This window comes from Mchenga conophoros, linkage group LG3, assembly GCF_057382185.1.
Source record: "Mchenga conophoros isolate Kocher_MC1m ecotype Shallow Benthic linkage group LG3, M_conophoros_male_GT1.1, whole genome shotgun sequence".
Lineage (NCBI taxonomy): Eukaryota > Metazoa > Chordata > Actinopteri > Cichliformes > Cichlidae > Mchenga > Mchenga conophoros.
This window is the reverse complement of record NC_140528.1, coordinates 3,162,909-3,234,997: the sequence shown is the minus strand read 5'-3', so window position 1 is coordinate 3,234,997 and position 72,089 is coordinate 3,162,909. Positions and strand designations below refer to the sequence as shown.

At 42.4% G+C, this 72,089-nt stretch overlaps 2 protein-coding genes across 4 annotated transcripts; both read right to left on the bottom strand.

The window, feature by feature from the left end:
• Nucleotides 1–15,395: 15,395 nt before the first annotated feature.
• Nucleotides 15,396–20,382, bottom strand: LOC146576999 (phospholipase D1-like). Its single transcript, XM_085251753.1, has 4 exons — nucleotides 19,712–20,382; nucleotides 19,173–19,421; nucleotides 18,656–18,749; nucleotides 15,396–18,313 (listed from the first exon to the last, which is right to left on the bottom strand). Exons 1-3 carry the CDS (start codon nucleotides 19,931–19,933, stop codon nucleotides 18,696–18,698), a joined length of 525 nt encoding a protein of 174 aa, XP_085107879.1. The 5' UTR covers nucleotides 19,934–20,382; the 3' UTR covers nucleotides 15,396–18,313; nucleotides 18,656–18,695.
• A 664-nt stretch (nucleotides 20,383–21,046) lies between these two features.
• Nucleotides 21,047–42,165, bottom strand: LOC146576998 (uncharacterized). Of its 3 annotated transcripts, none has more exons than XM_085251741.1 (3): nucleotides 41,771–42,165; nucleotides 31,634–31,739; nucleotides 21,047–23,558 (listed from the first exon to the last, which is right to left on the bottom strand). In XM_085251741.1, exons 2-3 carry the CDS (start codon nucleotides 31,649–31,651, stop codon nucleotides 22,269–22,271), a joined length of 1,308 nt encoding a protein of 435 aa, XP_085107867.1. In that variant the 5' UTR covers nucleotides 31,652–31,739; nucleotides 41,771–42,165; the 3' UTR covers nucleotides 21,047–22,268. The 3 variants fall into 3 exon arrangements, with proteins under 3 accessions (XP_085107867.1, XP_085107850.1, XP_085107857.1); XM_085251724.1 differs by lacking the exon at nucleotides 41,771–42,165 and adding an exon at nucleotides 33,846–34,313; XM_085251731.1 differs by lacking the exon at nucleotides 41,771–42,165 and having other exon boundaries at nucleotides 31,634–32,780.
• Nucleotides 42,166–72,089: the final 29,924 nt, after the last annotated feature.

Below are 72,089 nucleotides of genomic sequence, written 5' to 3'. Positions count from 1 at the left end.
GCCTCTGTTCAAAGATGGTCGCTCACAGTGGACATAGATGCTTCTTTCACTCCTCTTTCAAACCATCTGTCCTCTCTGCCCAAAATGTGAACATTGGCATCCTCGAAAGAGTGTCCTTTATCCTTAAGATGCAGATGGACTGCTGAGTCTTGTCATGTGGAGGTGGCTCTTCTATGTTGTGCCATGCGCTTGTGAAGTGGCTGTTTGGTCTCTCCAATGTAGAGGTCTGGGCATTCTTCGCTGCACTGTACAGCATACACCACGTTGTTAAGTCTGTGTTTTGGCGTTTTATCTTTCGGGTGAACCAGTTTCTGTCTGAGCGTGTTGCTGGGTCTGAAATGCACCAGGATGTCATGCTTGGAGAAAACTCTCCTGAGTTTTTCTGATACTCCGGCTACATAGGGGATGGCAATGTTGTTGCGTCTGTCCTTCTTATCCTCCCTCGCTGGTGTCTGATCTTCTTTTCTGTGCCTCTTTGCTGACTTTAAAGTCAGCAAAGAGGCTCCTTTGACTACGATGACCTGGATGACTGAGAACCTTCACAGACACTTGTGGTCAAATAATGTGTCAATCACCTGTGAATCAAACTGTGTGTGGCTCAGTTCATGTCACAGTGTTGTTTAGTATATCTTCACTTGTCTCACTCTCCTTCTGTTCTGTCCATCAGGACGATCCTCAGTGCTTACACAGATCCTCCATCGATGTTGTAACTGTTGGCATGATGACATTGTATATAATTTGGATTATTTCTTTATCTTGTCAAGATCTATGTCATGATTGTAAATTGTTTAAGCTGTACATTACTGTTTGTTTTTTGTAGTCAACGTTTTGGTGCTTTGTGCTTTTATTTTGAAAGTCAAGTTGGCTTACAAGTTGCGCTAGAATAAAGGTTTTTAGTGGTTTTATTATAAAGTTTTTGTTATTATATAATAATGATAAAAATAATATCAATAACAGTGAGGCACATTGTGTGGAGGAGGTTCAGTCATATCCTGATCATCCAGACAGATTTGATGGTTTTTATCCTCACCTGCTGTGTAGAAATGGTCTGACTGGTCGCTGTTACTGGGAGGTCGAGTGGAGAGGAGACGTTTATATATCAGTGAGTTACAGAAGCATCAGAAGGAAAGGAGGCAGTGATGACTGTGTGTTTGGAAACAATGATCAGTCCTGGAGTCTGAGCTGCTCTGATGATGGTCCTCGTTATAAGAGATAAGATAAGATAAGATAGAACTTTATTAATCCCTCGGGTGGGTTCCTCTGGGAAATTCGATTTCCAAAAAAGCACAGCACCGACAGAAGTTACAGAGTTATACACATACACATATATATAAATACAGAGACCATATAAATAAAATATACGAAGGGGATAAATAGAATAAATAGGAATAAAAATAAAAATACAAGTGAATTGCACATTTCAAGTATTGAGTCTATTGCACCGTTGACTATTTACAAAAGTATTGCACAAGGTATTGTACAGTGAGGTGAAGAGGCACTACAGCTTAGTTGTTCCCCCCTCCTTTGTCCTCCTGTTTCCCCTCCCTCTCCCCTCCAGAGAGGAGTTAAACAGTCTGATGGCGTGTGGGACAAAGGAGTTTTTAAGTCTGTTAGTTCTTGTCTTTGGGAGAAGCAACCTGTCACTGAACAGACTCTTCTGGTTGTTAATGGCCGTGTGCAGAGGATGCCTGGCATTGTCCATAATGTCCATCAGTTTCTTTAATGTCCTTTTCTCTGCCACTGTCACCAGAGTGTCCAGCTTCATGCCGACCACAGAGCTAGCCCTCCTGATCAGTTTCTCCTGCCTGGATGAGTCCTCCTTTGCTGTGCTGCTCCCCCAGCACACCACAGCATAGAAAAGTACTCCAGCAACCACCGACTGGTAAAACATCCTCAGGAGCTTCCTGCAGATGTTAAAAGACCTCAGCCTCCTGAGGAAGTACAGTCGGCTTTGGGCTTTTTTATACAGGTGCTCTGTGTTGCATGACCAGTCCAGTTTATTGTCCACCCACAGCCCGAGGTACTTGTACTTGTTGACCACCTCCACCTCCTCCCCCTCTATCTGAACCGGCAGTGGACCTGCTCTAGACCTCCCGAAGTCCACAACCAGTTCCTTAGTCTTTGAGGTGTTGAGTTGCAGGTGGTTTGTGTGACTCCATGCGACAAAGTTCCTCACCAGACTTCTGTACTCCTCTTCCTGATCATCCCAGATACACCCCATGATGGCTGTGTCGTCTGCAAACTTCTGAATGTGGCATAATTCAGAGTTGTAGCAGAAGTCAGAGGTGTACAGGGTGAAGAGAAGAGGGGACAGCACAGTTCCCTGTGGTGCTCCTGTGCTGCTGACCACTGTGTCAGACGTGATGTCCTTCAGCCTGACGTACTGTGGTCTGTCGGTGAGGTAGTCGGAGATCCAAGCCACCAGGCAGGGGTCCACCTCCATCCTGTTCAGTTTTTCTTGAAGCATACAGGGCCGGATGGTATTAAAGGCACTGGAAAAGTCAAGAAACAGGATCCTGACCGTGCCTTTTCCCCCATCCAGGTGTGAGTGGGCTCTGTGTAGGAGTTACAGGATGGCATCCTCCACTCCGACACCCGCCTTGTATGCAAACTGTAGTGGGTCCTGGGCATGTTGTACCTGTGGTCGGAGGAGGTTGAGGAAGAGCCGCTCTAGAGTCTTCATAAGATGTGACGTCAGTGCCACCGGTCGGAAGTCATTCAGCTCATTGGGCCGGTTCTTTTTGGGGACCGGGACGATGCAGGATGTCTTCCATAGGGCGGGCACTCTCCCCAGTCGCAGACTGAGGTTGAAGACTCGTTGTAGCGGCTCCCCAAGTTCAGCAGCACACGCCTTAAGCATCCTAGGACACACCTTGTCTGGGCCTGCTGCCTTTCTGGGGCGAAGCTTCCTCAGTTGTCTCCTGACCTGATCCACTGTGACACTGGGAGATGTTTGGGAAGAGGGGAGGGGGGGAGATGTCTTGCTGCTGAGAGAGGGATTGGAGGAGGGGGGTGTCATGGTGTCAGGAAGGGGGGGAAGCGAGGGAGGTAGGAGAGTGGGGATTGGACTCTGTAGTGAAGGTGAGGGTGGGGGGGTTGTGGGCTGGTCAAACCTGTTGAAGAAGTTGTTGAGTTCGTTTGCCTTCTCCACAGTCCCCCCCACTGTGCTTTTCTTGGTGTTGTGGCCTGTGATGGTTTTCACACCATTCCAGACCTCCCTCATATTGTTCCTCTCCAACTTCTGCTCCACCTTCCTCCTGTAGGTGTCCTTTGCTTCCCTCAGGCAGCGTTTCACCTCCCGCTGTGCTGCTTTCATCTCCTCCTTCACTTTGCTCCTGAAAGCCTTCTTCTTCATGTTGAGGACAGCTTTGACTTCCTGTGTTACCCACGGTTTGTTATTAGGATAACACCGTACCGTCTTAGCAGGGGCGACCGTGTCCACACAAAAGTTGAGGTAGTCTGTAAGACAGTGTGTCGCCCCCTCTATGTCCTCACCATGTGGGCTCAGGAGCACATCCCAGTCTGTGGTGTCATAACAGTCCCTCAGAGCATCCTCCTTTTCTGGGGTCCATCTCCGGATGGAGCGTGTTGTGACAGGCTGCCTTTGGACGAGGGGTGTGTATTGTGGCTGTAGGTAAACCAGGTTGTGGTCTGACTTCCCTAGTGGGGGGAGGGGGGTGGCTCTGTATGCATCTCTCACATTAGCATACAGTAGGTCAATTGTCCTGTTGCTCCTTGTGGGACAATTCACAAACTGGTGAAAAGCAGCCAGAGTAGAGTCCAGTGTGGCATGGTTAAAGTCTCCAGATATAATAATGAAAGCCTCGGGGTTTTGTGTCTGAAGTCTTGCTGTGACTGTGTGTATTTTCTCACAGGCAGCTGTTGCGTCGGCCCTCGGAGGGATGTAAACACACACACAGATCACATGACTGAACTCCCGAGGTAGATAATATGGCCGCAAGCTAACAGCTAGCAGCTCCAGGTCCGGACGGCATACCGAAACTTTAACGGAGACGTGTCCAGGGTTACAGTATCTGTTGTTAACGTAGACAATGAGTCCCCCACCTCTGCTTTTTCCGCTGGCCTGCGTGTCCCTATCGGCTCTCACGGGTGTGAAACCGCATAGGTCTATGTTAGCCTGTGGCGTTAGTTCGGTTAGCCACGTCTCCGTGAAGATAAACAAGCTGCACTCACGGTATAGTCTGTGGTTGTTCAGAGCGCACAGTTCGTCAATCTTATTCTGTAACGAGTTCACGTTGCCCATGATCACTGTCGGGATTGATGGTTTGAATCGCCTCCGGTGATCCGCTCTCCTCGCTCCAGCTTTGCAGCCTCTGTAGCTCCTCTTTAGCTCGGCCGGGATGTTGTGTCGCATGTGTCCCTTTGTTTTTAGTGCCAGCAGCTCCGCTCTCGAATAGATGAAGGAACTGGTTCCAGAAGTTTTAAAAAGTGCATTATCCATCTTGTATCGCTATATCTAAGAGGTATAAGTAGAGGAAGGTGAAAAAAAAAGTTTGAAAAGCCTAGTCTAAAAAGTTAAAGTTAACAAAACGGTGCGGTGTTGCAGAGCTACTTGGAAAGGCTGCCGTCACTCCAGCGCCATCTTGTCTGTCACAATAACAGACAAACATCCATCTCCTCCTCCTCCTCTGTCTCTAACAGAGCAGCAGTGTATGTGGACTGTCCTGCTGGCACTCTGTCCTTCTACAGAGTCTCCTCTGACACTCTGATCCACCTCCACACCTTCAACACCACATTCACTCAAACTCTTTATCCTGGGTTTAGACTCTGGTCTCCTGGTTCCTCAGTGTCCCTGTGCTGAGTGGAGTGTAAAGAGTGTCTCCTGTTACAGAAACACTCTGACTGTTGAACAGATAGTTCAGTCTGTACATGTCTGTCTCTTTCACTCACAAACACGTTTTCAGATTCATGGATTCAATCAGTTGATGTTTGAAACTCTTCTAAATGATTCCTTGTAAACTTCTTCAGTCACAAACAAACAGGAAGTGATGTCACATGTGTTCCTGTCCACACAGCAGAATGAGTCTATTGCTGACAGTGATGTACAAACAGAGTGAGCATTTCTGAGGCCCAAAATAAACTGAGTAGTTCACTGAATGAACAATGGACTGTGAGCTCAGTTCCTTCATCATTAGTATGGATTATATATGTATATGTATTATATTAGTATCATATATATCAGGTGCTGCTGCTTTCAGTCATTGTGCAAATGTGCTGTTTGTAAGCTTGTAAAGCTGCAGTCAGCTGAGACTGAAGAAGTCACCTGATCAGTGAGCAAACGTTTCTGAAAACGTCCAGATGAACAGAATCAACCTTTTGGGATCAGCCAGCAATGCAGCATCATTGTTGTTCAGCTTCAGAGGTTTGCAGGAATGAACTGATGACCAGAAACAGCTGCAAAGTCCAAGAAAATACCAGCTGGAGTTCAGCTGCATTTGAAGAAGTCAAAGAAAAGTAAGGATGGCAAAGGGCGACGTTTTCTTCCAAAGAGCTGCAAACATGGTCGACGCCTCATTAGAAGAATCATCTGGACATTTGTGAGGAACTCTAACCAAGAAAGCAACGTCACACAGATCCAACAGACAGTTTCCATGACTGCAAGTGTTGAGTGGAAAAATGCTACATTGCATTATTGCATCCTCTCACCACAGGAGGCGCTGTTGGCACCACTGATTGCTGATCAGCTGTTCTCTGATGATCTGATTGATACTGTGAATAACGGGACTCACTGAACTCTGTGACACAGTGAAGATTACAGAGTTTAATTTCAACATCTGACTGACGTCACACAGACAGAAGGATGAACCAGTGAGGCACAGAACACAGTTACTGGAGATACTGGATCAGCTCCATGTGAACCTCTGATGGAGAAGCTGCTGAGCCAGAGAAACATCAGGACATGACAGCAGCTGCACTTATCTAACAACATGTAGCAGAGCTGATCTATGTTAGAGGATCTATCACAGCAGCTGAAGCCAAAGTCCAACACTGGATACCAGCTGAGCCTGTGCTGAGTGTAGTGTTACAGGAAAAGGGCAGAAACACTGGTAGCTCCCAGTGATGCTGACTGGGGCACAGAGCTGAATGATGCAGCATCAGGACACTGTTTCAGTCTGACTGACAGAGAAACCTGTAGCTGTATCTACATGTGAGGCAGAGGCCACACAAGCAGCTTTCTATGTTTCACAGTGACTGAGATCTTCAGTGGGGGTGGACATGCTCCTGTACAGACCTCTGAGGAGAACCAAGGTGCAGTCAAAGAGTCCAGTCTGTCCTCACAGATGTGAACATGTGCTTTCATCAGGTCTGCTGTCAGCTAGCAGGCTCACATCAGAATCACTGTTCCTGAAAAACACAGTCTGTGTGACATCATCAGTCAGCTGATGGTCCCAGATCTGAATGGTTTCTGTCTCTACTGAGGAAGTCAGAGAATATCACTGAGGTGTGGATCAGGTCTGAGTGAGCTGTGGAGGGACAGCTTTAAACAGTCCACAGGTCTCACGTCCTGCTCAGTCTGCTAGCAGATACCTCGTATTGTTCCAGATGTGCTGACATCAGCAGCAGCACAGCTGTGTGATACCATGAATCTCAGTTATTGATCCAACACACAGTAAATACAAAGATCAGGATTTCTGGGAGTAATCATTATGAGTCTGAACACATGATCACTGAATGTTAGTCTCCACAATAATAAGCTAACACAAGCAAACACAGCTTTCAGCTCTTATTTTGAAACTGGCTTATTTAGAGAGCTGTGATGTGAGCGTGCCTGGCTCTGAGGCACTTGGGTCAGCCTCTGTTGTTTAGAAGTGTTACAGACTGTGAATGACACAGACCTGTCAGTTTCCATGTTTGTCTGTAACACAGCTCAGGGCTCCATGCTGAACGCATCCATCCAGTGTTATTGATCCAGGACTGATACCAGCATTGGGATCAATACTACAACACACAATCACATGTGTCCACGTGATGCAGTTTGAAGAGCAATCAGATGTCTCTGTATGAGGAGGCGGGGTCACAGGAGGTTCACAGAAACTCTGCAGCAGCATCATCAGCTCACATGGAAACTTTGATGATTCACTTCTGTGGTGTTTTTACAGAAACACGTCACAAAATTAGCTCCACCTGTTTTGTGAGCTTTGAGTTTCTTGTCTTCATCCTGGATTCTTGTGTTGCTGTTTTTACACACAGCAGATATTTCCTGGTTGCTTCCTTGATGACCACATGAAGCTTTCTGAAGCTTGGATTGAAAACGCTTCATTACTCAAAGCTTTCCAACACAGGCCTCTGTGCTGCCATCTGGTGGACAAACATGTGAAGTGCAGCGTGAAGCTACAAATGAAACTGCTTCAGCTACGTTTATATATAACATACTATAACCTGTATAATGTGGAGATCAGGGAAATTATTTTGTTGCTACTGTTAATAATCATCATCATTACCATTGCATTAATAATATAATCTACAGCATTGATATTGCATTCAGATGTTTAAACATTTTGGTACCCAATTAGCCTTTACTACAGGTGCAGTTATAACCACTTTAAACTGTTGAGTTGAATCTATGATCTTAAATGCTTTTGAATGCTTGTTATAATCTTAAGTGTGTATGGGCTGATTCTGTTGATTCTGAGTCCACTCTGTGCAAAGTCTTGACAGGAAACTGCAGGTTTGCAGAGCGTGCTTTTGCAAAAGTGAAACTAAAAGCAGAGTGTAAGTGCAGCTTATTCTGAGGAGCTGTTTGGATGATGCTATTTGAATAACCAGGTTGTTCATTATTATCTTTTATACTTTTATATTCTTTTATTAAGCTTCTAGTAGAGGTTCTTGATTAAAACATTTATTCAATATACTACATATATAGTTTTAGTAAACTGCTGACACATTTGAGAGTGGCCTCTGTTTGACTGCGAGCGTTAGTAGGTGAGAGGTGACACAGAGTGCCAAGTGAGGTCGTGACACACACACACACACATAGTAGATACATTCAGTTATAGGTGAGAGGTTAATCATGTTTGCTTGCAACTGCGGGCGTGCAGAAGTGGTATCTTACTGCAGAGCATGGTCTGTGGTTTTGGAGAAGCGGCAGTCAAAAGGTTGACAGGAAACATCTGCCATGAAGATAGAGATAATGTTCTTTTCAAACTGTGTTAAAAGTCATTGTGGTTTTGATTTGACGTATGTATGTATGTATCTGTGTGACGTTGAAGGGGCGTCATTAAATTCAAACCCCGATGGTATAAAATATCTGTTTATGCTTTGATTAGTTGGAGATCAGCGCTGTCTGCGTACGGCGCTGGTCCCCCCACGCCTGTGTTCATTAAAATCAATTGTTTGACCAAGCTCTTCTGGACCTGGTTGTTTGTACTCTCCTTCCTCAATATTTGAACCTTAACAATAACTATATGTATAGTGTATTATGTAGGTTTTAGAGCTGGGGGTAGAACTGCTGATGGCCTGGTTGTTATTTATGTTCCCCATGGTTCACCAGCTCTCACACAACATCAGCACCAATGATCCACGTCCTCATAAACCTCTGAATCAGGTCCTGAAGCAGTGACGTCCTGAGTGAAGACCTCACTGATCACATGACTCTGGTCACCTGACTCAGTGTTTCTGAAGCAGTGTGCTGGGTTTTTAAAAATACATGGCTGCTGCCTGATGTTGGGCCCACAGAGGAAGACGACTCACTCGCTCTTCTTCACTTCCTCCTTAAACATGTGGAAGGAGAGCAAAGTGCTGCCAGACTCTTATTTCTGACAGGAACAGAAGAAACCACAGCAAACTGGTCCAGTTCTTCATCTTCATCACAATCTGTTTATTTCTGATGGTGTCTTCAGTCTGAGGTTTGAAGTTTCCATGTCTGTGTGATGTGTGGTGTGAAGGCTGCTGGTTAAACTGGGACGCACTGAGTGCTCATAGAGAGATGCTCCATGAGTCCCAGTACAGACTACAAACATGGTGGAAACTTAGCTTTGATATCCACACACTCTGCACGTCTGTGAGTAACTGTGATGAAGATGTGCAGAGATCTGTGTCCAAACAGGAGAAAGACAGTAAAGACTGTAAAGACTCTGTGCTTCTAACAGCCTCTGTTAACATATGTGAGGCTGTTTGTTGTTGTTGCCATGGAGCTTTTCACTGTTTGGGTCAGCAGGTCATGTGATCAGGTTTGTTCTGCTGGACGATGGTTCAGTGTCAGGTTTGTTTGCATTCATCAATAAATATCTAAATAAATCAAAGACTCCATGTTTGTTCTTTCATCATGTGACCTCTGCTCATCCATCTCTGTGAGTATCAGGATACATTTGGTTCATAATACACAGAAAAATCAGAGTTATTACCTGTAATAAATGTGAAAGATTCCTGCAGTGATAACCAGGCAGGACTGAAACACATCCAAGCTGTCACCACGGTAACAGCACCGCCCATCCACAGGTGAGGGGAGGAGCAAAAAGAGGGACTTTGACCATTTTATACTAAAAACACTCAACTAATGTTTCTAACATGAAACAAATAAGCCCACATTAATGTGAGCGTTTATTAAATAATAATAATGATGATTTCCTCCTGATCTCATTTCCACAGCAGAGAAAACTGTGGTGTATATTGAGGTGGAGGGTGTGGTCTGTGGCTCAGGTGTAGAGTGAGGGTGGGGTGCACCACAGCAGCATGCTGGGACTGCTGAGGGTGGAGGAGGGAGTGATGATGACATCAGAGCTGCAGCACAGAGACCAGTGAACACACAGTCTGTTCATCTTTGCATAGATACAATATACAGCACAATATTGAATGACAGACACGCTGTGGGAGCTTCCACAGATACACTGACGTCAGCATCCAGAGTCCTCCTGCTGCTCCCCCCTCAGAGCCCCGTGATCAGCACCAACACATTCAGTTAGATGACAGAGTCCAGCTGCAGCTAGAATCAGCTCCCCTCTGTGAACAACAGCACAGCGTCAGTGTTTCACACTCAGTGAAAGGAGGAAACAGCAGAAGAACACCATGTGTGCTACGTTTCCCAGGACACACTACAAACTGCACAAATACAGAGCAGCACGTGGAAGGACCTGGAGCTGCATTTACAGAGCTGCAGACAGCGTGATGTCCTGTATGGACAGGTGGAAGGAACCAAGTCCTCAGCTGGAACACTCGTGTTTGTCCACAGACAGGAAACACAGCAGGAAACTTCCTCACAGAAGTGCAGCTCATGGATAACACACTTCCTGTCAGTCAGAATGAGGCTGCAGCCAAACACAGAAAGGTGTTTTTGTCCAGATGAGCCCAGAGAAGAAACACGAGTGTTCACAGACATCAGAAGCTCAGAGAGGTGAAACATGAGGTTGGAGTCCTCGTCAGCATCCAGAAGAGCTGCTGTGAAACCCTGAGTACTCATGACAGACTCTGATGGCACAAACACATCATGATTCAAACAGAAAGACAAACATGGAGCTCCTGATCCTCCTGCATGAGAACAAGCTGACATGAGCGCTGTGTCTGAGAGTGTCTCCCTGTCACAGTGACAATAACACAGCTGCTGCTCACAGTCATTAAACTGACCTGAGGTCAGCTGTGCTCCTTACATATGAACCATGTGACCTCACATCAGTGCTGTGGATGACTGTAGTCATAGAAGAGTAGAGCTGTAGCAGGTGGTGTGAGGAGGAGGTGGTGTATTCTAGTTAACGCAGTACTGAAACACTCCAGCAGAGGGCGCTGTTAAGTCCTTATTGTAACACAGTTACTGTGTGCAGTTAGACTTCATACATAATCTGCACTTATTTCCATCAGACATGCTGTCAGTAAATGATTGGTTTCTATACATTTCTGTTGGATTATGTGTCCACAGGTGTTTGTACTTTGTGCCTTAATAAAATGACGGTAAAAGGCCCCGCCCATATCCTATCCATGTCTTATCATGCAATGACTCTGTGAATGGACTGGAGAGGGGTTGTGGTAGAGTCCTCCGTCAGGAATGAGATGTATGTGTCGACTTTTTATTCTCCCTTAAAAGTATTATGCCATAAATGCTGCACAGGGCAGCTCTGCTAACAGGTTATGGGCCCAGACAGCAGTAAAGAGGAGGTCCTGTAACTGCCAAAGGAAGGGCAGCGTTTCCTGAAACCGCAAGATACCGGCAGGTGTTAAAAGTTTGGCACGATTGAGTGAGTAAGCGATTTTGAGCATCATGAGCAGACGCACGGCAGAGTCGGGTAGTCGATATTCCTGTTTGCAGTTTGATGGAGATGAAAGGAAATATGAGATATGGGAAACAAAGTTCCTTGGTCATCTCAGACTACAAGGTTTGAAAGATGTCATCTTGAAGGCTGAGGGTGATGGAGAAGCCGAAGGTGAAGATGATGACAAAAATGCAGAAGCATATGCAGAGTTGATACACTTTCTAGATGACAAAAGTTTATCGTTAGTTATGAGAGATGCAGTTGATGACGGACGGAAAGCTCTAAGAATTTTGAGAGGTCATTATGCAGGAGTGGGCAAGCCACGGATTATAAGTCTGTACACCGAACTTACTTCTCTCACAAATGAAAGGAATGAAAGTGTGACGGACTATATTATCCGAGCAGAAGCAATTATCACAGCGTTAAAAAATGCGGGTGAGCAATTAACTGATGGACTTCTGATCGCAATGATAATGAAAGGACTACCAGAGACATTTAAACCCCTGATTGTGCACGTTACACAGAGCGAAGCAAAAATCACATTTTCAGAGTTTAAAGTAAAACTCAGAAGTTATGAAGAAACCGAGAGAATGCGTGCGGCTGTAACTGATGACAACGTAATGAGGACAAAAGTGCAATTAGACCAGGATTCTACTTCATGGCGAGCAGACGACCGAAGATCAAAGAATAATGAGATTGTGTGTTTTAAATATGGACTAAAGGGACACACTGCAAGAACGTGCCGATCCAGAGTATGGTGCAGTTTTTGCCGGAGTAGTACACACAAAGATGCGACCTGTAGAAGGAAGCTGAGACGGGATGAAGCGAGAGGGGTTATGGAGAAGGACTACGCGTTCAAGACGGGCTCCGAACCCCAGAGGGTCCCGGACGGCGGCCGGGAGATGCTGAACAATCAGCTACTGGTGGATACGGGAGCGACGTCACATATCTTTACGAAGCTCGAGAGTTTTAAGACGTTTGATGACACATTTCGACCCGAGGCTCATTGTGTAGAGTTGGCTGACGGAAGGCGGAGCAGAGGAGCTGCAAAGCGGCGAGGAGATGCTGAGATAAGTATGATTGACAGTAAAGGACGCAGTCACAAGGTAACATTGAAACAAGCACTCTACATTCCATCGTTTCCACAGGACATTTTGTCAGTAAAAGCAGCTACTAGTAACGGAGCCACTGTGGTTTTCAAACACGGGGACAGTTTTCTTAAACATGTTGATGGAACAAAATTCCCTATATGTGAACATGGGAGACTGTTCTTTATAAATACTGTGCAAGAGTTTGAGGAGAAATGTAATGGATGTTTTGATATGCAACGTGGCATGAAATCCTAGGACACTGTAATTATGAGGATGTTCAAAATTTGCAAAATGTCGTCGATGGAATGGAAATTAAGGGTAAAATCAACAAAAATATGCAATGTGAAGCCTGTATACAAGGGAAGTTTATCCAAACTAGGAACCGAGAACCCGATGAAAAGGCCAGGACAGCATTAGAGTTGGTACATACGGATTTAGCTGGTCCGATTACGCCAAACTCTAAAGAAGGGTTTAAGTATGTTTTGTCGTTTGTTGATGATTATTCAGGTGCAACATTTGTATATAATCTGAAACACAAAAGTGATACAACTCAGGCAACTGAAAGATTTATTGCAGAGGTGGCGTCATATGGGAAAATCAAGTGCATTCGTTCTGATAATGGAACTGAATTTACAAGTAGACAGTTCAGAGATTTGTTAAGTAGACACGGCATTAGGCAGGAAACTTCGGCGCCATATTCGCCTCATCAAAATGGAACAGCAGAGAGGAACTGGCGTACACTTTTTGACATGGCGAGATGCATGTTAGTTGAGAGCGAATTGCCAAAGTCTTTATGGCCATATGCAGTACAAACCGCGGGAGTGATTCGGAACCGGTGTTTTAATAAACGCACAGGTCAGACAGCGTATAAGATGTTAACTGGAAAAAGACCTGATCTTTCTAGAATGAAGAAATTCGGATCATTGTGCTATGCTTATAAACAAAATAGGGGAAAACTGGATCCAAGATGCGACAAAGGTGTTTTCTTGGGATATGACAAAAACAGTCCAGCATATTTGATCTATTTCCCAAAAACCGGGAAAGTTGAAAAGCACAGATTGATAAAAATACTAAATCCCGTGACAATGGATCAACAAACACAGAGTGATCAGATGTGTGAAGATGAGGTTTATGAATCCAGAAAAGATGGTGGGTCCAAACAGACGAAGGATGAGGATGTTCAGGATGGTAGTGAAAGCAGTCAAACTGAGTCTGAGGTTAAAACTGATGATAAAGTAGATGCTGGAGCTACACGTTATCCATCCAGAATCAGAAAGAGACCTGATTATTTGAGTGATTATATCACGGATGTGAAAGAGTGTGAAAATGAACAGATGCAAACCAGTGTTGATTATTGCTACAGATTGTTGTGTGAAATACCCACATCATTTAGCGAAGCTATTGTGTCAAGCAAGTCAAAAGAATGGGAAAGAGCGATGAATGAAGAAATTCAATCCCTTAAGGAGAATGACACATTTACTTTAACCACCTTACCAGAGGGAAAGAAAGCAGTGGGGGGTAAATGGGTTTATGCCGTTAAAAAGAACTCAGACGGATCAGACAGATATAAAGCTCGATTTGTGGCTAAAGGTTTTAGTCAAACGAAAGGAGTTGATTATGAGGAGACTTTTTCACCGACTGCTAATTTATCGAGTGTGAGAGTTTTGATGCAGAAAGTGGTTCAGGATGATATGTTGGTTCACCAGATGGATGTAAAAACCGCCTATTTACATGCACCAATAAATGAAGAAATATATATACAACAACCAGAAGGTTTTGAGATAGAATCAAGTGAGACTAATAAACTGGTGTACAGACTAAAGAAATCACTTTATGGGCTGAAGCAATCGGGTCGTAACTGGAATCAAACCTTACATGACTATTTAAGCAATTGTGGATTTAGACAAAATATTGCTGATCATTGTGTGTATTCAAAAGAGACTGAAAGTGAAAAGGTAATCATCATAGTGTGGGTGGATGATTTACTCATTGCAGCTAACAATGAAAATGTGCTTTCAGGCGTGAAAGAAATGCTCTCTTCTAAATTCCAAATGAAAGATCTGGGGAAACGTAACCATTTTCTAGGAATAGATTTTATTCAAGAAAAAGAATGTGTCACAATGTCACAGAAAATATATATTGAGAACATTTTAAAGAGATTTAACATGCAAAACTGTAAGCCACGGTTAACACCCTGTGAACAGAAATGGACTCATTCTGATAAATTCGAGACATTACCAGATGTGAGGAGATATCGTGAAGCGGTAGGATGTCTTATCTATCTGAGCCATTGTACGCGACCTGATTTAAGCTATGTTGTCAGCAAACTGTCACAACATTTCAATGCGCCAACTGTTGATGATTGGACAGCAGTGAAACATGTTTTGAGGTATTTAAAAGGTAGTCGAGGGAGAGAACTGTGTTTTAGGAAATGTTCAAGTGGAAAACTGGGTCTACAAGCATACAGTGATGCAGATTGGGCATCCGATGTTTCTGATAGACGCAGTATGACAGGTTATTGTGTAAGCCTAAATGAAAATGGTCCTTTGATATCAGGGGTGGCTGTAGCTCAGGTGGCAGAGCAGGTCAGCCACTAATCAGAAGGTCGGTGGTTCGATCCCAGGCTGCCTCCTGGCTGCATGCCAAATATCCTTGGGCAAGATACTAACCCCGTGTTTGCCTACTGGTGGTGGTCAGAGGGCCCGGTGGCGCCTGTGTCCGGCAGCCTCGCCTCTGTCAGTGCGCCCCAGGGCAGCTGTGGCTACAATGTAGCTTGCTATCGCCAGTGTGTGAATGTGTGTGTGAATGGGTGAATGACTGAATGTAGTGTAAAGCGCTTTGGGGTCCTATGGACTAGAAAAGCGCTATACAAATGCAGGCCATTTACCATCATGGAAAACCAAAAAGCAGACAACTACAGCATTATCAACTTGTGAAGCCGAATACATGGCATTAGCAGCAACAATTCAGGAATGTATGTATTTGACTTATTTGATTCAAGATCTTGATGAGTTTGAGTATGAAATACCTATGATTTTGGAGGACAATCAGGGAACAATCGCTTTGTCAAAGAATCCAGTGAACAGACAAAGACGTAAACACATTGATGTGAAATATCATTTTATAAGGTCAGCTGTACATGAAAGAAAAGTGCTCATTGATTACTGTCCAACTGAGTCAATGGTAGCAGATATGATGACGAAACCAGTCTCAAAGTCTAAGTTAGACAAATTCTCTGGATTCGTGTTTGGAATATAAGATGTTTTTTTTGGAGGATTGTTTTTCCCCCCAACCTGTGTACAAGTGGGGGTGTTGGATTATGTGTCCACAGGTGTTTGTACTTTGTGCCTTAATAAAATGACGGTAAAAGGCCCCGCCCATATCCTATCCATGTCTTATCATGCAATGACTCTGTGAATGGACTGGAGAGGGGTTGTGGTAGAGTCCTCCGTCAGGAATGAGATGTATGTGTCGACCTTTTATTCTCCCTTAAAAGTATTATGCCATAAATGCTGCACAGGGCAGCTCTGCTAACAATTTCTAAACACAAAACCTCTTCACACTTCTAACATGCACATTTACACAACTAAATGGCAGTATTGATGAAAAGAAACACATTCAACAAATCCATTTAAACCTTAAAACAAACAAAAGGAAGCATCTCTATGGACAAACAAACCCCTCCACTTGGTTTGACCTGCTGATGTCATGTGTGACATCAGCAGGACTTTAAAATGAGGAAATGCCGGGCGGGCGTTTCCCCACACCTGACCCTCATGAAGACTGAAAAGACAAACAAAGTAAGAACAAATGACTTAATCTGTAACATAATAAAATGTAAAGAAACATGTAACTGAGTATTCAGCTTCATTTGCAGAATGTTTGATTTGCCAGCAACTGAATGCTTCCACACACAAACCCGGCATAGTGAGTGAAGCAATGTTACTTAACAAATAGCAAATCATAGCAAATACATAGAAACAGAATAATGTGTTTAATATGCAAAAGAAGAAGAAGAAGTAAAGACATATGGGACAAATGGAGACCATTGCAGCTCATCCACCAGTGGGGTAAAAAGAGCAACCAAGAAAGTGGCAGCCTGCACGGCCACAGATGTGCTGGAGGAGCTAGAAGCTCTACCCATGGAGAAACTCCTGGAGAACCTTGCTAAGCCTAACAGGGGACAGGTACTTCTGCCCAACCTGGCAGCCACAAAGTGAACTCATTTAGGTAAAGATAACCACATGCACCTAACCAGCCTGCACCAGCCTGACATTTCTTCCTCCTAAGTAAAAACCAATGGATGGATTGAACTTAGAGTCTCAGCTCAGTTTTCTATTTTGACCACCTACACCCCAAGATACTCTTTTAAAAAGTGTTGTTTTCAGATCCCTTTGAAGTTCATAAAGGGCCTGTTCATTTTCATTCAGATGTTTTATTACATAAATGTTACTGTTTTCTTTTGATTTATGCTCCCACTACACTGCACCTCTACAAACAACAATGCCACGGACTGTCAGCTGCTTTTACATGCTGTGAACATGAGTAGGTTTGATCAGAGTTTCAATTATCAAAGAAAAGACAAACTGAGCAAAAAGAAGGAAAAAAAGACCAACTTCTTCCCAACTGACAAGAAAAATACTCGTCATGTTTTCATAATAAAGGATCAGGCTCCCCATTTATGACAGCTTGGACCAATAATGTCTGTTACACTGATGCTACTGTAGAGACAGGGTCAACATCTCTATTTAAATATAATTAATATACAAAACACAATAAAAGTTATACATGAATTATTCATTATTTTGACTATTGATAAAATTCATGTATACTAATCAAAGTTATACATGAGTAACGACATTATTAATAATGATTAATAATAATAATTCTAATGCCAACATGATGACTGTTCATAGCTCCTGCTTTGAAATACTGAACTTAAACATTGACCTGATGAAAGATCACAATTCACAGTGGCCCACTGTCAGAATCATTCTGAATATAAACTCATCGAGTTAATCTGAACCTTTCTCAAATGTGCTGTGAATAAATGCTGCTGCAAGCCACTGTGGGAAAGCTGTGTTATTATCATGGAAACATCTGTGACACATTCACAGAGGACGAGGACACAAAGGGACGACACGCAGAGGCTGTGTTAAAGTCAAAAATCCAAATCTTTAGTCCTAAACAGGCAGTGGTTACAAACAGGAAGACGAGCAGTCCATTAAACAGTCTACAGGGTCAAACATACAGAGAATTCAAACAGCTATTAAAAACAAATAACTGGACACTGAAAAACTTCAGTGATGTGTGAGGCACCAAAGGGAAGCAGCTGAGTATATTCAATGAATTCTCTTCAAATACAAAGACAGAAACTCCTACAGGCAGCATGCAAACTGAGCAGGATACACAAAGATCAGAGATTACAAAAGAAATCAGAAAAGGATTTCAAACTTACTGAGAGCAAGGCCTCTGTTACAAATCTGTCTAATAGAAAAACATGCTGTACAGATACAATACGCTCAGTGTTCATGGTCATTTAAAAACTGGCTCTACCTGAACCACTTCAATATTTTATGAAGTCACTGAGTCGACCATTTCTACAGTTTGTTTCCTTCATTGCAGTTAGAGTGCGGCTGGTAAGGATGAAAACACACACAGAGCGTAAATTGTCTTTGTTAGTAACAAACGTCAGCAAAGAAAAGACAAAACACACAAACACTCTCATGATATTCATGAATCATTAGAAAGCATCCAAACATTCTGCTCGTGGACTTTTACAGTCTTATTTGCACTCGCTCATCTTCATAATCATCCTGATCAATACATGACAGGGGAGGCTTTGAGGTAGGCGGGGCTCTCTGCTGATGTCAGCATGAAAGGCAGGACCAGCGTCTGCCACATGTTGGTGAAACATCACAGTACACTGGCGTGGTTTCCTTTCCAGATGTTGGACGTTTGACACTTCAACGTTGAGGCCAACAAGAAGACACAGTTTTGGGTCGGGTTGCTGCAGGGTTTCTAACTGAGCAAAAGCAGAAGCACACAGACCAACAGGGATCAGATGCTGAGTGTTAGAGGAACATCTGTGCTGATCACTGAATGCTGCTGTGGTCTCTTGTTGAAGTTGGCTGGTGGGACAGTCTAATAGTGATATCCTGCCCATCGGAGGAACACTTTTAAAAACACATGCAATACTTTGTTTGTATTACAGTCACAGTTTATCTTATTTTTGTCCTTTAAAAGTGTTGCTGTACTATAAAGTCCTATAATTTGAGGCTAAAATGGCTCAGAGAGTCTCTCTCTCAGAGGATCTCCTTTGAAAGTGGAGACGGCTTTATCCGCTGATCCACGTCACTTTACCTGGATGTTTTCTTTGAAGCTGGATGAAGACTCCTCTCCCTCACTCCTGCTGCAGCTGTGTGGTCCAGTTGGCCTCTGAGGTCACAGTCAACATCTGTAGCAGAAGAGGGGAAATAAAAGTCCAGGTTACCAAAACTGGGAGCTTTTCCAAAATAGAGCATAACTGGACTTTTTCAGCCTTACAGGCAGATAGTCGTCTGAAGCTGCAGCTTTTTCTTTTTAGCTTTTTCCAATCTCTGCTCTCGGCTTTCTTTGAGAACATGTCTGCTTTCTTGGCATGGGTCTGTCTGCTGTTGGTGAAGAGACTAAATCCACATACTCGCTACTAAGATCTCCTCAAGTAGTCTCAACCAGATTACAGTTTAAGAGTATATGTCTCCTGAGAGTTTCACCTTGGGGAGATGCTGTCTTGCTAACATGCAATCATGAGCATTAATCTATGAGGTGAAAAAGTCATTTTAAAAGCTCCAGCCACAAGTTTTATTTCATCTGTGTTTTGGTCAGAGTCCCATCAGACCTCCAGAATGGTGTCAGAGTGTTTTCTATCCACGTGATGAGCACAGGCCTCAGGTCCAGACCTCCACGGGCACCATAGCCTCTTTGGAGCTAATAGGTGCAAGAAGGTTTTGTTGGGATAGGAACTGAAGAGGAAACTGACGAGGAAGGCAAGGATCTTCTTCAGCTCCTCTGAGCCGGGACCTCTTTGTGTAGGCCAGCATTGGCCAGGTAGCCCTCCAGCATCGCTGGATGGCCGACAGTGGAAAACCTAGAGGAGTAGGAGAGAAACAGCAGCTTGGAGCATGTCTTTATACTGTTTAGTTTTTAGAGCCACAGACTTTCTTTTAATGTCATTGTTCAGGATCTATGACTGATTATGTATTTATTGTATTCCTCCATGACTGTGTGACAGCAAGTGGAAAAAACCAGCTTCACCTTTGTTGATATGCTTGTAATTGTAATATTGATTAAATGGCCCATGAAATAATAGAAAGCTCATATATGAAAATGTATTTTAAGAAATAAAATGTTAATCTGAGTACAAAGGAGTACACTCACCTTCTGGTAGATGGAGGTGTAGCGAGCGCTGGTGAACATCCAGGCCTCCTCGTAGAACTGATCACTGATTGGATCCAAAACATCGATGGAGGATCTGTGTAAGGGCTGAGGATCGTCCTGATGGACAGAACAGAAGGAGAGTGAGACAAGTGAAGATATACTAAACAACACTGTGACATGAACTGAGCCACACACAGTTTGATTCACAGGTGATTGACACATTATTTGACCACGAGCAATCTTTTCTGGTTTGACGCCGTCTTTGTAGCCAGAAACCAGCTCTCTCCTCGGCTTCCTCCACTACACGCTTCCCCCACGCCAGTCTCCTCCGTCACTATAAAGGGGAGAGTCATGAGCTCCATCACCCTCACCTGTGCCGTCCAACGTCCCGCCACCAGCCTCCACTGCAGCGGGCCAGAGACCACACCCCTGCCACAATAAGTAAAAGTATATCCTTGCTGTACCCTTAATGAAAATTGTGCTAAATTAACCGCTGCCTTTGCCCCTTTGGGATTATTCTTATGTCACTGGGATGTTGGATGAAACGTGGGACACGGGAACAGAAACTAAACACAGGCTGAAATGAACACTGAGGGAGGGAGAACTAAGATTACTGAGAGCCTGATAAATAAGAAGAACAAAAACCAAGAAAAACAAGAGTCAAAGAAAACCAAAAACACAAAGCATTGGGCCAGGACCCACTGCTGTGACATTTATATGTGATAAAAACATTAAAAACTGCTCAGATGTTGAAATCTTTCTACGTATACTTTAGGTTCAGCTCTCCAGCCTGGCATTTGGTTAAGCATGATTCAAACATTTGATTTTGTTTAACTGGTTTTAATTATAGTTACTTTTTGTGAACATTTGTTGCAGCATTTAAAAATACATCATTTATTTTCAAACTTTTATTTGATTTAGAGCATCATATTTGACCAGCGTAAATGTTTTAATTTCATATAAAATAACTGAAGCAGTGAACTAAATATCTGAAATCTTTCTTTCCTTAAAAGTTATAATCCTACTTAAGTTATAGTGCAAACGCTTAAGCAACAAATATACTTGATGCTAATTAATTAATATTTCCCTTTGATGTTGCAACTATGCGGTCACTTCTGTCTTTAAACAAAATAATATTTTCCAGTTACAGAAATCATAAAGTCCAAACTAAAGTGCTACTGTTGCTATATGCATTTTATATAAATCATGGATGATGGTCCTGACATGAAGGAAGAGAAAGTTACAGGTTGCATCCTTTGACTTTGTCTCCGTGCCTTTGGGCGATTTTCAGAAGGACAGATGTTTCTGTTCAATTCTTAAATCAATTTTTTCAAACACAAACACTATTTTAAAGCTTCTAGAGAGTAAAATATTAATGATAATTATAATAACAATAATAACAACAAAAGCTCTCAGATCCATCAAACCAAGCAGCAGAAAGAACAATAACTGAAGAGAAAACTTTAACCTTGTAGACTTCATTATGTTCCAGCTGCTCTACAGACGCTGTGACCTCGAACTTAAGCAGGTCGTAAAGTATGTGCAGCTCAATAACTTCATAATAAGACCCTGTGGTATTTAGTCACTTCAGTCTTTACTCTGAAATACAGGAAGAGAAATCATGGCTGAAACAATTTCTCATGAAACCAGGGGTGTGGTCCAACAGTCAGTTTGGTGAGGAAGGTTCCTAACTGAGAGAAGTGACCCAGAAGTATCTGTGTAGCAGCCACAATGAATCCAGATCATGAGCTTTATTAACTGATCAAAGTCTCTTCTTTCATCTTCTGTATCATTCAGTTTGCATTGGTAATGCCCATTATTGTAATGCTTTTTTAAGACGAGCAAAACTTTATTTCACTTTGGGTTAGCTGGGATAAGTGATGGATGGAGGGAATTTTACTTCAGCCACAGAAATCCTAAACAGGAAGGAGGAGCAGAGTTACAGTGGATCACTATCCAGCAGGGAAACAAGGTTTATTTCAATTTCTTGGCCATGAGTGAGATTTACTGAGTGGGCAAATTAGGGAGACGACACCATCAGATCCCGAGCCCTCCATGTGTTAATCAAGAGCCGGCTGCTGTGCTACATCCATAAATAATGAATAAATTAGGAGCTAAAGCTGAAAGGACAGTTTATTTGTACCATCTTCACGTGAACACATTCAAGAACATCACAGATGAAGAAACATTAAAAACTTCCACACTACATAAAGCAAGAAAAATAGTTTTTCTTTCAGGTGGTTTCAGAAAAACAGAAACATCAAACATCTCCAAGACTCTCTTTGAAAGAACTAAAAACCTTTGTTCTCATGGTCCAATCATGAGTGAACTCCCCGATGAAGCCTTGTGTGCTAAAACATGTCAGAGTTTTAAAGGTTAAACATGAGTTTCCAAAACGTTTTGCTGGAGAACAATGAACTATTTGACTGAGTTTCAATCATTTACAGACGAGCAAAACCAGGACAGAGAAAAAAGGACAAAACTGACTCAGTAAAACAACAGAAAAGAAGATCCCATGTAGATCTGTATTATGTAGAAGTTCAGCCCAGCAACCAGTTCAGTTCAACACAAGTTTAAATGATTCTATCTGAACTCTGTGGAGCCTGATCTCAAGCTTTTTGAGTCTGACACAGAAACCAGAGGATCTTTCTGTGTCTTCAGATTCACTGTGATCCAGTGATGGGAGTGATTTCAGCCCTGAGTGATCGCGCTGATGTTTGCACAGAGCAGACAATGAGGTGAATGTTTGGGCACATTGGTAACAGTGAAACAGTTTATTAGTAACGTGGGATCGTTTGTGTGCAGAGTATGAACTGAGATTCCTGAAGCTCTTGTCACACTGGTCACAGCTGTAGTTTCCTTCCATGTGTGCACGTTCATGAATGTTACGATGACCTGAATGTGAGAAGCTTCTCTCACAGTATCTGCACTTGTAGAGTCTCTTTCTGGTGTGGATCTGTTGGTGTCGTCTCAGGTGATGTGGAGATTTAAAAGTCTTCTCACACAGGTCACATCGATAAGGTCTCTCCTCAGTGTGGGTAAATATGTGTTGTTGTAACTGTGCGTCTGTTGTAAAGTATTTGTCACACTGTTCACAGCAGTACACATCATGTCTGGTGTGAATGCGTAGGTGTGTATTTCGGCTCTCTCTCTGGCTGAAAGTTTTTCCACAGATGTCACAGCTGTATGCCTTAATTCCAGAGTGGGTAACTAGATGCCTCTCTAAGTGGCTACTGTGAGTAAAAGCTCTGCCACACTGATCACAGCTGTACGCTTTAACTCCACTGTGGATGAGTTGGTGTTTTTTTAGGGAAACCTTCCAGGAAAAAGACTTTCCACACAAGTCACAGCTGAACGGTCTCTCTCCAGTGTGGATGACCTGATGCCGTTTTAGTGAAGCCTTCAGAGTAAACTCCATCCCACACTGATCACAGCTGTATGGCTTAATTCCAGAGTGGGTAACTAGATGCCTCTGTAAGTGGCTACTGTGAGTAAAAGCTCTGCCACACTGATCACAGCAGTATGGCTTAATTCCAGAGTGGGTAACTAGATGCCTCTGTAAGTGGCTACTGTGAGTAAAAGCTCTGCCACACTGATCACAGCTGTACGCTTTAACTCCACTGTGGATGAGTTGGTGTTTTTTTAGGGAACCCTTCAAGGAAAAAGACTTTCCACACAAGTCACAGCTGAACGGTCTCTCTCCAGTGTGGATGACCTGATGCTGTTTTAGTGAAGTCTTCCCAGTAAAACCCTTCCCACACTCGTCACAGGTGTGTTTTTTCTCTCCCTTTCTTCTGTGAGGTTTGTCGGCCTCCTGAGAGCGCTGACTTCTGGCTCCATGTTGGTCCTGCAGTGACAGAGATACAAACAGAGGCAGTGAGTGAAATGCAGTCGTGGAACAAACTCAACCTTCAAACTCCATTAACACTAGTTTTAAACCTGAAGGTGGAGCGTGGCACCAAACACCTTAAAGGTCTCTTATCCCCACCTGCTGGTAGTTCTAACACATTACATCCAACCTGCTGTTAAAGATAATTCATGACTGTTCAAACACTAAAATCATGCACACACACACACACACACACACACACACACACACACACACATTATTTTATAATTTAGATTATTTTGTTGTTTCCTATTACATATTTCTATAATTTGTATTGTGACGGCCAGTGGGCTGGCCTTGTGTTTTTCTTTTTCTTTTACCTGTTTCTTGCAGGTAGGTGGAGCTGACCCAATTATTGATGCAGCACACCTGAGAGGCCAGTCCCAGTGTATATAAAGACACCTTGACTGAACCAGGGTGGCTGGCTTTTGGCTCCCTCTGGCACGTGTTATGTTTATTTGGAAGTTTCAGTTATGGCTGTTATGTCCTTTAACTTGTGTTTAAGTTGCTCTACCTTATTTTCATTAAATATGTCTTACAGTCTTTAAAAGCCTGTGTGTGGTCTCCCATTTGTTTGTCACTTCCTATGAGCCGGGTTGTGACAAATGGGGGCTCGTCCGGGATATTTGGACATCTTAGTGGAGATTGAATATCAGTTTTTTGTTTTGCTTTTAAGTGGGTCAGTGATGGTGTTCACTGTAATTGAGCAAACTCCCTTTAGTAAGTGTGTTTCAGCTGGGTGGCTGTGCTGCCCTTCCATCGAAGCACTTGTTTGTTGTTTTGCTTTATTGTTTTAGTTTATTGTGTTTGGTGGCTATCCTGGGTGGGGGTACGCTTCAGAGTTTGGTAGGAGACTATATCTCTGGTCTGCTGCCTGCTCTCGAGTTCGCGTTTAAAGTTGCCTCGAGCCTGGTACACCACTGAAGACTAGGGTAGGAAAAGTAAGGGTTTTGTTGTTTTTAGTGTTTTAGGCTGGGAGTTGCACATAGTAAATCAGTGGCACCAAACTTGGTAGGAGGTTTGAGACCATTCATGATTATGGTCTGTAGTTGAGGCAGGTAGGCTGTTTTTAAGTTGGCATTGTGTGTACACCATGTGTGTGCATATGTCAGTGTTGATGGATGCTAATGAGATCCTTGTGAGGTGAGTGTTTTGTGATGAGACCTTTTAGTGCTGTGGGGAATATGGCTATTTTGTTGGATCACTTGTGAGTGTTGTTGGCCAGGTGATGGCAATAACACTGTGGGGTGCTGAGCCACCCGTGATGTGATCATTGTGTGGCCATAGCTCTCCAGTTTTGTGGTTGGTCACTAGTGTGCTTGATTTACTGAACTTTTTGGATTAAAGTAACTTGTTGTGGTATAGGGCCACTTGAATGTGACTGTTTGTGTGGTGGAGACAACAGATCACTTGTGATCATTTGTTGCTACTTTTGGTTTTGTGTTGTAGCAGATCAGGTAATCATTTTGGGTTTGACTGTTGTGCTCCTTTGTGTTGGTCACATGTTACTTTTTGTCTGTTCAGTGTGGCAACTTCAAATCCTCATGCCCATCCATGCTTAGAGATGCCAACTATAATGTGAACACTGTGCTTCTGTTAGCTTTAACTTTTATTCCAGGTTTGTGGGTCAAGGAACTGAAGGCTTCAGAGGGGCTTTTAATAAATTTAAGGGTCCTAGAGGAACCCTTTTAAGGGAGGTGGTGTTACGTCCCTCTGCAGCTTCTAATCGTCTCAGTGTTTTCAGCTGGTGCTAATTGGCCACACCTAGTCAGGTGTGGATAAAAGCATACCTGAGGCAAGCTATTAAGACCTGCCATACTTGCCAAATTGTAGGTAAGCCAAATCAGTCTATTAAACCTGTTCCACTTTGTCCCATCCCTGCTGTGAGTAACCCATTTGAACATTTGATCATTGACTGTGTGGGCCCTCTTCCTCGATCAAAATCTGGTTCGGAGTATCTGTTAACTGTAATGTGCCAGGTTACGCGTTATCCTGCGGCATATCCGTTGCGTACCATCACAGCTAAGTCTGTGGTGAAGGCTTTGACACAGTTTATTTCTGTATTTGGCATACCGAGGATTATTCAGAGTGGCCAGGGATCAAACTTTTCGTCACATCTATTTGCACAAGTTCTTAAGCTGTTGAATATTGTGCATAATAAAGCCTCTCCTTATCATCCACAGAGCCAAGGTGCTTTAGAGCGCTTCCCCCAAACACTGAAGTCCTTGTTACGTGCCTATTGCACCGAAATGAGGAGTGACTGGGAGGAAGGTTTACCGTGGCTTCTGTTGGCAGCGCGTGAAGTGTGCCAGGAGAGTACTGGGTTTAGCCCAAATGTCTCGGTCTTTGGCCACAAAGTTCGGGGACCGTTGACAGTGCTGTGCGATAAGTGGTTGTCAGGTGAACCACCAGTGAACTTGATAGATTATGTTAATGGTTTTCGGCACAGACTGTATGTGGCAGGTCAGTTGGCCAAACAGAACCTTGAAAAGGCTCAGGTCAAGATGAAGTATTTTTATGACCGGCATTCTGAAGAGCAGCAGTTTAGTACAGGTGACCAGGTTTTGGCTTTACTGCCGATTGCAGGGTCACCGTTCCAGGCACGGTTTCCTGGGCCTTACACCGTGGTACAAAAACTGTCTGAACAGAATTATCTGATTGCTACCCCGGATCGCCGGAAAAGAAATCAACTTTGCCATATTAATTTGTTGAAACCCTATCATGTTCGTCCCTTATCCGTCAGTCTGTCGGGCTCTTTCGTTTCTCCTTCCACATCGAGTCCAGGGTTGTCGGCTTGTACAGTGGCGAAGTCAGTTTGTGGGGGGGAGGATGTGGCAGCACCTGATGATCCTTTATTGCTTGGCCGTCTGAAGAATTCAGAAACTCTTCAGAACTTGGATGTGCTCTTGGGCCATTTGCCTGCTGACAAATGTGCAGAACTGTCTGCATTAATTAAAAGGTATCCAACCTTGTTTGGAGACACACCTTCTAAAACAACTTTGATAGAGCATGATATTTATGTGGGTGATACAAAACCAATTCGGCAGAGGTTCTACAGGGTCTCTGAGGAAAAGAGGAAAATAATCGATAAGGAAGTTCATTACATGTTGGAAAACAACATTGCAGTGCCGTCGTCATCAAGCTGGGCTTCCCCATGCTTGTTGGTTGAAAAAGCTGATAAATCACCACGTTGTTGCACAGACTTTCGTAAGGTAAATGCAGTGACCAAACCCGATTTCTACCCCTTGCCTCATATTGACGACTGTATTGACCAAGTTGGTGCAGCAGAATATGTGAGCAAGTTTGATCTGTTGAAGGGATATTGGCAGGTGGCGCTGACTCCCAGAGCTCAGGAAATATCTGCTTTCATCACGCCATCTGGTCTTTATTCATATACAGTCATGGGTTTTGGTTTACGCAATGCTCCAGCTACATTTCAGCGACTCATGAATATGGTTGTTAATGGGCTGGAAGGCTGTGCTGTTTACCTAGATGACGTGGTGGTATATAGTAACACCTGATAGGATCATCTGGATCGCATTCGCACTCTGTTTGAACGATTAGTTCTGGGAAATCTGACTATCAACCTGGCAAAATGTGAATTTGCAAAAGCAACTGTGACCTATCTTGGTAAGGTTGTGGGCCAAGGTTATGTGAGGCCAGTTGATGCAAAGGTGTTGGCCATCAAAGAGTTCCCTGTTCCGGTAACAAAAAAAGAACTCATGAGATTTTTGGGTCGGGTCGGTTATTATCGCTGTTTTTGTCGAAACTTCTCAACAGTGGTTGCTCCTCTGATTTGTTGAGGGCCAAGCCCCTCGTCTGGATCAGCCCTTCAAGCTGTATGTGGATGCAAGCCACATTGGTGCAGGTGTTGTTCTAGTCCAAGCTGACAAGCAAGGTACGGAACATCCAGTTAGTTTCTATTCCAAGAAGTTCAACTCCCATCAGCTGAATTATTCGGTCATTGAGAAGGAAGCTTTGGCATTAGTCTTGGCCTTGCAGCATTTTAGGGTATATTTAGATTCTGCTCGGCCAATTGAGGTATTTTCTGACCATAACCCTCTCACTTTCTTGAACACCTTGCAGAACCCAAATCAAAGGCTCATGCGGTGGGCTCTCTTTCTGCAGCCTTACAATTTGGATATCCAGCACATTAAGGGCAAAGATAATGTCTTGGCAGATGCTTTGTCCCGTGCCCCTTTGTAACCAGCAGCTTCACTCCTCATATGCTTGAAGTATGTCCTCTCCAGTATCGTTTTCCTTCCTCTTAAATTGCTCCTAGGTACCAAGGTTGCTGAGGTTGGAGTTGAGCTGAAGATGATTTTTGAGCATACAAAAGGTGTTGAAAGTGAGGGTGCATGTGTGTGTGTATATGTTATGAATTTAAAATATGTTAGTTCTTCTAGTTGCAAATTCATAATGTAAATGTGTTTGCCAATTCAGGGTGAGACCCTGTTCTTTGGGGGGAAGTGTGACGGCCAGTGGGCTGGCCTTGTGTTTTTCTTTTTCTTTTACCTGTTTCTTGCAGGTAGGTGGAGCTGACCCAATTATTGATGCAGCACACCTGAGAGGCCAGTCCCAGTGTATATAAAGACACCTTGACTGAACCAGGGTGGCTGGCTTTTGGCTCCCTCTGGCACGTGTTATGTTTATTTGGAAGTTTCAGTTATGGCTGTTATGTCCTTTAACTTGTGTTTAAGTTGCTCTACCTTATTTTCATTAAATATGTCTTACAGTCTTTAAAAGCCTGTGTGTGGTCTCCCATTTGTTTGTCACTTCCTATGAGCCAGGTTGTGACAGTATAGATTTATACAGAATTATTCAGTGATAATAAATCCTATGTTTGTTTATTCTAAAGGAACCCCGTTAGATTCAAGATATCCACATAATTTCACTCTTACATCCACAGTGAGGTTTCACAATTGTTCAAACATAAGCAATCAATAATAATAATAATAATATCAATAACATTGAGGCACATTACACAAATTTCAAAAACAAATCATGTCTTACAATATTTACAACAACTAAAAGCTCTGTAAATCGGCTTTTAAGTGTTCATTGAAGTTTTGAATAATTCTCTAATTTTTTAAGGCAACTTATTCCACTTAAAAGTTGCTCTAAATGTAACAGTTTTACAAAACGTTACTTTTAACTCGAGCATTTACTAAATTGCAGTTTGTTGAAAACTGTGTAATATGATGATGTATTTCATCTGGATACTGCAGCTGAGCAGAATAAATGTGGTGTGTTTAACAGAATTGCTTTCTTTAGAACTACAAGTAAGCCATAGAATATTTTAGCCTGTACAGGAAGCCAAGAAAGGTTATTATGCATTTTATCAATATTAGTATAGTATGAACATCTTCACACTAATCTGGATGCCTTATTCTGGACTAACTGAAGTCTGTTAAGATCTGTCTTATTAGCTGCTGACCAAATGATTGAACAATACTCCAGATGAGACATTACTAGTGCATTAATGACATCTTTCATAATGAAGAAGTGATATACAAAGAGCATTTCATAGCCATAGCTATGCCTTGTCGGCAGAGTTATGTGACATTAGTGATGTTTGTACTTTCAGCGTTAACTTGGTTTTAAAGCCTTTAAAATATACGCCGTTCAATAGTCGACCTTCATCTGACAGAGAATGTGATGATTTTGTGGATAATTAAAGTCAGTCATATATCCACAAACACAACAAGCTGAAAGTCAGTGATGCTGCTCGGTTTGCAGTCCTGAACATCACGGCACAAGCAGGATCCACTGCACTGTTAATGTTAGCTGTGTTATATTGCTGCCTCTGTTCGGTGGTGTCGAGCCAAACGCACTTTAACGTGTGTTTGAACGAGCTGACGGTTCACTCGTTAAGCTGAAAGAAAGATGCTTTAATCACAGCAGTCACACATGTGTCCACTGCACCATCTGGAACTCTTCTTGTTTACACTCGTAATAACACAAACACTAAATCCTGCTTCTCTGGTGCTGTTGTGTAGCAGTGTGTACACCTGAGACTGTCACCTGTCTGTCTGTCCTGCACTCTCTCTCTGTTTCTTTCTCTCTGATTGTGGAATAAAAGTATGAACATGTGTTTATAAGTTACACTTGTGTCTGAATCCTACAGCTTATCACACATTTGATTTCCATGTGTGACGACTGCAAGTGTCCAGAGTGAGGACAGACTGAGGGACCCACTGCTGCACATCATCTGTGAGGCTTTGCACCCCTGATGATCCACCAGGACAAACTCAGCAGTGTGTGAGGAAGAGGAGGAGGAAGAGCCAGCAGCAGCTGACAGATGGAGAGAATAGACAGACTGTTCCCTGTTTGTGAAGGACTGCTAGGAAAGTTTAACATAACTGTCTGTCCTGAATCAGTCTTATTAGGTAATGTTCAAATAATGTGATCATCCCAGTGTTTTCAGTGTGGAGAAAGTACTCAGGGCCTTCAAGTTACACACTATGAAAGGCAGCAACAAGTTTAATGTTCAGAAACCTAAAGTCTGTATCAGCAGCAGAATGGAGCTAAAAATAAATGTTGGTTTCAGTTCTATGAAGCTTTGAGTATTTTGGACCAGCAGCTGCTGTGTTTGTCGCATCATATTGCTGTAACTGTTTATATGCTTTATATATTCTGAGCTAAGTTGATCTATAGTGTTACATCATATTCTATAAGGATGTTATGTGTTTTTAGACTTTCTGCCCAGTTTGACCCATTTAGCAGAAGTCAGCCTGTTTAAGGCTCTGATATCTATTCTGTGTGACTTAAAGCAGTTATGACATGGTCTGATTTTCTCACCCAATAAAGGAATATTTCATATATCAGTCTACTCTTCATTCTATCAGACACAGTTATCACAGCTCCTACATTTGCTTTTTACACATATATGTAAGCACTGAGCCAAATTTAGTACCAACATATTAAATGAACAATATTTGTCTCTTATATATGATACATCTGTATACACACTGTCACAGATACTTGTCTGTGAGTGAAGTGATTAATATAATAACTATAATATTGGCCATATTATATTTACATTACCACAGTGAGATGACTTTAGTCTCATGAACAACATCAGCTAATTGTTATTTACAGCTAATCTTAAACGACTGTTCAGCACAGAAATGAAGCCCAACAATCATGTTTCACAGTCCTGTGGTCTCAGCCTCAGATACTCATCAAATCACACAGAGCTCATGTAGAAACAAATGAACTAAATATGTTCTCCTTCATTTCTGTCAAACAAAGCTGTATGAAACGTTTCCAGCTGTTAGTATCATGGTTGCTAGGCAACCTGGGCAGCGCGACGGAGGCTAGACGTCCCATTTCACGAGCCTACGAGCCTCGCACTTCGGCCTTAGCGGTCTTTGAGTACGCGGCCCTTGAGGACTTTAAAGCTGCAGAACCTGAATCGGGATACAGCCATGATGATCTCCAGCCTCGTGCTCGCCAACATTCTCACCTGAGTTAAGAAGACGATCACTGAAATGGTCTCAGCAGGTCCTTTGATGACAGCAATGAAATGCAGTGGTAAGGCTTTTTGGGGATTAAGTTCGTTTTCATGGCAAAGAAGGACGATGCAGTTCATCTGATCACTCCTCATAACATTCTGGAGTGCAGGCAAAATGCTATTATAAAAACTTAAGCAGCAACTTCTCCAGGTTCCAATATTTATGCAATTCTCAAACCTTTTGGCCACGACTGTATAACCTCTTCTGAAGTTTAGTGGATATTATACATGGTTATGCTCAGGATGTGTCGGCCAGTTTCCACTGGAAACGCCTTTTGGTTAAACTGTCAGCGAGGAATTTGCATTTGCACTGTTACATTTTTATATAACTTTAATGCACATAAACAACAGCTGCTTGTTTCAGTGAAAATACATTGATGGGTTTTTAATAAAGTTGTGCAGCTGTAAAGTATTTTGTCTGGTGTCAATTCTATCGTCAGCTACATCGTTATGGCAAATGTTCAAATGTATATGGTGATAAATATCTTTGGTCATATGGTCCTGCTCTGTCTGTCACCTTCTGTGTTGAGCTCATTGTTTCCTCTGTAGTGGCTGAGCTGAGTCCAAGTAGCTGAAAATGTTCCTCTGCTGCTCCGTCAGACTCTCCTCCTCCTGCTGATCAGCTGGGACACAAAACAGATCTTTGTTAGGCTCCACACTGCACTGAAGAGTCAAAGTGTCTCATATGTTCATCTGACAAGTAAAAGAACACATTTTTGTTTCCCGAGGTGGGCAACTTGTTGGAAACAAACACAAAAGGTTTGAGCACTGATACCTGCCATTGCTGGCATTGAAAGATGCAACGCCAGCAATGTGGATTGTCAAGACTCAAACCAATCATCAAGCAAAGACAACAGGGATCAAATTTACCGCATTTTGATCCGGGACGTAATCTGCATGAAAACAAGCGCTCACTCTTCCTGCTCAACAAATGACAAGGGCGGAGCCTTATACCACGTGATACAGAAGCTGTGCCGTGTGATGCTAAAATTAGCAGGGAAAAAACAATGGAGAGCACGTCAGGGATGACGAGAAAGTGACAGGAGAAAATCCGTCCCGGTCAACCACCCAAACATCAATAACGGGAACCTTATACAGCGCTTCCCTATACACGTCGAACTCCCGCAGGCACAAAGACATTACGGAGGCTATCACTTATCACCTGACCAAAGATATGGCTCCATCAACACTGTGCAAAACGAGGGATTTAGGAAAACGATCAACACCCTAGACAAACGCTACACAGTGCCGTCCCGCAACTATTTTTCTATTGTTGCACTACCTGCTCTATACACGCAGTGTCGAGCAACGGTGGAGACGGAATTTCAAGCAGGACAACATTTTGCTGCAACAACAAAACGTGAGACATTTGTTGTTTTATGTTTATTTATTGTTATGAGAGAATCATGATCTCAATTCTAAGCAAAAAATCGTGATTCTCATTTTATGCAAAATCGTGCAGCCCTAACATTAACACAAAACTATTGTTTCACCAGAGAAACACACATGAAGAGAGAGAGAGAGACAATAACAGCTACCAAACAGTCGTCATAATTCATCACACAATGAGAAAAGGACAAATCAACAAGTAACAATGACTAATTAATATTAAAATCTGTAACATAATGTATTGTTTGGAGTTTAGTCTGATGGGTTCAGGATGACCTGCCATTATCCAATCACACGTCTGCTTACCTGCATCTTTTCTCTTTTTTCTAACCTGAGCACCTGATGGCTTTGAACTTTTGTTGTCCATCTTCCATTGGTTTGAATTTTGCGCTCCAGTACAAACACAAATCCCCCAACCCGAGGATCAGCACAATTAACCTAACAGACCTACACCTTAGTTCACAGATTCACTTTGTCTAAGGTTGATTTCTGGGATTTCACACAACCCAGGATTCAGATCGTGAATCCATGATGGGCTTGGATTTACATCATTATAAATGAAATGTGCTCTACTTGGAAGCAGCCGGCCCCGCCCCTTTTGACGGGTTGTGTGAGACTTTAAATCATCAAACTGTAAATTATAAATTTAAATTGTTATTGATCCTTTACCCCGAGTCCTAAAGTGTAGATTTATTTTCTTACTCTTCTTATATTTATTGTTTGTTTACTTGCACCGCTGTAACTGCAGCCTCGTCGTCTCGTCTCTCTATATGCTGGACTGTCTGTAGCGGAGATGACAATAAAGTTTACTTTGACTTCAGCAGCGCGCAGGCGCACCGAGGGCTCTCGCGCTCACTTTATAGAATTTAGAAAAAACATCGGTGCAGATTATAAGTCTGTATCATAATATCTGTTTCTTGTGTTGTTTTTATTTTGTTTTGCGAGTTGGTTATTAGATGCCGCTCCAGCCAGCCAGAGACTCCCCGCCGCCCCGCCCTCTCCTCCCTGTGCCGCCAGCAGCAGGCGCACCTCGCAAACGGAGGGCGCCCTTACTCCCAGCAAATGGCTGATAGAAAACCGATCGGTGCCTACGAATTTCCCAATATGCGCTGGCATGACGTCGGGGAAGCATGGGTACGACCGATTATTTTATTTTTTTCTTGCCCGTGATGCCCCCCCCACCACGATGCATTCTATTGGTTTGCACACTTACACACACCCAGCTGTGGTTTCCTGTTTTGCTGGACTCTGGAGAGCCCCGCCTTTAACGCTCTTCTCTCACAGAGAGCAACAGAAAACTTGGAAAAACTCCAGATTGACTGAACTCAGTTCAAAGTTACCTTGACACCTTTAGATGTGAGACGTAGTGATGGTCCGCTTGAAGCTGACGCTCCGGTGCGTGTGTCAGAAAGATCAACGCGCTGCTTCAGAAGCACCGTGTGGAGGCTTGATTCGTTTGGCCAGAGTCACGTGATCAGTGACGTCTGAAGCTTCGTTTAGAACGTACCTTTTTTTAAATCGAACTTTATTGAAACACAATGAGTATACAACATACAAACAGATGAAGTTTACAAAAGAACAGAACATGAACATACAGAACCAGGAGTAAAAAAATTATGATATGAGTAAGCGAAAAAAAATCAACATATTGTAACGTGCAGTGGAGATGAAGCCAGCCGCGGAGGTGTGCAGGTGGATAGCGAATGAGCAACAGCTTCTGACTTTCCAAAAAGTACTCATTTATTTACAATATCAAAAATAAAAGTGCTACCTCTACCACACATTACTAAAGAGCACACTAGTCCGCGTACACACGGGAGCATCCATTACAGGAGGAGTGCGAAGAAGAACAAAAAGGGGGTGACACCAGTCGTGAGACAGGAGGCGCCGCCATGTGGTGATACACTGCATTACAATAGCAACTGTTACAATATAAATATTGTTCTGAGAGGCTTTTTGTTGGTTGAGTCTGAAATTGATTGTATGTACAATTCATATTCTTATAAAAAGGCAGAAATATGGTGTTTTATTAATAAACTTACATTTATGGATATAAAATAGCTAAAAGTATTAACAAATTTTTTATAAAAAAAACATTTATCATTCTTCCTGGGGAACTTAAAGAAAAAGAATAAAACATTTTCCCATCGTAAAGAAAACTCCCTTAAACTATAGACAATAACAAAACTGCTAAATTCTTCCAGAATCTCTGTGTAGAGGAACCAAAAGAGATGTGCCACAGTTTCTGGATGATCCCCACAGAAAGTTCAATTAGTATTTATGTCTCTTTTAAATGTTACCATGTAGTGACTGGCTGGGTAACATTTATGAAGAATTTTATATGAGATTTCCTTCACCTTGTTCACAATTAGATATTTATGGGATCATCCAGACTGTCTTCCAGGTGATATCTGGAACATGTCGGTTCCAGTAAGATATTCTATATATGGGAGAGACATGATATCTTCTTGGAATAAACTACGTATTCTCTTATTGCTGTTACAAAGTTCCTGTGAAAAGCAGATTTTTCCCACTGCTGACTCAGCTGGATCAGGGAGAATGACTGAGGCAGATATTGAGCTGTCAGTGTTTTTATATAACATTAAAGTCCCTGAGGGTATGGCACCAAGCACCATTGAGAATTCCCCAACACTGTTTGACAAGTTTGACGAGCATCTTGACTTTTGGTCTTTGGATATTAACAGTCCTGGGTATGTGACTTCTTGTTTAACAGAAATGTTACAGAGAGCATTTGCAGTGCAGCCTTTAATTGCTAGTAATTCACATTTTTTTAGATTTCGACATAAAGCAGATGCCTCAGAGAAATCACTAATAACACTAAGGGCTGGACGGATTTGATTTGCATTCTTCAAGAAGAGTTTGGTGTCATCAGCTAGCTGGCTGATGATGAGCTCCTTATCAGCTGTGCTGATTCCTTGTATAACAGGTCAAATCTCGGGGTGGAGTCTTAATCATTTTAATTGAGCTATTGCCATTCGTGTACAAGGTTTTGATAGCTTTACAGAAAAATGCCAAATTTTTCCAAAGAGTGAAAATAAATTGATGTTCAATTGTATCAAAAGCCTTTTAAAAATCCAGGAAGAGAATGAAGCTATAGTCAGATACCAAATCAGAGTAATCAAGTAGATCTAAAACCAGTATCATTTTCTTAGAAAGGTGTCTGTTTCTCATAAAGCCTGATTGTGTCTCATCCATAATTGTGTCCAAGAACTCTTTCATTCTGTTAGCAAGTACTAAAGCCATAATCTCATAGTCATCATTGAGCAGACAGATGGGTCTCCAATTATCAATAAGAAGTAAGTCTTTGTTTGGCTTTGGAATAAGTGTTATGAGACCCTGAGTAAGAGTAGGAGGGAGGATGTTATTCTCTACACTTCCTATGAAAAGCTGCAGTAAGAACGGAGCCAGGAGATTAGAAAATGATTCATAAAACTCTGCAGTTAAACCATCTGTGCCGGGAGATTTGTTGGCCTTAAGTGCAGAAATAGGATTACAAACGTCCTCCACAGTCAGAGGGCTGTCACAGTGACTTCTATCTTCCACAACAATAGTTTTTAGGTTTTTAATATTATTGAGAAACAGCGTTGAGACATATATATATATATATATATATATATATATACATATACATATATATATATATATATATATACATATACATATACATATATATATATATATACATATACATATACATATATATATATACATATACATATACATATATATATATACATATACATATACATATATATATATACATATACATATACATATATATATATACATATATATATATATATATATATATATATATATATATATATATATATATATATATATATATATATATACACACATATACATATATATATATATATATATATATATATATATATATATATATATATATATGTGTGTGTGTGTGTCTCAACGCTGTGAGTGAGAAAGGGGGGGAGAAAAAAAATAAAAATCTCCTGGATCACCTGTTGAGAGAAGAATAGAAGACAAAAAAAACCAAAAAAAACAAAGCAACATACTAAACACAACACCATCGCATTAATCTAGCTAAGTGTAAACAGCAGTAAATACTAAATATTCAATGTTGTTGTGCAGCACGCAGGACAGATGTGCTTCGAAGTAGTAGCCAAGAAGGGTGTAATTTAAGTCTACGAGCAGTGAACACCCGTGTGCATACCTGTGTGGATCAGCGTGCTTGTATTCCAAAGGTTTCTCCATGTAACGATCTGCTAGGGAGTGTGGGGGGGGCCACAGCCCCGTCCTCCAGGGTATGAAGCAGGTATGGAGGAGATCAAAACTCCAGACATCCAGAGGCCCCCAGAACACAAGAGACCATGGAAAACAGAGGGGCAGTCGCGCCACTGTCCCAGCAAGAGCTGAGGAGAGTCCCAGATGAGGGTTCACTCAGCAGCCACGGAGCAGAAGCCAGGGGGAGTTGCAGTGACGCGCCCGTGAGCTCCGCCGGCAGCCAGCTGTGCCTGAGTGACCGAGTCCCAGGCCGAGAGGCCGGGGGCACCCCACCTCCGAAGTGGCCCGAGCGAGCCCCAGGCTCCAGGCCCCGATAAGCGGCCGCCAAGGAGTGAGCCGGTGTGTACCTGGACGCCCACCCCCAGACACAAAGAACCACCAACGCACCGACACCTGAGGGAGTCCGCCACCGGCAGGGGAAGTGGTGGTGGGTGGAGATAGGCCTCCAAACCTTGGAGGGCCTGAGGTGTCCCCAGAGAGGTGGTGTCTGATACCCAACCTGACATATAGACACAGACATACAGGCACACACAGACACAAACATCCATTCCCCCCCTCATGCTCTCATTTGCACTCACTCCACACTCAACCAACGTGGAGACAGACATAAAGAGACGCTGTACACACGATCACACTCCCCAAGCGTACTCTACAAACCGGGTCTAGGTACCCTTGCCCCTGGAGGGGGGAACTGCACCCAGACCCAGGTGGTGTTACCCTTTTCCCTGCGGTGGGGAGAGGCAGACCACCCCGACTCCGTAGCAGCAGGGAGGCCCCACACTCCAGACCGCAGTCGGACGGCCAACTCCTCCTAGCCCTCCCGCTCCAGCAGGCCGCAGAGAATGGGGGTGGGAGAAGACTCCAAACCTCCCTCCACCCGCTCATTGTAGTGTTGATGCATGTGTGTTCTAAGGTGCAATTAAAACCCAGGAGGGCATGGAGCTACCTGCCAGAGAGCAGCAGGTAAGCGCATAGTCCCTCCTGATAGCCCTCAATGTCTAAGTGTATTTAAAATTGAGAGGTGGGCAACGACGCCAGGGGTGAGGTGTACACCCTGATGGTAATATGGACTCCGTGATTGTGCCCACCCCTAAGATCCTATATGTATGTGTAATGAGAGTGTGAATAATGTGAATGTCTAAGTTGTGGGATAAAATTGAGGCAGAGGCAGCCGGAAGGGGACAGAGGGGGGGGTAGCCTCCTCTGCACCCTGGTGACATACCCCTACTCCAAGGCCCTGCATGTGTAGGTGGTTGTGGTGGAGCGGGAAGAGGGAGGCAGCTGGAGATGGGGAGGGAAGGAAGGGAGGGGCAGGTAACCCCTCCCTGGGGCCAGCTCCCCCGCTGACCCCAGTAGGCACTCCCACACTCCGCGACCCGCCAGGGAAAGAGGGCCCAGGCCCATCCAGACCGGGGCCCAGTGCAGCAGCGCCTCCCGGCCCCACAGAGCCCGGGACAGTTCACCCAACCCCACCACAGAGAAAACTGCACCCACCCCACCATCCACTCATCTTCCAGACTACATAAGACAGTAAACGCCCAGGCTGAGATCTTCCTCCACCTCTCCTGTATCTCCCCCTCCTGCAGAGAGAGTCCCTGAAGAGAGGAAAGCTCCTGCAGATGTGACCATCTCCCCTACCAGTTGAAGAGCCCCCCAGGTGGCTCGACGCACCGGCAGCACCCTGCTCCAGGGCTGGGCCCCCATGCACCCACCCGCCCACAACCCCGGCAACACACCAACCAGGACCCAAGCCCCCGAGGCCCGGCCCGGGCCCCAGCCCGGAGACGGAGCGCCCCCAGAACCTCACGCCCATCCCGGACCCACCCAGGGGCAGCCAGGCTACCAGGTCAGTAATCCACGTCCGTCAGCACAGACCCTCCCCTAGCCCCGCTGCACGCAGCCGCGAGGAAACAGTCACCTGAGAGCCAACAGAGCCCCCAACCGGACATGACCGCTACCCCGGGTTGAGCCCCCCAAGGAAGATGCCTCCGGGGAACCCCCCGACGCCCTAAGCCTGTCCCTACCCCCACACCAATCACAACAGTGAAGGCGGGACCAAACTATGACCCCCCACCCCCACTAGGTGATGGAGCTGATCAAAGGAGCCCAGAGCAATTGATCTGATGTGGTTGCAGAGGCTGTATCAAGACTAATGTAATCTAATGGATAATTTCTATATTGGTTAGAATTAAGATTATTTTTATTTTTCCAGTTCATGAGGACTGTTTTCTTGGCTATGCATAGGGCAGTGAAAACCATATGGGCTATATTCTTTTCTGAAGTGACATTATCTAAGCTGCCCAACAAACACACTAAGGGGGAAGTTGGAATGTTACATTTCAGACACTTTGATAAGTCTTCACATATCTCGCGCCAAAACTTTTGCACTGGTGGACAGAACCAAAGAGCGTGAATGTAATTGTCTGGTGTATTGCCTTGACAGTGTGAGCAAGTACTAAAGCCATAATCTCATAGTCATCATTGAGCAGACAGATGGGTCTCCAATTATCAATAAGAAGTAAGTCTTTGTTTGGCTTTGGAATAAGTGTTATGAGACCCTGAGTAAGAGTAGGAGGGAGGATGTTATTCTCTACACTTCCTATGAAAGGCTGCAGTAAGAACTGAGCCAGGAGATTAGAAAATGATTCTTAAAACTCTGCAGTTAAACCATCTGTGCCGGGAGATTTGTTGGCCTTAAGTGCAGAAATAGGATTACAAACGTCCTCCACAGTCAGAGGGCTGTCACAGTGACTTCTATCTTCCACAACAATAGTTTTTAGGTTTTTAATATTATTGAAAAACAGCGTTGAGACATATATATATATATATATTCTACTTTTCTAAATGATTGACTATTTCAATGGAGAACCTAAATGACACGGACCCGTGTTTGTTATTACATATCTCTATTTTGAATGTGACAAGTCTATCATTGCCTGTTATTCATAGGTATTAACAGAGTTTTTGGCCTTTTTTTCCTCTATAAAAGTTAATTGACTCTTTACAGTGGCCTGCTATGGTTCATAATAACATGTTCAGTCATGAGTGAAATCAAAGCTTTTCTTCACTTTAGCATTTAACATTCCCAACAATATAATGTGATACCTTAATTAAAACACAGCTAATAAAACACAATTTTCTTAATGCAAACATCAGTGACTCAACATTAGCAACCAAAGGGTTCAGTCTGCAGCTCACACTCATGTGAAGCTACAGCCTCCCCCTTTAGTCTCTGTCATCCTTCTGCTCCTGCACAAACAAAGCAAGACAAAACCTCCACCCTTCTTCTACAGGCTGGGTGAATTGTTGTGGACATTCACTAATCCTAAAGTCGGCACCGTTTTTCTCTCAGTATCAAGTCAGTTAAACTTTTAGTCGTCAGTCCATCACAGTCCAGTCACATGCATACATCCACACACATTCATACCAGATATTGCTGATAATGGAGTCTCACGCGCAGCCTATTCGAGCCTCCATCACCAGAATCGATAAGAGAATCGATAAAGAATCGAATCGTTAAACAGAATCGAAAATGGAATCGGAATCGTTAAAATCTTATCAATACCCATCCCTACTCCTGGAACATTTTAATCCTTCAATTGAAATTGAATGGGTCTACAACAACTACCATCCTCCTATCTCTATCCTGGTTGCAGCAGGGCTGGGAAATAACCCTGAAGTGATAGGTTACCAGGCAGGGTACACCCTGGACAGCTCACCAGTCTATCAGATAGAAACACACAGCCGTTTACATTCATGGATAATTTAGCCCAGGACCTTCTTACTGTGGAGCAACAGCACTAACCAGCATGCCAACAATGGAGGAAATACAGGAAAGCTATGATTTCCTGTATTTGAGGCAGAATTATTTTGTTCTTGCCCTTGACAGGTTAATCCACAATAAATAGCAACAGCATGCATGTGGTGTGTGTGTCGTTGTCTGCCTCTTATAACTCCAGTGATTTTCCTGTAGTTTGAAATCTTATGCGGTGTTGACACAATAATTTGTTGTAAACCAGGAAATTCCCAACTGTGGTAGAAAGCACAGCTTAGCCTTAGCAAATGTTCAAAGAAAAGTCGTCACTTCCTGATTTCTGCTTCACTGATAAATATTGTCACACTGGGGTTTTTGCAAATGATATCAGTGAGCACTGTGTGGCAGCTGGAGTCAGACAACTGAAGCTCCCACAATCAAGACCACAAACAGCTTTCAAAGGAGATTTGAAGCTTTTCTGGCAGCAAGCTTCATGATTTATGGGACTGGAACTGGAACAGAAACTACCTGATCACCAATGGTGAGCTGGCATGGAATTATTTTTATGACATTTTATCAAAGTTATAAATAAGCATGCCCATTAACACATAGTGAGTGAGCATGTTGTCTTCCCACGCAGTGAACAGCGGATGCTAATGTTTTTGTCACTTTTTACAGAGTCAAACTCAAAGTAAGGTCAGTGCTTCCACGCTTTAAACGCTGCACGCTCACACTCTCTCCACACTCGATAGATTATCCATTGTTCATCTGCACACAGCTGCGGTTTTAGTAACGCAGTAACGCAGCGTGCTTACGGGAAAGTAACAGTAATCTAATTACCTTTTTTGCAATAGTAATCCCTCACTTTACTCGTTTCTTGAAAAAAGTAATCGGATTACTGCCCATCTCTGGTTGGAGCTGTGCACTTGTGGGTTCAACCTTGTGTACACGTTTATCTTTGCTGTGTGTACTTGTACCTCTGAGTGGAAGCTGAACTCTTGAGTTCGAGTATCGAAGCATCAGCTGTGACGTTAAAGTCCAAACAGCTCGTTCATTTGACGTGCAAATGAACGAAGGTAACGCCGTTTTCATGTGGATGTGTCACTGAGACACTTTCCACATCCACAGCTCACAAAATGGGAAAACTATAGAAGTATAACAATGAAGAAGTTACTATGTTACGGGTCCCAAGGATGAAGACCTCGATGACAAATATGTTACCTGTAAAAGCAGGTGAAGAGCAGAGTAAGGAAGACACGATGCGTCTCTGCTTTCCTCCAGAACGTGTCTGAGTCTGATTTATTTCACACAAATAAATGCTATAAAACACTAAACATGAGCTTTCAATATACTGTTCAGCTGGTTCCTCATTCACATCAATGACATTTACTTATTTCACAACATCAGTGAAATATACTCTTTTTAACTGGTTCAGTTTCTCAAGTTCACACTTCTTTCCATAACAGCTACATCCTTTTATCATATCAATAAACACATCACATTGTCTTCTGCAGTGTCTTACTGGCTAAACAGTTCTATTCAATAACAGCATTGGTAAATACATTACATTTGTTCCCTCCAGTAATTTACTGGCAAAATCACTATTTAGTGCATCATGAAACACAGCTTGTTGAATCAACCCATGAATGCCTCTGTTAGCTACACAGAGTTGCTCAGAGTGCTTGTGTTACACTAGCTAATCTACTCAGTCACTTTAACAGAACTATTAACATTCACATCTCACAGAACTGATTTGATTGGAGCATTACAACACGTTTGCACAGAGCATAGGAGCGCACTGACTCTGCTTCACGAGCGCTCCACCTAACGAGCGGGCTCGCGGTGCGGTCGCGCGGGACACTCCTCTGGTTTTCTCCCGTGTTTACATATAAATAACTTTGGCGGACCGCCTTAACTCTCCCATTCACATTAACGTGGGTAACCATGGTGACAATAAACAACATTTTCGGTGCGAGCACCGTGTACCGACCTGTAAAAGCAGGTGAAGAGCAGAGTAAGGAAGACACGATGCGTCTCTGCTTTCCTCCAGAACGTGTCTGAGGAAGCAGCGGAAGGTGGGCTCCACTTACTGCTCCCCGAAACCCCGGAGCAAGCACCAAAGTTCCGCCCTCACTGCTTTCTAACATAAAATGAATCCCTGTTACATGGATTTTCTATCCTCTTAAAGAAACTGAAAATAAATACATATAGCAATGAAAAATGTCCCGTTACATGAGTGTTTTACACAAAATAATATTCATGTGGTCATTCCCTCACAGGGGTGCCACAACTACACTGCTGTTTTGACAGAGACACAGTGTGTTTATCTAACTTGGCTGAAGCCAAAGTTCTCCAGACAAATTCAGTCTGTTTCTGCCAAGTGTGAACTCACTGGATGAGCGCCAGATACACAGAATCAAAAAGGGATAAATTACTTTTCTTATGTCATGTTCCCGTCACAAACTGGCTCAAGGAGAGGGGAAGCAGGAGTCCACAGATGAAATGTTCCTATAAATAAAGTGGAATTTATTCAAACTTTACCAAAACTTCAACACATCAAATACAAGCAGCTCAGCAGGGAGTGGATGTGTGTTGCATGTGCCAGGTGGATGCAGAGAGAGGCCAGGGCCACGTTCAAACCTGAACACGCTGCACAGTGTTTTCTTCCATTTGTTAGGGATGAATGAAATGCTTCCTTGAAAGGATGTGTGCAGTCACCAGTGGGCGTGGAAGCATGTGCGCCCTCATTTGGTGGGTGTGCAAGAAAAGTCATCCTGTCACACAGCAATGCCTACATAAATCACACCACTCTGCTTAAAATAATAATGTTTAGTGAAGCAGGTGAAGCAAAGGGCTGCTTTTAATAGGCTGGGAGACCCAGGTGTGCTGCTTTAGCTGCTGAGCCTCTTATGACAGAACAGCGGAGAGTGGTAAGAAGGGAGGAGGGGGTCTGGCTGTGTTTGTGAACGATAGATGGTGTAACTCTGGGCATTTCTCTATCAAAGAGACGCTATGCTGTAAGGACATTGAGCTGCTAGCGGTTAGCATGAGACCGTACTATCTACCACGAGAGTTTACACACGTGATTATGATAGCTGTGTATGTCCCGCCCTCTGCTAACGCTGCAGCAGCCTGTGAGGTCCTGCACACTGTAACCAGCAGACTCCAAACACAGCACCCTCAGGCCCTTTTCCTGATCTCTGGGGACTTTAAAGATGATGTAACCATTTAATTATGGTTACATAATTAACTCAGTCATCTTGGGTCCCTCTGTGCCTTCTGGTATTCCTGCAGTTCTTAAATTATTCCTCCTGGAGTGCCTCAAGAGCTCCACATCTCTCATCTAACCTCTTTACCTCCGCAGACAAACGCTCCACAGTGGCCTGGAGAGTGGCGATGGTGTCAGAGTGGTTCGAGGCACAGTCCTGCAGTTCAGTCAAAGTGTTATCATGCCTGGCCACGTCGCTTTTTATGTCCGAAATTGAGGGCTGGATGCTCTGGTTCAAGGATGATATCTCGCCTCCTATGGTGGTAGAAATCTCTAATATGCAAGTGTCCAGTGCTAGTTAGTTAGTTCTAGTTCTAGTGGTTAGTGGGGCTTTATTTGATGATTCTAGTGTGTGTTACATTGTTGTCATATTGTTGAGTCGCAGAGCTGTACAGTGTTACAGTTTCTGTAGAGTCTGGTATAAGGAACTCAGATCCCTCTGTGAATAATGTTCACTGAAACTGATCTGTAGTTAATGAACTAGTCAGGATTTACACTAGAGAATGTTTCTGCCATTACATGGCCTGTATTTGTAGAGCGCTTTACTCGTCCCTAAGGACCCCAAAGTGCTTTTTTGCCCAAGGACACAACGACCGAGACTGTCCAAGCCGGGGCTCGAACCGGCAACCTTCCGATTACAAGACGAGCTGCCGACTCTTGAGCCACGATCGGCCCACATATTGTTGTCTTTTGTTGCAGACACCAAGTGTTGAGATCCTGTCTCAACCTCCTACATTCTTCCAGCAGGTTACACATTATTTTTTGTATTTGGAATCAAATATATGTGTCAGTTGGGCCTAGTGCAGGGGTCAGCAACCTTTAACACCCAAAGAGCCTTTTGGACCCGGTTTCCACGCAAAGGGTCAGGGTTCGGGAAAACACTGGGAGCCGCAAATACTTTGTGACATCTAAAATGAAGATAACACTGTGTATATTGTTTTTACCTTTATGCTTTGTGTGAACAACTACAGTGTGTTGCTTATGAAATCCATGAAGTGCTACAGAGAAAATTACATTTGATTTATGTAATGAACACATTTTGAGCTCTTAAAGAAATATAACAAAGGAAAGCTGAACTACAATGATCCATGTAGCAAACACAAACTGTTATATCGCCTTTGGGCTTTTGGAGCCTTGACCTGACTTTTAAAAAATAATTGGAAAAAAGCTCTATGCTGCTACAAAATGAAAAATAGATATTTGCAAAATTCTGCCTAAGTATGTATTTTACCTGGTTACTGCGTGTGGTGGGCGTGGTCTGCAGCGCCGCTGCAGGGGAGGCGGACGCACCTGAGCGGCACCCGCAATCACGCCTTAACGTCTGTGCTCTCTCTGCTGTTGTTGGTGTGTGTCGGGCTGTGAGCTGCAAAGCTACAGCCGGCTGTGTGCGTAAAGTGGTCAATAAAGAGATGCTGAAAAGCGCGTTCATGCAAACATCGTCGGGTCTGCCGTGATATGTTTACAACGGGACTTCTGCTCCTGAACCTCTGCGCACAGCGTCTGCAGGTCGGGGCTGTACGAAGTCACTTTATCTCTACAGGACTGTAAGCTGTCGTCTGTGAGGCGTGAGCGTGTTTGTTTGAACACAGTTCACGGTGGAGAACAGCTGCTGACATAATGTGGATCCGAAGATCCATAACTGGCCTACCTGGGGCTGAAAGTCTCCATAAATGCAGGCGTTTCGGCGGCTACACCGGCTTCCACGAGTGTGACGCTTACTTTGAGAAAATAATAGAATATAAATGTATTTTTATATTCCAATATCACAATAATCTTCCAATGTAGAACTACAAGTTAAAAAAGAAGTAACATAAATCAAATCCACTTCAGCTAAATACTTCTCATTTATTTCCATCTTACATGCTGTGACTGCAGCCATTCCCACATCTCTGTGAATGGGACTCATGGACATGGATCAGTGGTTGTTGATCAATGGTCCTGAGAATCTGCATAATTAAGATGAAGGAACGGAGCTCCCAGCCCATCGTTCCTGCAGCTGCTTTCAGTCTTTATGCAAATGTCCTGTTTGTAAGACTGAAACCTGCAGCTGAGACTGAAGACGTCACCTGATGATGACGACACGTTTCTCCCACAAAACGCTGCGTCCAGATGAACAGAAGCAACAGACTCACTTTCCTGGATGATTGAGATGCATCAAGACTTCATTGTGTGTTACTTCTCATTCAGCACAGACACATTATTCCTGTTAGGTCATGTCAGCTGTCACTCAGTACAAGCACAACTGTGAACAACACAAACTTCTCTTCAATGTGTCACAGAAACACTAAGTGTGAGAGCCTGTATGACACACAGGACAGACTGTAAGCTCTGCTGGCTGCACAGCACTTTGTAGCAGTTTTCCAACATGTCCTCCACCCGTGATGTCAGTGGTGGGACCCCAGTCACAGCACTCAGCACCACCTCCTTTAAATGTATTTTATAGCAGTTCCTCCCGTTACTCGGTGCAACGCTTCTTAAATGTGTTTTTGCAGGATAAAACACAGCAGGTGGTGTAGAGAGGACGTCAGCTGACGGAGCAGAGGGAGGCAGACTGTGGATAAATGACAGAGTGAGAGGAGAGCAACCATGACAGAAGCACAGGTGTGGCAGATAGAAGTGGCTTTATAGACACTTATTGTCAGTCCTCGTGCATGCTGTGGAAATAAGTGTCTGTGTCACGAGGTGACATGTGAGCTTATCTTTGGTCAATAAAGCTGAACGACCAGTTTTCACTTTGCTTGTTACGCTTGTTTAGTGACGTCTGGGTTTCTGTGGAGCCCGAATTTTGATGAGTTCTGGTGAAATCATCTGAGATCATCTGAGCATCGGTGAAGAGTCAGCAGAGAAAGTGTGGGACAGAAGTTTGCTTTGGACACATGGACTGAAATCAAAAAGTAACAAACAGGATTTCCAATGGACAGTATGGAGAAGTGAAAGTACACAAAGGCTGTGCTGGAACACGTGTGTTACACTTTTTGACAGCTGAGAACAAAACACAATATTTTGCATCATCTCTGCAGTGTCTCTTCTTTCCTCTGCTGTTGTGCTTTTAGCTCCAAACTGTTTCAAATGGTTTGTCAGCAAGCTGACCTCTGACCTCTGCAGTACTAACTCCTGACCCGTACAAAGAGCGGGCGTTTCTGACCTTTGACCTGCAGCTGTATGTCTCTCAGTCTCAGTTCTTCTCTCCGTCACTGATGGAGCAGGTGTAGTTGCTGCTGACAGTCAGTCGTTTGTTTTCTCAGAGTGAGGCTGAAGTCTGAACTGTTCAGAGCATCAGGTCTCATCAACGTGCGCTGCTGTAACGCCGCTTTGTCCTCTGAGATCACCAGGTATGAAACCTGAGTGCTGACAGAGCAGCATGTTCCCCCTCATTCACCTCCACCACCACAGCCAAGGCATGCTGGGAAACTGAGGACACACAGACGGAGAACTGAAGTGTCTGCTGTGTGTTCATCTCAGAGTCCTCACAGGTGACACATTAGCTCCAGAACACCAAGCCAGGTGTTTGAAGCCTGACAGGGATTCTTCCCATCCAGAGGGAGGATTTAGCTGCACAACAATGAACATTAGTGTGTAGTTTAGAAACACAGACTGTGCCTGCACTGCATCTAGTGAAGAAAAGTGTTACTGCCAGAGAACCAGGCTCCTTTAAAGCAGCTGATATTAAGGTTGAAAAATCAACAATAAGCTGATGTAATCAACGTTTCACAAAATGGTCAGCAGCTAAAATCTGGAGCCGTTCTTTGGTGGTAATTAACAGTTTGTTCTTGTTAGCTAATTATGTCATTAAAGGTAGCAGCAGAAGCCTTGTGTTGAAAGCCCATTCACTCACACATTCACACAGTATGTGTGTGTCTGTGTTACACTGTGGACATCCCTTCTGTTGGAGCGCCATCTTGTGGCAGGTTTAAGAAATGTTCTTCTTGTAAATCCAAACTGATGCACCTCCATAGCAGACTGTGGAGGCTTTCAGTGACATGAAGACTTGATTTATACTGTCATATTCTCCTGTTACACAAAGCACAGCACGCTGAACATGGATGAACTGAAACTCCCAGCATCTGACTGAGGAAAAGCACAAATCATTCTCACACTGACTCCTGCTTGATTTTAGATTTGCTTTCAAATCCTCACACTTTCATATGAAGCACTAAATGGGCTCCAGACTGTTTATCTCAGCTTCCTGTCAAACACACTGCTGCTCACACCGAGGCTCAGTTTACTCCTCCAGCCTGGCTTAACCTGCTGTCTGTTAAAAACAGTCCCACACTCCTCTGTTTAATCCTTCTGATCAGACTCTTTGATTTTGTATTGTTTTTACCTGAAGTTGTGTTTTTGACATGGTTCTGTCTGTGAAATAAAGCTCACACACACACTGCTACAGTCCTTCATACACTTAGAAACGAAGCTGCTCCTTTCCTCAGTGCTGACACATAAAGAAGAGTTGCTTTTATATCCAACACGTCTCTGTTCCAGAAAACAGCTTCAGCAGCCTCTGAGTCTGAACTTGGAGTTGGTTATAAGCCACAGGCCTGTGTGCACAGCAATGAGGAAATATAATGCAGTAAGTGAAACATGGATGTGTGGAACAGATTATCCCAAAGGTTGATTCTGTTCATCTGGACGTTCTCAGTGAAACATTTGGTCTCTCGGTCAGGTGACTCCTTTAGTCTCAGCTGACTGCAGCTTTCCAAACCTTTGTCACTGGATCACTCACTTCATCTCCAACGTGTCCCTGACACAGACAGCTGGAGCCGTTACAGCAAAATCATTGATCATCGTTTTTAGAACATTAGCTGGTGTTGGTGGGCAGGCTAGCAGTGCTAATTGTTAGCACTAGTTCTGCTGCTCTCCCTTTGTCTCTGTTATTGTTGGTCTTTAGTGAACAATAGAAAGTGTCTTCATGAGACTGTTGCCTAATGTTCAAATGTAGATAACACCACCTGCACCAACCTGTTACACAGCACAACCCTCTGGTGTAGCTTTGGCTGGAGCACATATTGGCAGCTCCAGTGACATCACCACTCCATGGTGACATCATCTCTACAGACTGTGGCTGTTACATATCCTCACCTGGTAATAATAAGACTGTCCTCAGCTGCACACAGCTCCAAGATGAACAAACTGAAGTAAATACAAATTAGAGTTACGATAGATTGAAATCTTGTAATCAGAGCTAATTCTTAGTGAAACTCTCACAACATCATATCATGATCCTGGGTTAGTGTCTCGGTCTCAGATCACAACATCAGCACAGGCTTGGCTTGGGTGAGGTATTGAGTGGTTCTTGTCCATGACAGCTGCAGGTACAGTGCCATCAGCCATGCTGCACCACATGTCTGCCCAGGAACATTAGTGTGGCTGAGTCTCATGTAAACATTGTGCTAAAGTGGTGGGAAAGTGGCTGCAAGCTGGCTGCACTGTGTCCAATACTCTCAGTATGATATCCACAAACCTCTGAGTGTCACAGAGTGGGCCTGTGCTCAGCTCACTGTGCCCCATTCAATTCTACTTGCATAGTTTTACAAGTAAAATTAAAAGTTGCTCAATGATAAGTTATTGTAGTAACAACTAAGTCCATGGTTATTATTTGTTAATAGTAGCTTAAAGCTTCTGCACCAATCATGGAGCAGCAGGTTTAGAGCATGTGGATCTACAAAAGTAAGTCCCAGTAAGATGGGCTGAGCCTTACATACTAGAAGAAACATGTCATTCCCAGCAGATGAAGCGCCCTTTAAAGCAGGATCTCACTTTAAACCTAAAGAACTTGCTATGAGCATGCAGTGCATTCATGCTTATTATTCATACGATTGTGGGGAGCTAATAAAGTGCAACTATCACATTACATTTTATTATTAAATTGTTGTTAACAATCCCTTCACTTCTGCTTATCTAATTCATGGTTGCAGGATGGCTGACAGCTTCCATTAGGCAGGAGGTAATGTCCATTCTGGCCACAGTGCAACCCACAATGTGTAACTGACACTATTATATTGCATTATGTCACATTGTTACATCTTTTTAATAAATGATGACAGTCAGCTGAATTTGCTGCCCCCTTGGTGGAGGACATCAGGATCAGCAGCTGCTGCTCCATCACAAACACCACAGAAGAAGAACAACACTGGATCAGATTATCTGGACGTGTTTGACAGGGACAGTGTTCATGTTCATGGACATCAGGACAAAAACAGACGATGGAAACCTGCCAGATTTGAGCTAAACTGCTCGTTTCCATGTGTAGTCCCTGGGAGGTCACATGACCAACAAAGACACACAAGCTGTGTCCCAAAACGTCGGCTGCATCCTCCGGAGGCCGCATTTGAAGGCCGATGACGTCACAGCCAGGCGACGAAGGCTGTCCCGATTCCTCGACTCCTTCAAATGCGTCCTTCATTCCCCCGAGTTTGAAGGATGGGTCGGGTGTGTCCTTCGTGGCCCACCATATCCCAGAATTCATAGCGCGGCCCAGCCAAATTTCAGCTGCCAACAATGGCGGCCGCTACTAAGTTTTAAAATTTAACGAGGGAGTACTACTTACTTACAATGAATTCCTTACACTATATAATTTTCCCGTCAGTGTTGGGGAATTCTCAATGGTGCTTGGTGCCATACCCTCAGGGACTTTAATGTTATATAAAAACACTGACAGCTCAATATCTGCCTCAGTCACTCATATAAAATTCTTCATAAATGTGACCCAGCCAGTCACTATATGGTAACATTTAAAAGAAACATAAATACTAATTGAACTTTCTGTGGGGATCATCCAGAAACTGTGGCACATGTCTTTTGGTTCCTCTACACAGAGATTCTGGAAGAATTTAGCAGTTTTGTTATTGTCCATATTTTAAGGGAGTTTTCTTTACGATGGAAAATGTTTTATTCTGTTTCTTTAAGTTCCCCAGGAAGAATGATAAATGTTTTTTTATAAAATATTTGTTAATACTTTTAGCTATTTTATATCCATAAATGTAAGTTTATTAATAAAACACCATATTTCTGCCTTTTTATAAGGATATGAATTGTACATACAATCAATTTCAGACTCAACCAACAAAAAGCCTCTCAGAACAATATTTATATGTTGATTTTTTTCGCCTACTCATATCATCATTTTTTTACTCCTGGTTCTGTATGTTCATGTTCTGTTCTTTTGTAAACTTCATCTGTTTGTATGTTGTATACTCATTGTGTTTCAATAAAGTTCGATTTAAAAAGAGGTACGTTCTAAAGGAAGCTTCAGACGTCACTGATCACGTGACTCTGGCCAAACGAATCAAGCCTCGACACGGTGCTTCTGAAGCAGCGCGTTGATCTTTCTGACACACGCACCGGAGCGTCAGCTTCAAGCGGACCATCACTACGTCTCACATCTAAAGGTGTCAAGGTAACTTTGAACTGAGTTCAGTCAATCTGGAGTTTTTCCAAGTTTTCTGTTGCTCTCTGTGAGAGAAGAGCGTTAAAGGCGGGGCTCTCCAGAGTCCAGCAAAACAGGAAACCACAGCTGGGTGTGTGTAAGTGTGCAAACCAATAGAATGCATCGTGGTGGGGGGGGCATCACGGGCAAGAAAAAAATAAAATAATCGGTCGTACCCATGCTTCCCCGACGTCATGCCAGCGCATATTGGGAAATTCGTAGGCACCGATCGGTTTTCTATCAGCCATTTGCTGGGAGTAAGGGCGCCCTCCGTTTGCCAGGTGCGCCTGCTGCTGGCGGCACAGGGAGGAGAGGGCGGGGCGGCGGGGAGTCTCTGGCTGGCTGGAGCGGCATCTAATAACCAACTCGCAAAACAAAATAAAAACAACAAACAGATATTATGATACAGACTTATAATCTGCACCCATGTTTTTTCTAAATTCTATAAAGTGAGCGTGAGAGCCCTCGGTGCGCCTGCGCGCTGCTGAAGTCAAAGTAAACTTTATTGTCATCTCCGCTACAGACAGTCCAGCATATAGAGAGACGAGACGACGAGGCTGCAGTTACAGCGGTGCAAGTAAACAAACAATAAATATAAGAAGAGTAAGAAAATAAATCTACACTTTAGGACTCGGGGTAAAGGATCAATAACAATTTAAATTTATAATTTACAGTTTGATGATTTAAAGTCTCACACAACCCGTCAAAAGGGGCGGGGCCGGCTGCTTCCAAGTAGAGCACATTTCATTGATAATGATGTAAATCCAAGCCCATCATGGATTCACGATCTGAATCCTGGGTTGTGTGAAATCCCAGAAATCAACCTTAGACAAAGTGAATCTGTGAACTAAGGTGTAGGTCTGTTAGGCAGGGCTGTGCAGAGAGGTTTAAAGGGGCGGGTGCTCAAAGTTAAAAAGGGGCACATTGAACCAGGCTGAATAACAACAACACACTTTCATCAAGAATCTAATATGGGCAACAAGGCAAAGCAAACGTAGCCGATGCTTTACCTGATGGGTACAATGTTGCTGTTGAGGGGTTGCTGTGGATAGTGCTGGAGGGCAGGCAGGGCTGGACTGGGACAAAAAATCGGCCCGGGCATTTTGACTGGAGACCGGTGTTGTGCCAAAAACTGATTGTCTGCCAAAAACTGATTTCCGGTATTTGCCAAAAAGCGATTGCTCATATTTAAAGTGGTATAAGTAACTTGTTGGGCTATAATATGTTAAACATATGTCAAATGCATCCCTTATGGATGACATAAAGTCATCTTGAGCCACAAACAACATTCGTGTAGCAAGATACAAGCCGCAATCAGTTTTTGGCAGCGACTTTTATATAACCTTTATTTATGCAGTAAAAAAAAATCTCATTAACATTAAAAATGTATTTTGTAAGAGTAAGTTGCCCAACAGGACAGCAGAAATGGCAGCAAATATTACAATAGTTCTGTAAAAATATTTTAAGTGGGGATAAAGGACCGGATTGGTTATAATGTAAGTACAAGTTGTAAAGATACTTAAAAAATAGATAATTTTTTAATTCTTTATGTAACCCCTTTGTATCCCCTGTTCACCGACGTCTATTTACGAACATACGTAAAGATATTACACATAAAAAATACACAGAAACACTGGAAATCAGTTTTTGGCAGACAATCACTTTTTGGCACAACACCGGCCCACCAAAAATGTGACGTCATTCATGGATAAAACCGCAAAGGATTCTGGGAACTTTTGGCAAGCGGTACTAGCGCATACAGGCTTTCAATTGAACTCAGTTACACAGCGATAAAAAGAAACACAAAAAATGGCAAGAAGCTAATTAACATTAAAAATGTATTTTGTAAGAAGTAGTTGGACAGCAGAAATGGCTCAAATATTACAATTATTTTTCCACTACTAATTAATTACCGTTGAGCTCAAAGGTTATATTAATACACGGTTAACGAATGTGTACTTATGACGACGATTTGTGAGACGAACAAAGGTAAACTTACGTTTGTTTGTACGATGGTCTTTCGGTGCATTTCAAGGTCCTGTACCCATCCGTCGGTAAACTGTACCTGGGCTTGTTGCAGTGACCTGAAGTTACTAAACTTCATGAGTGTATGCACTCACTCCAAGAACCGTATAATTATAAATCTGAGCGTGGCGAAAGTTGGGCAGCACGCTAACGTCTTTTGTCCCTCTGTGTGCTCGTAAGGGTCTGACCCTTTCACTCCTTTGATTTTTCCTCGTATCTTTTCTTTGTCTTTTCGTCGAGTCTGTCTTTGTACGGACCGGCATTGTTCTCCGTCGTTTTGTACATTCCTTTTTTGTGCGGCAAAGAAAAAACAAGAAGGTATTGGAACCGGAGAATGAACGTTTTGCGGTGCTGCAATTGCAAATGCTTGTATTTGATGCGGTACTTGGATTGTTTTGCCAGGAGTTCCCGGCATGCAATGCGCAAAGTCACGTGGTCTGTCAATCGCTATAGGAAAAACCATAAAGCCTTTGCATGAAAACAACTGCTTTGATGTACACTGCCTTGTTGGTATATATGTATCAATCTAATAAAGTTAAACCTACACCATTCTCCCTATTCGGGATTTTAAACAGTACATAGCGGAAACAAAAAGACTGCTTGGTAGAGTTAACCTCCTGAACTATCTACAACACATGGTGGAAACCTGAAATTAAGACCAAGAACACTAGAGGTGAGACATGATCATTAATTAATATTAAAATTAATAAATGACAGATTTAGGGATATTTTCATAAAGTATTTATTTACCAAAACAATAGAAAACAGAATGGTAGCACAATATATTTTGTTAACACAGCAACCTTTAAATATGAAAGGAGACAGAGAAAGAAAGGTGAGAAAGAAGAATAAGAATAACACTTAATTGAGTTTTTGATGGCATTTTACACACAGTACTAATACAGTATCTAGAAAATATGGGAAAATACTGGCATCATATACAGTACTTACTTCTGAAGAAATTATATGGGACCCTGAAAAACAGGACACAAGTGAAAGGACAAAGAACTGTGAATGGCAATTGATGGACTTGCTCAGATGATCACAGTACTGGCATCTTTATTCCAGAAAGGAATTAGAGAAATCATATACACTAGTACTTACGTTGATGAACTTAAAAAGTTGAATGGTCTCGAACCTCTTAAACAAACAATGTATGATCAGACCCTGACAAACAGGACAGAAAGGAATAAAGATTAGATGAATATTAAAATCTATAAAGGACAGATTATGATTGAATTGTATCACCGAAGACTATTCACTCATCAATAAAAGGTCACCTACAACACTTCCACAGCAGCAACACTGAACATATCTTAAGACATGGAAACCTTTATGAAGTGAAAGGACAGTGAAGGTTGAGAAAGAATTGTACTTAATAGATTTTTTCAGACGATGACAGTACTGGTATGCTTACTCTAGAAAAATGGTTGAATCATATTCCATATAGTACTTACTTAAAATGAACACACTTCAGTCCTCCTAAAATGACTGACAGCATCTGAAATGAAACAATGACAGATTAAGACTGTAAGAATATATGTTTATAAATGCCTAATACTCCAATCTCATATTTATTCTATCTATTAAGATGGACAAATTCTAAGCATTTACCAATCACTTGACTTGTTTGAAGTGAAGGTAGATACTAAATGTATTCATTTAGGCAATAACAATAAAGCTGAATCTAATATTAACAATAGATAATTAGGAATGTTTTGCTCATTTTTATTTCACCTCACCAGGTTACAAAAGGAGCTTTCTCAGCAGGTCACTCTTCTCAGCTACCCTGTCAATGACCATGTCAGAGTCCAATGACATGAGAATGTCCTTTTCAGTGGCCATCAGCATAAACATCTCCAGCTTGTTTGCAGACAGGCTGCTTCGGAGTCTGCTTTTAATGAAGTTGAGTGTAGAGAACGTTCTTTCACAGGCAACCTGAGTGAGGGAGAGGGTCAGCAGGTACTTGTATGCCAGCCCAAGGAGACGATAGGCATCAGACAGCATGTTGAACCGCCTGAGTATTTGATAGCAGCACAGTGGGCAATTTTTGCAAGAACCACAGCTTTCGGTCACAATTTCACTTTCTTCGTCCCATTCTTCAGATCTGTCCTTTGCTGTTCTGGTCGTGTACTCATCTACATGTGATGTCTTAAGCCTTTCCCACTGTTCAGCAAAACGTTTCAGTTCTGACTGAAGGTTATTAACTGTAGCCCTGCTGTCAAATTTAAGTAGACAGGCGCTGAGGTTCTGAAATGCATTACTTGGAAGAGAAACTGTTCTGACCTGGCTAAACTTCCTGGGGTCCAACCATGCCAAATCGGCAAGAAGAGGGCCATGTATGACAAATCGTCTGTGGATTGCTTCAATAACTGTGTCCAGGATGATGTTGTGCACTTTCACCTCATATGATTTCTCAGCATTGATTTGCAACTCATCTTCAGGCATCTCTCTGGCCATGCCTTTTCTCTTTTTGGCTCTCTTTTTAGGTAGTTCAGCCTCCACTTCCATGTCTGTGTTGTTCTCCCTCTCCTCTAGTTTTTGATTTGTCTGTTTCACAAATGTGTCTGCAGCTGTCTTCACAGTTGGAAAGTCCCTGGCAATACTTTTGAGGCCATCTTGTGTGGCAGTCACCATATGATGGGCAGAGAGAATGTCCATCCCCTTTGACTGGAGGTACTTTGACAGAAGAGTTGTTGCTCAAACACTCTAAGAAATATCTGTGCTGTTAACACAGTTTCATGCTTCAAGAGACTCTTTAAAGCCTCGTGCTTTGGCACAAACAGCTGGCTTTTCTTTCTCCCTCTTTTCAATGGCTTCCATCGTCAGCACTACATCAACGAAGAGGCCATCATCTGGTTTTCCAAAATGTCCAAAGATTTTCTGGAGGGCATCATGCTTGGCCCACCACCGTGTCTCACCTATTGGACTGAGGCGTCTGTGTCTTGTGTTTTCGGTTTGTTTCTCCCACAGATTAACCCTGTGATAGGACTCCTTGATGAACACAGCTATGTCATTAAGTAAATTAAAGAGTGATCCACTTTCAATGACACTTTGTGTTGTGTCAGCAATCACAAGATTAAGTATGTGTGCATAGCACCACACATGCACATGAGTTGGAGACTGGGCAGTCATAAGTGCTGAAAAGCCTTTGTACTGGCCCTGCATATTTGAAGCACCATCTGTTGCATTCCCAATGCACATGGCCTTGTCTAGATTCAGATGCTCTAAAACTCCGGAAAGCAAGTTTACAAAGTACTGCCCCGTGGATGCTTCGCACCTCACTATGGAGACAAGCCTCTCCTGCACAGACTCAGTAACATACCTGATGATTACTGAACACTGATCATAATCTGTGATGTCTTGGGTTGTGTCTAGCTGAACAGAAAACATCCCAGCTTTCTGGACATCACTGGCGATGCTCTCTTGAAGGAGATGGCCAAGTGCATCAATCACTGAGTTGACAGTTGTTTTGGAGAGTAGGGTGATGAGAGATCCTCTACCTCTTGATCCACTGGTCTGATGCAACTTCTTGCTTTTTTCAATGCAGTCATTCAAATGTTCTCCAAGGCACATATCATACTTGCCTAATAACACAATCCGTTCCAGAAAGTTACCATGATCGATGGTGTTATCACCTAAAGTGTATGCAGCCTCATTCTCCACATGCCTATAGCTGAGTCCCCTCTTCCCAAGTACTTTGATCACATCCACTATACGCTCTAAAACTTGCCGTCTCTTTTTCACTTGTGCTCTGTGAGCTGACAACTGACTGCCAGCAAACAAGCTCCTGATGTTGCCTTTTGAGCACCTTAAGAAAAAAGCTTCAGCACAGGTCTGGTGTGTGTTGCTCTTTTCATGCTCCTCTGTGCGCAGATGTATATGTCGCCAGTCACTCATGCCTGTTATAAATGTGCTGGTGTCAGTCAGCCTTGCAAATGCCAGACACACAAAGCAGAACAATAAATGGCGTTCTTTGCAATAAGTAAGCCACTTCCTGTTGGTGCCATCTTTACAGCTGAACACCCTCATCACAACTGCACTGCTACTGTTCTGCTGTGGGTGGTAATCTAAGAAGGCCTGTAATATGGCAGGTTCAGGGCGAGCAAAGTAATCGATGCCCTGGCTCTCACTCTCCTGCTCTTCCATCTCTCTCTCTCTTGCTCTTCCATCTCTCTCTCTCTTGCTCTTCCATCTCTCTCTCTTGCTCTTCCATCTCTCTCTCTCTTGCTCTTCCATCTCTCTCTCTTGCTCTTCCATCTCTCTCTCCTGCTCTTCCATCTCTCTCTCCTGCTCTTCCATCTCTCTCTCCTGCTCTTCCATCTCTCTCTCCTGCTCTTCCATCTCTCTCTTGCTCTTCCATCTCTCTCTTGCTCTTCCATCTCTCTCTTGTTCCATCTCTCTCTTGCTCTTCCATCTCTCTCTCTTGTTCCATCTCTCTCTTGCTCTTCCATCTCTCTCTCCTGCTCTTCCATCTCTCTCTCTTGCTCTTCCATCTCTCTCTCCTGCTGCTCCATCTCTCTCTCCTGCTCTTCCATCTCTCTCTCCTGCTCTTCCATCTCTCTCTTGCTCTTCCATCTCTCTCTCTTGCTCCATCTCTCTCTCTTGCTCTTCCATCTCTCTCTCTTGCTCTTCCATCTCTCTCTTGCTCTTCCATCTCTCTCTCTTGTTCCATCTCTCTCTTGCTCTTCCATCTCTCTCTCTTGCTCCATCTCTCTCTCCTGCTCTTCCATCTCTCTCTCCTGCTCTTCCATCTCTCTCTTGCTCTTCCATCTCTCTCTCTTGCTCCATCTCTCTCTCCTGCTCTTCCATCTCTCTCTCCTGCTCTTCCATCTCTCTCTTGCTCCATCTCTCTCTCCTGCTCTTCCATCTCTCTCTCTTGCTCCATCTCTCTCTCCTGCTCTTCCATCTCTCTCTCTCCTGCTCTTCCATCTCTCTCTCCTGCTCTTCCATCTCTCTCTCTTGTTCCATCTCTCTCTTGCTCTTCCATCTCTCTCTCCTGCTCTTCCATCTCTCTCTCTTGTTCCATCTCTCTCTTGCTCTTCCATCTCTCTCTCTTGCTCTTCCATCTCTCTCTTGCTCTTCCATCTCTCTCTCTTGTTCCATCTCTCTCTTGCTCTTCCATCTCTCTCTCTTGCTCTTCCATCTCTCTCTTGCTCTTCCATCTCTCTCTCTTGCTCTTCCATCTCTCTCTCTTGCTCTTCCATCTCTCTCTCCTGCTCTTCCATCTCTCTCTCCTGCTCTTCCATCTCTCTCTTGCTCTTCCATCTCTCTCTCCTGCTCTTCCATCTCTCTCTCTTGTTCCATCTCTCTCTTGCTCTTCCATCTCTCTCTCCTGCTCTTCCATCTCTCTCTCTTGTTCCATCTCTCTCTTGCTCTTCCATCTCTCTCTCTCTTGTTCCATCTCTCTCTTGCTCTTCCATCTCTCTCTCTTGTTCCATCTCTCTCTTGCTCTTCCATCTCTCTCTCCTGCTCTTCCATCTCTCTCTCTTGTTCCATCTCTCTCTTGCTCTTCCATCTCTCTCTCTTGCTCTTCCATCTCTCTCTTGCTCTTCCATCTCTCTCTCTTGTTCCATCTCTCTCTTGCTCTTCCATCTCTCTCTCTTGCTCTTCCATCTCTCTCTTGCTCTTCCATCTCTCTCTCCTGCTCTTCCATCTCTCTCTCCTGCTCTTCCATCTCTCTCTTGCTCTTCCATCTCTCTCTCTTGCTCTTCCATCTCTCTCTCCTGCTCTTCCATCTCTCTCTCTCTTGCTCTTCCATCTCTCTCTCTCTTGCTCTTCCATCTCTCTCTCTTGCTCTTCCATCTCTCTCTCCTGCTCTTCCATCTCTCTCTCTTGCTCTTCCATCTCTCTCTCTTGCTCTTCCATCTCTCTCTGCTGCTCTTCTGTCTCCTCTGTCACAGACTTCTCCACTTTTGATGATAAATCAGCTGGTGCAACATGGATTGGCACAATTTGTTAAGATTTTGAGAAGTTTGAGAAACTAACCTTAAGCATAAAATAAAATTTACTATCAGTAACTTCATAGCACCCGCCCAGCAGTATATAAACTCCGTCATGCTAGTTACGCTGTACGAGTTATTCTAAGCGACTGTATAAAGTCACCACAACGAAAACAAACTACAACTAAAACTAGAAAAATTTGCATTTCCTGCAAAAATGCAGTGTGGATGCTTAAAGCTGAAGCTGTATGCAAAAAGTAGCTGAAAAAGCTGAAAAGTTGCAGAAATTGTAAAAACTTTGCAGAAGCAAAAGAAGTTTGCTAAAATGGAATAACTTAGCAGAACTGCAATATCTTAGAGGAAACATAATACTTGGCAGAAATACAATAGCATAGCAGAATTTAGCAGAAATATTGTAACTTACCAGAAACATGATAACTTCTCAAAAATACAAGAATTTAGGAGAAATAGTATAAGATAACAGAAAGAATATATTTAGCCAAAAATACTTAGACATTACAGAAACACTATGATTTAGAAAAATAGTACAACAGAGCAGAAATATTGTGATTTACCAGAGACACTGTGATGAACTATGAATATTGTAATTTTAAATTAAGACTTTGTTTTAGCACAAATATTATAATTTGGCAGAAATACTATAATTTAGCAGAAATACTATATTAAGCACAAATCCTATAAAAAGCAGAAATGGTATGATTAAGCATAAATACTACATTTAGTAGAAATACTTTGTTTTAGCACAAATCCCATAAAAAGCAGAAATACTGTACTATGATTTAGTAGAAAAACTATAATTAATCAGAAATACTAAATTTAGCAGAAATACTATATTAAGCACAAATCCTATGAAAAGCAGAAATAGTATGATTAAGCATAAATACTACATTTAGCAGAAATACTATATTAAGCACAAATCTTATAAAATAGCAGAAATGCTATGAATTAGCACAATAGTAATAAGTTAAACAGAAAAATTGGAAAAGCAAAATGGACAGCTGAAAAAATGCTGAACATGCTGAGGGTCCCTCAAATATACTTGTTAAATGACAAAAATCTGCAAAAAAATTTATTACAGCCACACAATCACAAATATGTACACATGAGGAAACACACATGCACAGAGAGACACACACACAAGATCCAATTCAGTCAACCAGTCTAAATATATTGAATTTAAATCTTAGAATGAGATCATCCCATTAAAAGCCTCTCTCTCTCTCTCTCTCTCTCTCTGTCACAGACACACACACACACACACACACACACACACACACACACACACACACACACAGGGAGAGAGGACTAAGTTTCTAGGTCAGCCTGGGAACTGCTGAATTTGAATCCACCAATCAGAGAGCCTGTGCACTTTTCCCCACCAAAACAGGTGCATCTGTTTACACACGCAGCAGCACAGAGAGACACAGGATTTTTGCAGTCTATTTCTCATAGTGACGACTCCCTCAAACAAATGACCGTAATTTCCTAACCGTAGGGGCTAGAACGGTCATTCTTACACAGTTTTGTTCAGAAGAGGTGGGGGAATCTTCAAGTGTTGACAATTTAATATTAAAATATGAATTTTTAGAGATATATGACATGGATGACTTGTTGACTTAGAAGCCACGAATTCCCCAATATGCAAATTTGAATGCCTGGAGCCCACATACATGATTGGCTGGCTGGGAAGCTGTGCAGGCCCTGATTTGTGGATTTGAATTCCTCAGCCCTCAGATATGATTGGCTGGCTTAGAAGCCACGAAGGCCCCAATATGCAAATTTGAATGCCTCAGGACACTTATTTGATTGGCTGGGAAACTGTGCAGGCCCTGATTTGAAAATTTGAATGTCTCAGTCCTCACAGAGGATTGGCTGCCTGGGGACCTGGCAGAAATATATAGAAATACTATTATTAAGCATAAATACTACATTTAGTAGAAATACTATGTTTTAGCACAAATACTATAAAAAGAAGAAAAACTATAATTTAGCAGAAATACTATATTAAGCACAAATCCTATAAAAAGCAGAAATACTATAATTTAGAACAAATAGTATAAAAAGCAGAAATACTATAATTTAGCAGAAATACTATGTTAGGCACAAATCCTATAAAAAGCAGAAATACTATAATTTAGCAGAAATACTATGTTAGGCACAAATCCTATAAAAAGCAGAAATACTATAATTTAGCAGAAATACTATATTAGGCATAAATCCTATGAAAAGCAGAAATACTATGATTTAGCAGAATAGTAATAACTTATTGAAACACAAATGCACAGAGGGACACACAAACACAGGCTCTAATCCAGTCAACCAGTCTAACTATGTTCAATTTAAATCCTACAATGACATGCTGCCAAATAAGGGCAGGGTCCTCTCTCTCCCACTAAACACACACACACACACACACACACACACACACACACACACACACACACACACACACACACACAGGGAGAGAGGACTAAGTTTCTAGGTCAGCCTGGGAACTGCTGAATTTGAATCCACCAATCAGAGAGGCTGTTTACGTTTTCCCGCCAAAACAGGTGCATCTTTTTACACACGCAGCACAGAGACATAGACCTGCTTCTTTCAGTTTATTTCACATAGTGAGGATTCCCCTCAAACAAATGACCATAATTTCCTAACCATAGCGGCTAGAGCGGTCATTCTTACACCGTTTTGTTCAGAAGAGATGGGGGAATCTTCAAGTGTTGACAATTTATCATTAAAATATGAATTTTTAGAGATATATGACATGGATGACTTGTTGACTTAGAAGCCACGAATTCCCCAATATGCAAATTTGAATACCTGGAGCCCACATACATGATTGGCTGGCTGGGAAGCTGTGCAGGCCCTGATTTGTGGATTTGAATTCCTCAGCCCTCAGATATGATTGGCTGGCTTAGAAGCCATGAAGGCCCCAATATGCAAATTTGAATGCCTCAGGACACATATATGATTGGCTGGGAAACCGTGCAGGCCCTGATTTGAAAATTTGAATGTCTCAGTCCTCACAGAGGATTGGCTGCCTGGGGACCTGGCAGAAATATATAGAAATATATAGAAATACTATGATTAAGCATAAATACTACATTTAGTAGAAATACTATGTTTTAGCACAAATACTATAAAAAGCAGAAATACTATAATTTAGCATAAATACTATATTAAGCACAAATCCTATAAAAAGCAGAAATGGTATGATTAAGCATAAATACTACATTTAGTAGAAATACTTTGTTTTAGCACAAATCCCATAAAAAGCAGAAATACTGTACTATGATTTAGTAGAAAGACTATAATTAATCAGAAATACTAAATTTAGCAGAAATACTATATTAAGCACAAATCTTATAAAAAGCAGAAATACTATATTAAGCACAAATCCTATAAAAGCAGAAATAGTATATTAAGCACAAATCTTATAAAATAGCAGAAATAGTGTGATTTAGCACAATAGTAATAACTTAAACAGAAAAATTGGAAAAGCAAAATGGACAGCTGAAAAAATGCTGAACATGCTGAGGTTCCCTCAAATATACTTGTTAAATGACAAAAATCAGCAAAAAAATTTATGACTGCCACACAATTACAAATATGTACACATGAGGAAACACACATGCACAGAGAGACCCACACACAAGATCCAATTCAGTCAACCAGTCTAAATATATTGAATTTGAATCTTACAATGGGATCATCCCATTAAAAGGCTTTCTCTCTCTCTCTCTCCCTCTCTGTCACACACACACACAAACACACACACACACACACACACACACACACACACACACACACACACACATACACACACACACAGGGAGAGAGAAGTAAGTTTCTAGGTCAGCCTGGGAGCTGGTGAATTTGAATCCACCAATCAGAGAGGCTGTGCACTTTTCCCCACCAAAACAGGTGCATCTGTTTACACACGCAGCAGCACAGAGAGACACAGGATTATTGCAGTCTATTTCTCATAGTGACGACTCCTCTCAAACAAATGACCGTAATTTCCTAACCGTAGGGGCTAGAACGGTCATTCTTACACCGTTTTGTTCAGAAGAGATGGGGGAATCTTCAAGTGTTGACAATTTAATATTAAAATATGAATTTTTAGAGATATATGACATGGATGACTTGTTGACTTAGAAGCCACGAATTCCCCAATATGCAAATTTGAATGCCTGAGACCACATATGTGATTGGCTGGCTGGGAAGCCGTGCAGGCCCTGATTTGTGGATTTGAATTCCTCAGCCCTCAGATATTATTGGCTGGCTTAGAAGCCACGAAGGCCCCAATATGCAAATTTGAATGCCTCAGGACACTTATTTGATTGGCTGGGAAACTGTGCAGGCCCTGATTTGAAAATTTGAATGTCTCAGTCCTCACAGAGGATTGGCTGCCTGGGGACCTGGCAGAAATATATAGAAATACTATTATTAAGCATAAATACTACATTTAGTAGAAATACTATGTTTTAGCACAAATACTATAAAAAGCAGAAATACTATAATTTAGCAGAAATACTATATTAAGCACAAATCCTATAAAAAGCAGAAATAGGATGATTAAGCATAAACACTACATTTAGTAGAAATATTATGTTTGAGCAAAAATCCTATAAAAAGCATAAATACTATATTAGGCACAAATCCCATAAAAAGCAGAAATAGTATGATTAAGCATAAATACTACATTTAGTAGAAATACTATGTTTTAGCACAAATACTATAAAAAGCAGAAATACTATAATTTAGCAGAAATACTATATTAGGCACAAATCTTATAAAATAGCAGAAATAGTATCATTTAGCACAATAGTAATAAGTTAAACAGAAAAATTGGAAAAGCAAAATGGACAGCTGAAAAAATGCTGAACATGCTGAGGGTCCCTCAAATATACTTGTTAAATGAAAAAATCAGCAAAAAAATGCACAGGGAGAGAGAAGTAAGTTTCTAGGTCAGCCTGGGAGCTGCTGAATTTGAATCCACCAATCAGAGAGCCTGTGTACTTTTTCCCGCCAAAACATGTGCCTCTTTTTACACACGCAGCACAGAGAGGCACAGGATTATTGCAGCCTATTTCTCATAGTGAGGACTCCCCTCAAACAAATGACCATAATTTCCAAACCGTAGGGGCTAGAGCGGTCATTCTTACACCGTTTTGTTCAGAAGAGATGGGGGAATCTTCCAGTGTTTACAATTTATCATTAAAATATGAATTATTAAAGATATTTGACTTGTAATGCACCATAACTGAGTAGAGCGAAGCAAAAACTGCCTTGACTTGCCCTCAAACAACGCTTTCTAACTCAAAATCTATTTGGAGTATCGATATCATTCTTTCACCGTAAGAGACAGCAGGCTTTGGTGAACAATCATGGAAATTTTCAGGTCTCTGTGGAAATCCAACAAAAAGTTATGACGAGAGAAAAAAGTGGTTCATTTCCACAGTTTGAAATCTGAAGAAATCTGAGCGAAGGACGAATTTCCTACCCTCAAACAAGTCCAACTCATTTCAGAACGGTAATAGGTGAGAAAGAAATTCTTGAATTGTGAGCGTCAGGGGTGTCTGAAGATATTCGGGGACAAGCCTCATGTCTTAACTTTGCTTCGTTAAGGAGATATGACGATTCGAATATGCCTCTCATTACAGAAATCCAGCGGTGATTTTGAACAAGCTCTCCATTCACTTTATATGGAGAGTTTTCTGACCTTGTGTTAGTCTGAGGAGATTTGCAAAAATTCTATAAATCCCACAACAATGATGGTGACATTTTCTGAAAGCCAGCAAAAATACCTACGTTTTGATGTATAATTTGTGGAAGTTGAGTGAAAATTGAGCAAGTAGCAGGAAGTTGTTCGGACATGAAGTGAAAATTGCAAAACCTTCAGTGGCACACTGGAAGCCAAGAGCATAGCAACCATAACAACACATGTATTTTGTGAAAAATCACAATTTTGCAACTCAAAACTTTAAGAGGCATAAAAGTAAAACAGTAAAAGATTTGAAAAAGCTGAATCATACCTGAATAGCCCAATAATTTGTGAACATTTTAAAATTTGAATGGTTGTTCTAGGTGAAAATATGAGGAAGTAGTTAAGTTTCAAAAACAAGCAAATTTTAGCAGAATTGCTGAAGTTTCCCATTCATTTCAATGGGACAAATTAAAGGAAAAAAGCTTAATATTTTAAAAAGTATAATAGTTAAAAATAGCAAAAGTCATAGCGCACATTAGCAGAAGAAGCAGAATAGTTTAAAATTTGAACGGTGAAAATCGGCTGAAAATTGTGGAAGTAGTTAAGTGCCAAAAAGTGTACGGAAGCAACTAGAATAAAGTATAAAGAATAAAGAGAAACAGGAACTCAATAGTGTGGATGCTTAAAGCATCCACACAATTAGTTTATATCTGACACAGATAGACAGCAGGTCATAACTTCTTACCTGAAGTTCAGTTCCTCTGCCACTATGACCGGCGGCCACCTCAGGTCTCTCCTCCTGCCTCCCCTTTCCTTCATCCACCTGCTGGCCTCCACCACTTGCTGATCTTGCTAAATCTATGGAAGCTGTGCCATAGCTACCACCAAACAATTCAGTAATTTTCACACATTTGGCAGCGTCTGCCTGAAGGGCTTGTTTCTTTTTGGCCCTAATTTTTTCGTCACCTCCTTTCCTTTTTTTGTTCTCCATTTTCTTTAGTTCGTCTATAAGATTGCTAAACATGGGGGAGGGTGCATCCGACCTCCTCGGCTGTAATTGGTCCAGCCCAGAGTCGATCATGACCAATTGGCCAATCCAACGCCTTTCATTGTTTATACCCTTCCCAAAAAAAAAACAAAAAAAAAAAAGAAATCGGTCGGCCCATAAAAACAAAAAATCGCCAGCGGCCCACCGGGCAAGTGTGTATGCCCGATGGCCAGTCCAGCTATGAGGGCAGGCCTGTGTTGGTCTGAGACTGTAGACATTAAAAAGTCCACAGGAGAGATGGTAGCTGATTAAACAAGTGTCATGAGATAATAACTAAATGCAAAGATTGGTGACAGCGCTTGGAACCATAAGCCAACAAAAACTGTGAGAAATAATTTAAGCTCTGCCTGTGAATCACTCTTTGCTTCTCTTCTTCCTTCCATCCCATCATTTCATATATCACTCTGCACTTGCTGTCTATGTGAGAACAAGGCACAACTTGCTATTGCAATAAACTATAATCTAATTATCCACACCTAACAACTCTTGCACTTAATCTATAATAAAATGATGACAGAAAAATGTTATAGCCCTGCCTTTAGTAGCCTCACACAGCTCCTGCTGTTTCCTCCTCATGCCTCCTCATGCCTATTTACCAGGCATGTCTGCACAATGTTATATCATGAGTAATATTTTTTTTAAAATCCATCTAAATAAAACACACACATGCACGCACACACAGGGACATTTTAGACCTTCTTCAGAATACTGTATATACTATGGGCATCCTTACATTATTATTCATTACTAGAGCTACAATAATAAAGCAAAGAGGAGGGGGAAGTAATAAATATGAAATAATGTATTTATGATGATTCCATGTGTTTCACTATCCACTCTGTGCAGAGGCAAAGCTTATTACATGTTTAAACTGTAGAGATACAATCATTTTACTGCTGTAAAATCCAACTTTTGTCTTATTTAAAATATAAATCTAATATAATCTGCTTCTTAATGTATGTTCTTTAAAATACAGCGTGTGTTTTTAATATATTATAATTATAATAATGCATAATTATGTGGACATGCATATTAGATCGTTTTTTAGTGAAATATAATCCCCCTAGAAAGGCAGGAAAAGCCCGGAAACTTACTTTAAAACTAAATATGTTCTAAATACTTTAAAACTAAATATGTTCCCTAAAACGGTGACAGAGCTACAGACCCATGACAGCCTTACACAGGTAACCAGCAGCTGTGACCAGCACTACCTGTGCAGTTAATAAAAGGACAGGTAATGTTTGTCGCGCTGTTGCACACACAGCACGCTCGTTTGTTTCAGTTCGTCAGCTGCAACAAGACAGCTTACCAACGTGTATGTAATAAGCTAATACTCCTGTGTGCTACACACTACAGTGTACGCTGTACACCTACTTACTGGTTGTGTCGCATCAGTCTGTGTCTCTGAGTTAACTTGTGTTTCTCCTACAGCTCCGGACCGCTAAAAATGCGCGTGCTCTTTGTGAGCTCGTTCCCGGCTCGTAACCAGCGCGTTCTGCCATCAAGGGCGATCATTGGTTAAATGTGATCATGTGACTGATGCAAGCCAGATCCTTTTATTTAGCAAAACTGTGATTAATAGTTAAATATTATTGTTGAGAAGCACAGACAGGACTCCGCACGCACACACACATTAAAAAAAATAAATAATAATAATTAAAAAAAAAAAAAGTTGCCTCAACAAAAGGGCACCTTGGGCACCCATCAGGAAAGGGGCGGGTGCTCAAGCCCCTCTAGCCCCCCCACTCTGCACGTGCCTGCTGTTAGGTTAATTGTGCTGATCCTCGGGTTGGGGGATTTGTGTTTGTACTGGAGCGCAAAATTCAAACCAATGGAAGATGGACAACAAAAGTTCAAAGCCATCAGGTGCTCAGGTTAGAAAAAAGAGAAAAGATGCAGGTAAGCAGACGTGTGATTGGATAATGGCAGCTCATCCTGAACCAATCAGACTAAACTCCAAACAATACATTATGTTACAGATTTTAATATTAATTAGTCATTGTTACTTGTTGATTTGTCCTTTTCTCATTGTGTGACGAATTATGACGACTGTTTGGTAGCTGTTATTGTCTCTCTCTCTCTTCATGTGTGTTTCTCTGGTGAAACAATAGTTTTGTGTTAATGTTAGGGCTGCACCATTTTGCATAAAATGAGAATCACGATTTTTTGGCTTAGAATTGAGATCATGATTCTCTCATAACAATAAATAAACATAAAACAACAAATGTCTCACGTTTTGTTGTTGCAGCAAAATGTTGTCCTGCTTGAAATTCCGTCTCCACCGTTGCTCGACGCTGCGTGTACAGAGCAGGTAGTGCAACAATAGAAAAATAGTTGTGGGACGGCACTGTGTAGCGTTTGTCTAGGGTGTTGATCGTTTTCCTAAATCCCTCGTTTTGCACAGTGTTGATGGAGCCATATCTTTGGTCAGGTGATAAGTGATAGCCTCCGTAATGTCTTTGTGCCTGCGGGAGTTCGACGTGTATAGGGAAGCGCTGTATAAGGTTCCCGTTATTGATGTTTGGGTGGTTGACCGGGACGGATTTTCTCCTGTCACTTTCTCGTCATCCCTGACGTGCCCTCCGTTGTTTTTTCCCTGCTAATTTTAGCATCACACGGCACAGCTTCTGTATCACGTGGTATAAGGCTCCGCCCTTGTCATTTGTTGAGCAGGAAGAGTGAGCGCTTGTTTTCGTGCAGAGTACGTCCCGGATCAAAATGTGAAGTTTTACAAATCACCACTTCTTTAGTGAATATCATTTCAGTCTCAGACAATCTCGTTTCTCTTACAGAGGTTGAATGCACCTTCTGCGGATGGCGGTACCACACAGTGTGCGTGGACTTCCCCTGCACAGAAGGCAACTACAAATGCTGTGAATGCTAAATAAACAGAAACAAATGATCCCTGTTGTCTTTGCTTGATGATTGGTTTGAGTCTTGACATTGCTGGCGTTGCATCTTTTAATGGCAGCAATGGCAGGTATCAGTGCTCAAAGCTTTTGTGTTTGTTTCCAACAAGTTGCCCACCTCGGGAAACAAAAATGTGTTCTTTTACTTGTCAGATGAACATATGAGACACTTTGACTCTTCAGTGCAGTGTGGAGCCTAACAAAGATCTGTTTTGTGTCCCAGCTGATCAGCAGGAGGAGGAGAGTCTGACGGAGCAGCAGAGGAACATTTTCAGCTACTTGGACTCAGCTCAGCCACTACAGAGGAAACAATGAGCTCAACACAGAAGGTGACAGACAGAGCAGGACCATATGACCAAAGATATTTATCACCATATACATTTGAACATTTGCCATAACGATGTAGCTGACGATAGAATTGACACCAGACAAAATACTTTACAGCTGCACAACTTTATTAAAAAGCCATCAATGTATTTTCACTGAAACAAGCAGCTGTTGTTTATGTGCATTAAAGTTATATAAAAATGTAACAGTGCAAATGCAAATTCCTCACTGACAGTTTAACCAAAAGGCATTTCCAGTGGAAACTGGCCGACACATCCTGAGCATAACCATGTATAATATCCACTAAACTTCAGAAGAGGTTATACAGTCGTGGCCAAAAGGTTTGAGAATTGCATAAATATTGGAACCTGGAGAAGTTGCTGCTTAAGTTTTTATAATAGCATTTTGCCTGCACTCCAGAATGTTATGAGGAGTGATCAGATGAACTGCATCGTCCTTCTTTGCCATGAAAACGAACTTAATCCCCAAAAAGCCTTACCACTGCATTTCATTGCTGTCATCAAAGGACCTGCTGAGACCATTTCAGTGATCGTCTTCTTAACTCAGGTGAGAATGTTGGCGAGCACGAGGCTGGAGATCATCATGGCTGTATCCCGATTCAGGTTCTGCAGCTTTAAAGTCCTCAAGGGCCACGTACTCAAAGACCGCTAAGGCCGAAGTGCGAGGCTCGTAGGCTCGTGAAATGGGACGTCTAGCCTCCGTCGCGCTGCCCAGGTTGCCTAGCAACCATGATACTAACAGCTGGAAACGTTTCATACAGCTTTGTTTGACAGAAATGAAGGAGAACATATTGGTACTAAATGTGGCTCAATGCTTACATATATGTGTAAAAAGCAAATGTAGGAGCTGTCTGATAGAATGAAGAGTAGACTGATATATGAAATATTCCTTTATTGGGTGAGAAAATCAGACCATGTCATAACTGCTGTAAGTCACACAGAATAGATATCAGAGCCTTAACCCTTTAGAGCCGATCGGAGCGGGCACGCTCTGTTTTGTGTAACTATTTTTAAATCCCAGTAGCACTGAAACCACGTAAGCTAGCGCAAAAAAATTTTTTTTGCATATGAAACCGGATGAGTTGTACTTACATCTTATGCCATCAGCTTGTCCTCGGTCACGGTTTCCTTCCACATAAAGCTTTGCAAAAACTGCATAAAAAGCGCTTGCAGGAACAAAAACATAATATTCCAGAAACACGCTTTACCGATCCGATCAGCTGTTCGTAACGCTTCCTACGTTGGAATAGACATCAGCACGAACTTTTGCATTTCCGCCATTACCTGCCCGAAACCGGAAGTGACGTCATTTTCGCGGAAATGTATTCTTTTTTGCCATCAGAGCCCCAGGGTCTATACTGGTCTTTTTAAAAGTTATCTTTGACTTTATGACTTTCTGTGTCGTTTCTGGGATGCTTAGGACTCATATTGCACTGCTGGAAATAGTTTATTTTGATGCATATGCTGTTATTTTGCAAATTTGCAGTATAATATTTATTTTCGTTTTTCCTGCAGTGTATAAAAATTGGTGTATTTCAAAAATAAAACTATGAAGACACTCAAAATAAATTTCCTGTGGTGGGAAACTATTTTGTGCACCTTTTTTGTATTTACAGTTTTGAGGGATAAGCCTCTTAAATTTCTCTAACTAGAAATATATGTTAAAACAGCAAAAACGATTTTCAATTTTTTTGTAGTTTATTGCACTTTTTTGCAATTTATGTAATTACTATGCACTTAATGAATACATATTATTAAAATCTGGGCTATAATGGTTGTATTGATGTATAGCAAATTGAAATGCTCCCAAAAATGGCTCCACAGCATGTAAAAATATAATATAAGCTCTGGCGGACTTGGTTCTATGGTAGGTCTTAAAGGGTTAAACAGGGTGACTTCTGCTAAATGGGTCAAACTGGGCAGAAAGTCTACAAACACATAACATCCTTATAGAATATGATGTAACACTATAGATCAACTTAGCTCAGAATATATAAAGCATATAAACAGTTACAGCAATATGATGCAACAAACACAGCAGCTACTGATCCAAAATACTCAAAGCTTCATAGAACTGAAACCAACATTTATTTTTAGCTCCATTCTGCTGCTGATACAGACTTTAGGTTTCTGAACATTAAACTTGTTGCTGCCTTTCATAGTGTGTAACTTGAAGGCCCTGAGTACTTTCTCCCACACTGAAAACACTGGGATGATCACATTATTTGAACATTACCTAATAAGACTGATTCAGCACAGACAGTTATGTTAAACTTTCCTAGCAGTCCTTCACAAACAGGGAACAGTCTGTCTATTCTCTCCATCTGTCAGCTGCTGCTGGCTCTTCCTCCTCCTCTTCCTCACACACGGCTGAGTTTGTCCTGGTGGATCATCAGGGCTGCAATGCCTCACAGATGATGTGCAGCAGTGGCTCCCTCAGTCTGTCCTCACTCTGGACACTTGCAGTCGTCACACATGGAAATCAAATGCGTGATAAGCTGCAGGATTCAAACACAAGTGTAACTTATAAACACATGTTCATACTTTTATTCCACAATCAGAGAGAAAGAAACAGAGAGAGAGTGCAGGACAGACAGACAGGTGACAGTCTCAGGTGTACACACTGCTACACAACAGCACCAGAGAAGCAGGATTTAGTGTTTGTGTTATTACGAGTGTAAACAAGAAGAGTTCCAGATGGTGCAGTGGACACATGTGTGACTGCTGTGATTAAAGCATCTTTCTTTCAGCTTAACGAGTGAACCGTCAGCTCGTTCAAACACACGTTAAAGTGCGTTTGGCTCGACACCACCGAACAGAGGCAGCAATATAACACAGCTAACATTA

Coding starts and splice junctions, on each gene's coding strand:
- LOC146576999 (XM_085251753.1), bottom strand. CDS start 19,933: ATGTGTCAATCACCTGTGAATCAAACTGTGTGTGGCTCAGTTCATGTC. Junction 19,422..19,711: donor ACACCTCCATCTACCAGAAG/GTGAGTGTACTC, acceptor CTACTCCTCTAG/GTTTTCCACTGTCGGCCATC. Junction 18,750..19,172: donor ACTCTGACACCATTCTGGAG/GTCTGATGGGAC, acceptor CTTCTGCTACAG/ATGTTGACTGTGACCTCAGA.